Source organism: Cydia fagiglandana, chromosome 5 (genome assembly GCF_963556715.1).
Source record: "Cydia fagiglandana chromosome 5, ilCydFagi1.1, whole genome shotgun sequence".
NCBI lineage: Eukaryota > Metazoa > Arthropoda > Insecta > Lepidoptera > Tortricidae > Cydia > Cydia fagiglandana.
In genome coordinates this window covers 20,977,370-21,049,458 of record NC_085936.1, presented here as the reverse complement: position 1 = coordinate 21,049,458, position 72,089 = coordinate 20,977,370, and the positions used below count along the sequence as shown (strand labels likewise).

The 72,089-nt window shown below is 36.9% G+C and overlaps 2 protein-coding genes across 2 annotated transcripts; one reads left to right on the top strand and one right to left on the bottom strand.

Moving 5' to 3' along the window:
• Positions 1 to 13,632: 13,632 nt before the first annotated feature.
• Positions 13,633 to 27,261, bottom strand: LOC134664699 (pickpocket protein 28-like). The gene is made up of 14 exons (XM_063521444.1): positions 27,257 to 27,261; positions 26,361 to 26,528; positions 25,650 to 25,779; positions 24,789 to 24,913; positions 24,334 to 24,472; positions 23,999 to 24,150; positions 23,496 to 23,658; positions 23,048 to 23,140; positions 17,246 to 17,385; positions 16,739 to 16,869; positions 15,573 to 15,632; positions 15,071 to 15,308; positions 14,530 to 14,697; positions 13,633 to 13,948 (listed from the first exon to the last, which is right to left on the bottom strand). Exons 1-14 carry the CDS (start codon positions 27,259 to 27,261, stop codon positions 13,876 to 13,878), a joined length of 1,785 nt encoding a protein of 594 aa, XP_063377514.1. The 3' UTR covers positions 13,633 to 13,875.
• A 3,878-nt stretch (positions 27,262 to 31,139) lies between these two features.
• On the top strand, positions 31,140 to 49,130 carry LOC134664857 (pickpocket protein 28-like). Its single transcript, XM_063521588.1, has 14 exons — positions 31,140 to 31,194; positions 32,217 to 32,399; positions 33,049 to 33,178; positions 34,166 to 34,290; positions 35,468 to 35,585; positions 43,534 to 43,685; positions 44,015 to 44,138; positions 44,557 to 44,649; positions 45,159 to 45,298; positions 45,688 to 45,818; positions 45,896 to 45,955; positions 47,917 to 48,079; positions 48,349 to 48,516; positions 48,861 to 49,130. The coding sequence occupies exons 1-14, from the start codon at positions 31,190 to 31,192 to the stop codon at positions 48,931 to 48,933; spliced, it is 1,665 nt and encodes a 554-aa protein (XP_063377658.1). The 5' UTR covers positions 31,140 to 31,189; the 3' UTR covers positions 48,934 to 49,130.
• Positions 49,131 to 72,089: the final 22,959 nt, after the last annotated feature.

Genomic DNA, 72,089 nt, shown 5'->3' with positions numbered 1-72,089 from the left:
GTCACCCGACGAAATTTTACTGTAACCGTTCAAAACCAAAAAAAAATGATCATAAGATCCGCTCTTCAACATCCAATTTTCAAGTTTCATTCATGCTCAAATTACACCTTTGGATGATGGCGTGACCAATCCCATCATGACCAATTTGCCAGACCTCGTGTCAAACGTTTGACGAATGTTCTATTATTACCGCACGGCGCCAAAACCCTGGTTAGCTAATGACCTTACCTGGTCAGAAATGGTTCCTTCCTGGGTGGGCAATTTGGGTTATTAATGGTTTCAAACAGCACACTTTTTAGCGGTAGTTTAGCTAATTTTTGTTTGAGAAAAAGCCGCCAGCTGATAATGATACAGTATTGTGCTCATAAAAGATCAGTTTAAAATGAATAGCTTAAGTTCGCGAAATAAAATAACTGGTCCTAGCTGGATGCAAATAGCCCAAGATTGAGGAAACCGGACATCTTTGTAGGTAGCCGGTCTTAGAAATTTAAAGTGTTAATAAAGTATAAATAAAGTATATATAAGAATTAGTAAAGTAAAGTCTTAATAAAGTATATTATATAAGAATTAGTAGACATATTAGTTACTTGCAAGAAATAAAAAAGCTGTATTACATATAAATTTTATTATTTATATTTGCGAAGATAAGTTGACCTAACCTAAGCTACTTATACAAATAGTTTCAATAAAGATTAGTAATTTCAATATATGTAGTTAATTCATTTACTATAATTTAGCTATATAATGGTAAATGAATAACTTACACCCAATTGTGTGTAATTTAATAATTTATTTGGTCACTTTAGTCATTATAAATTAAAATACTGACGAAAACTCGTTGAAAAGTTTGTTTTTTCCACTTCAAATATCAAATTAAGATCCTTTGTCTCAAACTCGTCACAGCGATAAATCAGCGTTTCTCCGCCATGATTAAATGCGAGGCGCGTCACTTTTTACTATCCCGAATAAATATTCGGCAAAACATGTCGGAAGCATCCCGAAATTCCGCCGACAGTGCCGCCTCGAGTAATGTCAGGTTTGGCCGTCACTCGCCGTCAACTTTCGCCGTCAAAGTGTTCGCGGGTGGGTGTCGGCAAAAAGCAGGATTCCGAGCGTTCTGGTAGCTTGACATTCGGCGCGATGCGACGCGGATGTCGGGAATGCAACCAGAGTATATTTATATGGAGTAGGCTGTTTTCAAACTAAGAATCGTAAATGCGTGTACCATGCGAAAAAACAAAAGAAGATCCACAGCTAAGTCGTCTAGAATCTGGACTATACAAGTGTACAAATTGTTGCACATCGATTTGAATGTAAAACTTTTAAATATTTTCACATAAATTACTGTCTTTAGTCCTTATATTGTGAATCGTCGAATCAACGATGGATTCTTCGGCAGGAGATTTTTTGATGGTCTGCCGAATTTATAAGGTTGTTTTGGTCTTTAGGAATAAATAGGTATGGCATTGTTTCAGCGGCGTGCTCTGAGGAATTGGCAATTTGATTCGCAATCTAAATTCCTGAGTCCATAGGTTTGAATAATTTACGATGACGTCCATAGATTTAAAAAGTAGGCTTAGGTTAGGTCAGTCATTTAAAAGATTCATCATGACTTTCCAGAAAATAGTCTGCTAAACAATACTTTTTAAAGCTTGGGTTTATTTAGGCAGTCTAAAAATTCTTCCCCTCGTTATATTTAAACAAAGAAAAATGTACAAACGGTTACAATTTCCAGTCATAACATATTTCGATAGCGCGATTCACAGTTGACACTGAAATAAGCGCCATCTACGGGATGATCGGCACACTAGAATATTTTTCCTTCTATCCCATAATATGTCCCTAAGTGTCCCAAGACCAACTACGCTTCGCAGTTATTCAAAGATGTCAGTTCGAGAGGCGTGCGTCGGAGCACAAAGGGCGACAAAGCTCTCCAACTTAATTAGATTTATTGTGCGGTCTGAGGCGAAAAATTGAGGAAGTGCTTCAATTGATTGCTGAGGATATTGACTACATTAATTTTGGTAATGATAATCTTGGTGAACAAGTGCCAAAGGCATCGGTTAATTAATTCAATTCAATTCAATTTCTTTAATGTCAAAAATAACACATGTCAAACAAAATCACAATAGAATTACAAACAAAAGATACAACTAATCGGAAGACGATAATGAGCATAAATTCGTAAATTTGGTATTTAAATAGTTAGTTATTTAGGTATTATATGTTAATAATGATGTAAAATTGACAATAATGTAAATGTTTTTATTTAGATGATTCTGTTTTTTTTTAAATATCTTTATTTAAATTTTATTCTAGGAAGTTTCTAGACTAGTAGTTTTTATACAACGTATTGACGTTGTACCGTCAAAGTATAAAACTTTGCCTTTTAACATAACTTTGCCCAACGCGTCATAGTTTAGTAAAAGCGAAATAACTTAAAAGTAGTTAAGTAGTTGCTAGGCCTTCATGAATAAAGAATATTTATATTGACTTGACTTATCCTATGTGATAGCTTTTCTACCTGATATTTTTCTACATAAAAATAAGTGTCATCGCTACCTTAACACGTTCACTGCGTTAGGTTGTCGAAAGACCCCATGAATAGTATGGTAATTAACCATAGTTACGCTAATTGCCGCAGCGAAAGTGTAAAAAAATATTCTACTTTTCTCAATTCTAAGTTATTCAATCTACATATTTACCCATAAAACTTCTTCTCATTTGTTCTGAATTTAAATACATAAACCCTAGGTTGATAGAGCTACAAATCCTGCCGTGGGTGGTCTAGTGTAATTAGTTTGCAGTGCTGCCACTTGCGTATGCAAATGCGGAGACGCCGCGAATACTAATCTCGTTGTCTGCGTGCGATCTTATATCAAGGTGATATAATCAGTTCAATCCATCTAGCCAGGAGACAACAAATTTACATGTAGACATCACCTAAGATAATTGTCGAATTGTATATTTTGTCATGGATCCTCTACACGATAGGCCAACGCCGGCCACTCCAAGGGACGCAGTCATGCGGTAGAATGAGATAGCAATATCACTTGCTCCCTCTAACGCATAAATGCGTCCCTTGGAGTGGCCGGTGTTGGCCCATCGTATAGAGGAGCCATCAGATTTAGATAAAATTTGGTGGATGCATATAGAGCCTAATATTCTGTATATTATAAACACAATTGCTAACTAAACTTTTCGGCACATTTTATACATACGTAATTAAATGAAAAGCTATATGCTCGACGCTAAAAACAAAGCCTTTTTTTAGAAAAACACTCTGGGTACGGACTACGGCCAAAGGTAAATTTAACTAGTGAATCAAGTATCTATTACCGTAGAACTAATTTTATTTTTGTTTCTCTCTTTACCTACACAGCATTACAGTATTGTTACCAAGGTACTGTCACACTACAAAACTAATGAAAAATAGATACAGTTGCCTATATATCGATCATAACTCCCCAACGATCAAATCCCGCTCACCGATAAATTACAATATCCATCTTCAACTGATCTAATTCAATGAAAGCTCCACACACATGTTGCGTGTGTACTCGCCCTAACCTCTCAACGGGTCGTCCATCATCGTCACAGATGATTGATAACACTTTTTCACCCGCCACCGCATTGTCGCTATTCAACTTCGCCTTAACAAAGTGCTCCCCAACCATTTAAACTCCAACCTTGTCTTCTTTAATTTTAAGCTCATTTTTATTTGCGTCTACTCGCGATTTCGCTCGAAACGCTTGTCAGTGAAATTTATACTTTATTAAGTCAGTGTTACGGTAGGTTTTAGATTAAAGTTGTCATTATTAAGGAGTCGTTTGCCGTGCACTTTGCAAACAATGAAAGACATGACTTCGTAAAGTTTTTGCGACGTCGTGATGGATGGGTCGGGTGTTAATTCTGTATTGAGCATTTTTAGATGGGCATTCGAATATCATAATTGTAATATTTTTGAAACGGATTTAACGATTTGAGATAAATTAAGCTAATAAATGTTTATTTGCTTGTAAGTACCTAGCTTTTGAAAATAAAACTAATCTGTCCGAAGGTTTATTGATACTAACCCTACTCGTATCTCAGTTACTGTGCAAACTTCTATTGCAGAACGAAGACCGAGTTTAGAGCAATTATTTCATGTAACCGATGATGCCAAAAATGCGGGAATGCGCGGGACGAGGTGAGCGAAGTCCCGTGCCGTGATTGGTCCGTTCAAAGACACGGACGTCACACAAAGACCCTTTCGACTCGAACATGGAGTAAAATTACCGTATGCGTGGCAGAGGAGGTAGCGCGACTATGCTCAGTCTGGAGGATGTTTTGTCTGTGACCCATCCGGACGGAGTAAGTATTGTTTAAATATAATAAATTAACTAAAGTAAGTACCCCTCCTCAAAGTCGGCGAAGATGTTAAAATAAATCACTATCTTGACCGTTGACGTCTGACTGAGCGACGAGGTTTTTCTTCGGCATTTGTTTGCTAATATGGGCAGTGCGCCGGACGCGAGTAGAATACGCTGTATGCGGGAGAGATGCGATTCGACATTGTTTTTGATAGTACGATATATTGCTGATCAGCACGGCAGTCCATCCCGCTCACGCGGATGTAGGTATTGGTAGGATCGAGAGGGAATCCAGATCGAGTTCATGCAATCGCTAGCGTGTGTCAAATGTCAACTCATGGTAGACTTACCGAAAATTAATTCAAATTTAATAATTTCTTACGTCGCAATTTTTGTCACGCGCGACTTTCAGTTGATTTGGCATGCACCAACCAGCGTGAGCGATCTTCCAGCGGCGGTAGCACTGTCGCATTTTTATCGCTTGTCACAATGCATGTCCCGTTCTAAGTGCGAAAGTTGAAGTGAAGTGACAGGCGATAAAAATGGAACCATGCTGCGCCTGCAGGGCCCAGTTTTATAAAGTTACAAGTTACAGGTTACAAGAGTACAGGCTACAGGCACCTGTAATGCACTGTGAACGGCTACAGGTGTTTTATAAATACACATAAATAATTACAGTTGTAAAGAACCACGGTCAATCTCGATTACATGTGAAATCTACAGGTGTGAAGGACATCACTATTTTAAAAAAAACGTGTGTCATAGATACTCGGTTCTCTACTAAATTATGTGTTTTTGTTTGCTGTAAAATATTAATTACTGGAAAAATGGCCAGAAATGAAGGAAAAATCGAGTGGTTGAGAGCGGCGTTCCATGCCAAGGATATACTTTTTGGGCCGTTTTCAGATTCAGATTAAGTTAGATTTAATGAAATATTTACGTAATAAGTAAATAACATGTAAATAAGTACTCTTTCACTTTCTTACATTAAAATGTATCGTTTCGGTAGCGACTCAAAGATAAACACGGTGTGTATCGAAAATTATGAATAGTACACTTTACCATAATGTGAATGCACTATACTTAAATAAAGAGACGAATGCTAATAAATCAACGACAAATATCGGCAATAATCCCTTTCCATTTCCTAGTAGATAAAATAAAACGAATCGTCAATAAAATCAATATCAAACATATTGTCACTTTATTTCCTATTTATTATATATAGTTGGTCAAGCAGATCTTGTCAGTAGAAAAAGGCGGCAAATTTGAAAAATGTAGGCGCGAAGGGATATCGTCTCATAGAAAATTTGAATTTCGCGCCTTTTTCTACTGACAAGATTTGCTTGACCATCTATATTTCAGATACATTAACAAAAACGAATAAGGTCAGTGCATGGAAAAGTATGCATGCCCTGGCACAATCGTTGGCGTTGGTGCTTAACAATAAAGAGTAAAGTTTAAAATCTCTCAGAAAACGAGTCAACAAGTAACTGCTGTTGTGCTGTTACAGGACTCAAGACGTATGTAAGTTTTTGTTACAAGTGTACCAATCTACACTTGTAATTTACAATATTTTTATAAAACGCTTGTTCGATTATGAGTTTAAAACTATAAAACTCCCGTATTTTCGTCTATGGTTGAGCTACAGGCACTTGTATACCTGTAACCTGTAAAATTGTAACACAGTACTTTTATAAAACGCAAATTGTAAAAAACGGAGCAAGTGTTGCCAGTAAACGCCTGTAAACTTGTAACTTGTAACTTTATAAAAGTGGGCCCAGGTTGTATTAAAATTTTAACAAGTTTATAAATTTAAATCGGTCGCCCGCCATAAGAGTGCCCTGACTTTAATTAACTAATATGAGAATACCCAGTCCAATATGTTATGCATGACGTTAATCGGGCAACGAATTTCGGTAAGTAAACCAATAAAAAAATATTTTACGACCCATTTTGACTTTTTGTCACCAACAAAAACGCTTTCAACCCACTTGAAATCTAAAACAAGCAATTATATTTCCCCAGTTAGTGTCAAAGCGAGCATAAGCGACATATGTCGGTGGCGATAAAACGAAACTTGTGTCTAAATTTGAGATAAAGTCAAGTGGGACTGTGAGAACTTTATGTCTTATCAGGCGCGGTAATTGGTGTTCGGTGCCTTTAATTTAGGCTAAGCGGGTTTTAAGTAGCTTAAGTGTGATATTTTTTGCTGAAAGGATTTATGTGTGTTATCTAAAAACACCAAAGTATCGACAGTTTATAACTTCGTAAGTTTTGTGAAAATACCGCCTGAGAGAAAATAAGAACTGTTTGTAGCGCTTCAAAAGATACATCATTAAATTTACTAAGTAGGTAGTTGTTGACAATGACAAAAAGTGCCACAGGATATCATGTCATAAACATTAAAACTTTGCAACCTCTGAAATCATGATAAAGTACTGACTTTTGATTTATGTATTTTAATTAATAGAACACAATTATATTAACAGCTTTTTTTACTTAGTTTTTAAGTTAACAAATGTTACTGTAAACTGATGAAGTGGAAAATTATTTTAAGTTGATAATATACTACCAATATGTCAGTTCACATTTTCTCGTTAAAGAAATATTATTGAAGTATGTAGGTACCTATATTTTACTTTGGTAGGTACGTAATATGTAATGTAAACAAGTTACTTTGGATATAAATTAATTAAATTTTCTTAAAAAAATAACTACAGAACAGTGTGAAAAACGTTCTGCATTCTCATACTGGCACGGAAGCTGATCAAATCGACGTTAAATTAAATTTCAATTGCATACGTAGCGGGTCGCTAAAATGCAGACTCATATCTACCAAGCTTAGAATAAATTTAAAAGTGGAAAAATTACTGTCTTGGGTGAGACTTGAACTCACGGCCTCTGGGTCGATACTTCAGCACTTTGCCATCTGAGCCACCAATACCTCATCCATAGCCAGCAAATCTTTCCACCATATCATATCTACCAAACACCGTATCACCCTACTGGCATAAACTTTGGATCCCAAACGGATGTCATTGGATTAGTAACTCGACTGTCGAGTAATTAAGTCCTCGCATTAAATAAAACGACCTGCATTAACTGAATTTACGACCTGAACGGAATCTTAACACAATCTCTTAAGATCTTAAGTTCTGGTGAATAAGACTCAAAATGCATTGTACATTTTTGGCTATAACTTGAACGTTCCCTTGATTGCGTGAACGAATAAAGATGTAGTCAAACGTAATCCATAGGATTGTTTCTAATCTAATGATTTTGTCACTGTTAAAAGTTACAGACATTAAATATTCAAAAGGTGTTCTTAGTCAGGCTAATTTGTTTTTTATTGGGAAATTTTTAATTATTATTCTAAGCATCTAGGAGTTGAACTTGCTATCGGTACGAAAAATTACATTCACAATTATTACAATTTTGCTGTAGTCACATCACATAGCTGGTGCTTAAATATTTTATAAACTCAGATTTACTGGAGGAGACAAAACAAACCACCCGATAGTGAAGAAGAACAATTTAATAGTCGGGCTAGTTAAGGTTACACTTTTACACTTAATCACTACTTAACCACTTATCGGTAGTAAATTAAACTCAAATAATTTATATATATTTAACCAGGTTCTATGAGTACTTATCGTTGGTGATACCTGGTCGACTTCGCTATTCGAAAGGTGAGTAGTCCAAAATCGCCGTTTAGGAAAAATAGTGAAAGGCTTAGCTGCTCTGTAGCGACAGTCGACGGCTCTCTCGACCAGATGGCCGGAGGTTCCAATAGCTCCGGTTCTGACGGGGCCAGCTGCACCGGTCGACTGGTACAGGATCTGGCCTACCAAAGGCCGCGCCCCTAGTAGACTATAACCGCGAAAATCGAAGTTCGCAAATTGCGGGCATCTTTCTCTGTCACTCTAAATACGTCTTCATTGGAGTAAAAGAAATCCACGCAATTTGCGAATTTCGGTTTTCGCGGTAGGCCCTCAGCCCCGCGAACATACCGGTGCAAGAAATTCAGCGGGAGTCACTTTTTCAAATACATAAACTCAAGTTGTGTGTGTGTGACCTCAATTCTGATAACTATAACAGTTCCGTTTTCCGAAAACTCTTCAACCATAATTCAAGAGCCATAATTTAAGTTGGCAGAAAATAACCACAATTATCCACAAATCAAAAGGGAATCGGCGGCGTACCATTAAGCTATTACGGTACCTACTGATCATAGTGCATCATAAAAATCCACTTGAAGGACGTAATGGGACGGACGGACGGACGGACACGCCCGCGGCGAGGACGGTAATTAGGGTGGTGGTACACTAGACGGCGCCAACTTGTGTTTAAGTGTCTATAAGCAATGATTCATTAATTGTATAGGATGTGCAAAGTTTATGAAAAAAACGTACCTTCGAGAATACTGCCGAAAAATGCGTCTAAAACTACCAATGGAGGTTTGCTAATAAGCCCTGGATTGGTCTACTGATATAATAAAGTGCAACAACTTTATTGGTCCTATTAAATTTAACTTAAATTTGGGATGAAAAAACATGACACTATTTTTCGCAACTAAAACGAAACAAGGATAATTTACCCTATCGGAAATTGCCTTTTGAATATTTATTTTTAGTTTCAGATAGACTACTAAGATCATGCTTCATTTGTATAACTAACATTTTTGGATTTACAATAATGTTTTTATTAATTATTTAAAATTATTATTATAATTTTTATTATTTTTGGGGGACTATTTGTGTTAGTTTTAATTTAGTTTTTATTTAATTGTAAGTTATTTTATAAGGTTAGATTTAGGTACTATCAGCCAAAGCCAGAGTCGACCAGTTTCAAAACAGTGTCGCTTGCAAACGTTGATTTTGGAGTTGACCCGCCCCTAATTTGTTGACCAATGAGAAACAAAGATCCTTTTTTTGTTAAGTAACTGTCATTGTTCACAATCAGAAAAAAGGCCAGTCGTCAAAAGATTTAATTTTAGAACCGAAACTGCGAGGTTAGGAATTTGAGTTGGGTCATTAGAATGCATTCAATTTTAAGTGAGTGTAGCCAGATGTTTCTTGGTGGTTTACTTATAGTATAAAAAAGCTGCTCCTTTCGATTTCCTATCCATTGTAAATTGTACCGTATTGTTAGGCACGTTACGTTTATATTAAAAATTTAGAGTTACTGGTCAAATATCTTGGACTGCATTTGAAAACGATGTAGCATGCTCAACCGTCGCTGCACCCAATGCACAACAAATGTTTTATTGACTTGTCGGCTATTTAGCTTTGAGAATGTAAAACAATATCAGTTAAAATTTACGTTCGAGTAGTAATTGAATGCGGTCGAAAAATATCTACGCGGACAAACTGGTTAAATATAAATGAACGGGATCCTATCTCATCGCATAATAATTGATTGTCATAATGTAATGCTACGCATAAATCTCTTTTCGCATATTTTTTCTCCAGCTGAAACAGGAAGTATTTTCCAAAATATTTTGCATAGGTTGTATAGAATAGGGTAGGTTAGGTTAGGTTTGTGTTATATTTTTTCAGAAATGTTAATATTTCCAGCACAATAACAATTATGCGAAATGAGTTTTATGCGTAACATTACATTAGGACAATCAATTATTATGCTACCCAATATGGACCCTAAATGAACTCGACTTTATAGTTAAATCAGTAAGAGCGTTCAACTATTGTCGCCTAAACTGATGCTCGATTGTATTGGAATATGGTCGGTAATATTAAAAGTAGTTTACAAGTGTCCTTTTGCGCATCTTTGGAGTGGCGTTATAAGTTATACTTATTTCCTAGTCTACAAAGCTATCAACACCATACGGGGACTAACATATTTTGAGCTTCCTGTTCCAACAGTTGGTACTAGTCGAGGGCTCCAAAATATTAGAGACGTTCACTATAGCGTGGGGGTTTTTCGTTGGACAGTCAAGCATCGAATAACTGCGTTTACCTGCTGGGGTCCTAAAGGACATGACCAGACGATGCATTTCAAACAGATGACCGATACCCATACACATTTTTTTTACAAAAAACTTCAAGAGAAATTCTAGTGGTCCGCCCCCAAATTTCATTGGTGGACGAAAGCTGAAGAGCCTCGGGCAGATGTTCCCGCTTCAAACAAAATGCGCCTTTAAGGTGGTCGACTCTGGCTTTGGCCGATAGTACATGTGTTAAAATGTTTTTTTTTTTGTGTAACTATTTAATTGACATCAATCTAATTTTACAATATTTCTATTACTTCTTGCAATTTCTATTATCTGTTTCTTGAAATTATATTTTTAAAATTATTACTAATTGTCTATGACCTCTTATATTTTATTACTTTCACACGTTGCAAGTTTCTGTATTACTATATTTTAAGTGGTTCAAAACAAGTGTTCTCAACCACTTAAGTAATTGAGATCCTGTAATTTATGTTATGGCGTTATGGCCGAGTACTTTCTATATATTAAAAAAAAGTATTAATAAATCTTTAATAACAAATGTTCATGTGAAAATCCTAAATGACGTGATCATATCAAAAATAATTCACCACGAATCACCTCGTCGGTACTAATTGAATCATAGTCTCGTGGAGTGTTTACACAAAGTCGAGTGCTCGTTCCAGCCGCTCGCCCGTCACGGTAGCGCGAGTGTTGTTTTGACAGCTTGTGTCAACAATGGTCAGAGTAAATTGTACACGGCTGTGATGTGAGAGCGCAGGGATGTTCTGTGTCTTCATATCTTGTTAAAATATTCAGTACAACTCAATATTGTTTTGACAAAATAAATACACATTCATTATAAGTACGAAGATTTTTCAACATAATCATTAAAAAATTGGGTGCTTAGATTGGTTATGACTCACAATTATTGTTTTAACACGATTGTTCTGAAACTTTAAAATTACGGTGATATTTAAGATAAAACTTCTATTTTACAAAAAAGTGTTTTTACTTCTTATAAGTCAGACAACATAGATTGATCAATGAGGTACTTAGATCTAAATCATTTGCTAGTAGTATTTGTAACGTTAAGTGAAGCATATATTGTATTGTCCCAATTTTACCTATGACTGTTGAGCGACTTTGAGTTATTTTTTTGACTTCAAAAATATGTAATTGACAAAATTAAAATCGGGATATTATTAGTAAGTACTAAAAACTAAATTATAAAATAAATAATAGGCTAGACATAGGCACCTCACTATTACATTAAATACTTGACAATAAGTGTATTTCAAATGATCGATGGGCTATACCTACCTGCAGTTAGTTAATCGTGTTTACACAGTTAACACTTAAATTTGACGTCTTAAAACCCGCGGGTGGCCAGCTACTGTTTGCTTTTTAACTGATTTGAACGCTCCTTAATAAACTGGCCAGGGCAATATGCACTTTATGTCGCAGGAATAAAGATAAATTTGGAGTGTGTTGAATTAAAATTTGGTAGCCAAAGTGAAGTGTTTTCTTACTGAACGTGTGGGGTGATGTTTGATGAAATAATATCTTGTTTAAACAATACTTTGTCGAAAAATAATAGAGCTGATGCTTTTGGTGCACTCGGTATTAAAAGTGTTTGTTTTGCCTATCGGAGTTCTTCGCTTTTTATTTGAGGGTTCCTCACTTCATAAATTGAGTTTACTTTAGACCTTAAGTCCCGTTCCAAATTATTCTGAAAAAACACTGCGAATTGAATTCATTTCCATTTAAATTTTTCTTTCTCCTTCCTATGTTCTTCTGTTTTATACAATTTTGTCTTCTGTGTTTGTGCTTACGCATAAACTTCTATTCTAATCGAGTAGGCAATAAAAATTAATATTTCACACTTCATATTAAGGTATGTTTATAATATTTGCACAGACCACCGGCATAGTTCACGGAAATGGATAACTGCCCCATTGTTCATATTACGTGAGGCAAATAAACACGTTGCTCATTCACGTTCATCTAATCGGATACGAATGCAAGCTTGAGAATGTATAGGTACCTACTGTTTAAATAAATAATAACGGCCTGATTCAAACAATACTTATAAGAAGTCACAGCGCTACGATACCGATCAGTCAGACACGCGTATTCGGGAAACGAGATAATCACAAGATCTAGAAACGATATAGAGATCAACTAGATTTACATTAGATATCGACTAGATGTGACTTGGATATCTAAGTCATAACTTGTCGAAATCGTTCAAAAGGGCCTCCAGAATCGCGGAAACGCAAATTTGACATATCTAGCTTACAAATATCTTTAAATTATCCATATCGTAACTTGTTGAGGTCTAGTAGAGATCTAATTCATTTTAAGAATCGAGCCGAGACTGTTTGACACTGACAAATCAGTATCGTATCGCTGTGATATCTTATAAGCATTGTATGACTCGGACCGATAGTAACTAAGGTAAATGTAGGATATCAAGGTGCTTCTGTGATAAAGACTTCTTAAAGTTTGTTACAAAAAACCCAAAAAATTATACTAATAATATTATTTAGGCTTCTGAAACCTTTGGCTAGAAAAAGAACAAAAGGGTTTAAAGGCAGAATCTTTATTATAAAGTTTAACGGCCAACATAAGTTACCTATTTATAATTTTAAACTTATTGATTTCCCAATAAAAATATGGGATAGTTTAAGTACAAGTAGTAACCTACCACAGGACGTTCGACGCCTCGCTTACCCCGCAAAATTATCTCCACTTAATTCGCCGCCGCAATCGATGCTATCAGATAAGGCAGCTGATTGAATAATAAACTTCTAACGAGACACGACGCGATCTAAACATGGCGGCGGCGGCCATCTTGTCCGCTTTGATGCGCCGGCGCAATAAATCTCGCGCGGTCGTCAGTCCGACGACGTTGACGACGTATAATTTCAGAGTTCCCTGGAAGCTAGGTGTGGCGGTTCTTGTTTTTAGATCAAAAGGGAGGAATTGTTGTACAAAGTCAAGGCTAACGAGTTACCTATCGTATTTTGTGCTTTATCATCATCATGTTCATCATGTATATTTGAACTGGGCTCTTCTCGATAGAGAAATGTACTATATGTGTATTGTTGTCCTAGTGACTTCTCTTTGATTGAATGATACGACAATACGTTTATTTTTTTGGCCGATGTAAGCTTTTAACTTGCCTCTCTGCCTCCTTACTTCCACTTTTCCTTCTATAGGGGATTTTGCATAATGAACATGTTGTAGATGGTGTTCCAACATATTTCTCTTGAGTGCTTCAGAAGTTTATTAAACTCAATCCAATAATTTTTATTTCAAAATGTTACTTATGTAATATTTGTCGCATACACGTAACTATATCTAACTAAAATAAAACATTCTAAATAATTATTTACTTACTAAAAACACGTCAACAACACATATATACCTACTAAAATACTACATATTAGTAAAATCAGGTAAAATAATATAAGTCTCCTAAAGCAATAATTATTAAAGTCATTCTTAACATAGATTTACAAGAATTTTACAAAAAAGATACATACATACTTAATAATGCAAAATAAACTATTTTCTATACATGCTTTCCTTTAACTTCTTCTTTTCAATTTTGATGTCCTTTTTCAGGGTACACCATAATCTGGAATAAAAAAATGTAATGCTTTAAAAAACACAAATTCTGACCAACATTTAATTCATTCTGAAAATTATTATAAGTAATATTGATATAATTTCAGATCTTGATATTTTCATCAGGAGATTACAGCAAGCGATGACAATAATTCTTATTTCGGCGACTGACCTCAGAATTGTGCCACAACTTAGATACTATGAAGTAAGGAATACTTCTTACCGTTTATTACAGATTATTTAATTTTGTTGAAATTTTGGAACGAGGAGCTAATATTAACTTCCAAATCTATCGCTTTAAAGATAATACCGTTAGGCAATCATTATGAAGTTAAAGACGAAGGCCTCAACAAGACTAGAGAAGAATTTAAATAAAAGGCCCAAAAACTACCCACCCAGACTTAATAGTATGAGATAATAATATGGCATTGATGGAAATTTAATTTACCTACCTTACAGTACAGAAGTAGAAGATCTCAACAAGGCTAAGGAACGAGAACCCAGTAACAGTCCAGCAACTATTAGCCGTTAATAATCATACTGTGATATCTTCAATCCTTGAGGATTTTGAATTGCTTGTCAAAAACTCACCTGAGAGTACAGAAGTAGAAGATCTCAACAAGGCTAAGGAAGGAGAATCCGAGGAACAGTCCAAGTAACCCACCGCAGTTGGCCAGGAAGTCTGTCAATCCGAACAGTTCTGAGCGCCGCATTGATACGAATCGGGGTTCTTTGAAGTAAATTTCCAAGCGTGAGTAACTGAAATATAATATACATAGAAATGAAATAAAAAAGCAATCAATACAAGTGAAGTTCAGAATGAATCTAAGGTGGATTACGTGAGAAACATAGTTTATTTTGCTCAGGGAAAGAGAAACCGTATGAGGAATGTGCTTCTAGGTAAGTATTTTAGTTAGTGGATATAGTTTTTGAAATTCTGTTGAGCAAGATATATTCACATATAAGAGAATCAGTTAGTGTGTCATTTATAATACAATAGAAATACTTTAATTGCACACCTCAATACAGAAAACAATAAATATAATATACTCGTAGAAAATTTTAAGAGCATTGTAGATGTATCAGTACCTAATAAAATTAACTTTGTACAACAAAACTAAATAATACTTACTTGTAGTTGTCTGATATAGTGTAATCATATTTTTTGTTCATAGCTTTTATATGTTTCTTGATATCAAAGTTTGTTTTAAGTATTTCTGCATCGTAATGTACACTGTCGCATGACGGCAAACAGTTACATTTGCTTTGCTTTAGTTTATTTGATGCTAACTCATCTGAAATAATAATGAACTTTATAAGAAGGAGAAGAAGGGAAGAAGAAGAAGAAATAATAAGAAATCTTCTTCCTCCTTCCTCGCGTTATCCCGGCATTTTGCCACGGCTCACATAGGAGCCTGGGGTCCGCTTGACAACTAATCCCATGATTTGACGTAGGCACTAGTTTTTACGAAAGCGACTGCCATCTGACCTTCCAACCCAGAGGGGAAACTAGGCCTTATTGGGATTAGTCCGGTTTCCTCACGATGTTTTCCTTCACCGAAAAGCGACTAGTAAATATCAAATGATAAAGAAATAATAAGATATGTAGTCACATAATGGTTGATAGAACTTGCCTTGTGCCTTTTCAACGCACCGTCTTTGCTGCGCTGTGCATATTTCTGAACTGTTGTGATCTGTAATAATATATTTAAATAAGTAGTACTTAAAAAAATAGACTACAGTAGATTTCTAGTTCTGCAATCCAATATTATTTGTATTATTTGTATGTCTTTCCATATCTCGGGACCATGGGGTCCCGGACCTTTGGGAGGCATGCGTGGGGCCGAAGCCAACCGCACAGAGGCCCTTTAAGACAAGTTTGATGTTATGTAATACACCAGCTAGAACCCATCCACGGGTACAAATAGATACCCGTAAATCGGTCCCAGCTGGCATAGGAGCTATTGTAAATACAGTGGAGAAGAGTGCCGGTTATGGTGTTGAAGTTTGGCTGGTCAAAAGATTGGGCTATTGCAGAGAGGTCCGGACACCTGCCATAACAATGCTTCTACACGTTATCGAGGCAGGCGGTGACTTGCCACTAACTAGGTGGGCCCCTGAAACTGTCGTCGTAAAGACGACCAGGAGCAACACTGGTGTAGGCGGCTCAGGGGTGTCGAGAGGTGTGCGCCGCTTTCTACCCAGTGGCTGTTACCAGCCACTGTGCCAACTCGCGTCTTATGCATCTTTCACTTCCACCCCTGGAGCATATAGCTCTAGCGACTCCTCTCTGGACGGCCAATGAAGGCAAGCCAGAGCTGAGAGTCCTGCGGGTCTCCTTGGGGTCCACTCCGACCGACGAAGACACGCCGGAGACGGAGACCCTGACCGACTCTCGGGAGCACTCGGGTCCGTGGGGTCGTTACTCCCCAACAGCTCGCCACAAGCTGCCCTGCGGGCTTATTTCTATTATTATTTTGATATTATTTATAATATCAAAATCTGTCAGGACGGAGATTAAAACGTATTAGATATACGAGTAGGCGAGTACCGTAAGAATCTACACCTTGACGGCAGTTACGTCCTGAGTTATATTGAGAAATCATTTATAGTAATATTTTAGCCCATGCTATATTTGTAATTAAGTACCGCTAGAGTGAGTGCTATCAAACTTACAATTTTTAAATCCACAACGGGAAAATAATCAAAATGAGACGCAGACGGTATTTTTCCGTAATACTTATACAACTTTATACAATATGACTTTAAAAGTAAATAGAGATTTCAAAAGAGTACTCACGCGGCATGTGATACCACACACAACCGCACCGCTTGTAGGTATATAGCGACAGACATTCCAGTCGGCAGTTGTCCGGTGTGTACGTCCCGAAGTATTGAAGCTTACGATCCTTGGGGAAGTAGCACTGCCGCCTGTAATCAAATAATTATTGATAAAGGAGCAAAGTTCTTGATTACCCTTATTTAGACCCGAGGAATAGAAAAATCCAAGAGCGTAGTGATAGTTCTAAAAGTGAAATCTTGAGCGTTGCACGTTGCCAGAGTTTTAAGGCATGAGAGGTGAGTTTTTGAGTTAAATAGAAATAATATTCACTAACCCAACTTTCCAATAAAAAATCGCACTGTTCATCCATATTCCTTTTATATTATACATATAGGTACGTATATAATTATAAGACGACCTCGATCAGTCTGACAAGACAGAGAAGAAGAATTTATACGATATAATTCACTTCTGTAACCGCAACAATTTTTTTTATATATTATTTCCAATATTAATTAAACTCACTGTTCATATTTGTAGTTCATCAAGCTTTCCGACGTATTGAGGATACTGAACTTGAGAGCCAAAGAGGTGACCTGATCGGGGATGGCTGCGTAGTAATATAGCGAGGCCTGGGGCATATCAGCTGGGTGCTGGAGATATATCTGAAATGAGACAATGGTGATTTTAAGCAGAGTACATCCCCATTTACAATAAGTAGTAAAACGGAACAAATATAATAAATGAGGGGTTCGCGGGAAAAAACAAGTGACAATGCAAGTGATAAAGGTAACATCTATGATATTTTAATACTAGATTTGCCATACACTAACATATCAAGCGAAAAAAATGATGCCAACCAATGCTGCCAACGTCACGGCAGCATCAGTTACAATTTGTTTACAACTTCATACGCAAATGCGTAAAAGAGACGGCACAATTAAAATAATACCTAAGTAAAAAAGAGACGGCTAGTGTTTGTCACTTGCGCGTGAATTTGGTAAATCAGTGATACCACCATAAGACGACGGCAAATAGTGGAGATGGCGCGAACCGTAAAACTTATTAAAGGGGCCCACTGATTACCAGTCCGCCGGACGATATCAGCCTGTCAGTTGACCGCAAAAGGCCACACACTAACAGTTTTCTGTCAGTTTTCGGCCTGACGACTTACACGAACTGATCGTGTGTGGCCGCCTGACGATTCCAGTCAGCGCCGACAGATATCCGCCGGACAGTCCGTGGCCTCGAGTCCAGTCAAACACACATCATGAGGTAGCCGGCCGGCGATCGACACACGTTACAGCATTAGTAAATTCTATTTTATTCCTAATACTTAAGAGTTCATAGTCCCTAATAAGCAAAATAAGCATACGACTTTTTGTCTTCGAACATCACGGATCCAATACTTTATTCTTTGAGGCTGATATTTGCTTGTAATTTCATACACAATTTACGGCCAGTAGACCTTATTAATCTTAAATACGGTAGGGCTTCTGTCAAATTGAAATAAATTTATTCCGAATGTGCAAACTACGTCACCAGATGTCAGTATAAAATTTATACTATTTTAAGGCCTGAATACAACAATGCGAAGGTTGCATGTATCTAGTTTGTCAAGACTTTTCTTTATTTATCATGTTGTTACCTCGCAACTGTTGTTTACTGTCAGTCAAAAATAAATGTCGTAAAGAGAATTAATACATAAACCTTATTTTTTCTCTATTAATTTTAAATGTGACATATTGTATTTGCGTGGCTTATATATTCGAAAATACAGACATGATTATTGATTGCTGGAAGTGTAACCGAGAAAAGAAGGAGCAAGCATTCAAAGATTCAAATAGGGAAATTAGCCTCCCAATATTACCTAAAACACTGGTTAAAATTTTAATAGTTCTCAAGATAACGCCGGGAGGTATACCATCGTTGGCGTTCACGGCAGCTAGCAATGAAAAGACTAGCTATGAAAAATACCTTTATAAGAAAATCGAAAACATAATATCACAATTCTGATTTTTTTCATGACTGACATTCTGCAAAAATTGTGCGATTTGATTCTATAAAGTACGCTATAAAGACACGTGGTAGGAACACTAGCGCAAGTATGGAGATACCTCACCTAACCTAACCGAAGTACCTGCTTAGACAAGAGATAAGATCTATGCCTGAAATTCTTCAGCTACAAGTTGGATCCGAATTATGACAACATTAATTCATTCCGTTTTAAGTTAAAATAATATCTGGAGCAAACTGTGTTCGGCGTTACAGAGCGTGACGTGGCGATATTACCTACCTGCAATTCTCCTACTATGTGACTATTATTACAAAAAAAGGATATGGAGTTAGAAGCTGCAAGCGGTGGATTCAACCTACTTTTACTTACACCGGCTCTTATTTAGGTGCTATCTTTGTATACCAAATTGAAAGAAATGAAAATACTTTACTGTTATGTTTTTGTTTTATTCATTCTACTCTTTAAAACCTTTTCTACATAATATTAGGTCCACTTGGGCGGTTTACGAGTGATTTTTTTGTTTGATACCTTGTAATAGATTTTTATAATTTACAAGAAATCAAACAAAAAAATTACGTACATTACCAGATATAGTAATCCACTTCGTCACCTTTTTCTGGTAGTATTTCGTTTCTGTAACGGTCTGGCGCCCCCTTACGCAGAGTTTCGCGTAATATTCCCTATTGATAACCTTCGTCCTTCTCAGATTAAAAGTCAGTTAGGTAATAAAAGCTTGTAAAATAGTTTCTGGTTGGGCCAGTAATTGACTGGTAAAGAATAACTTAAAACATTAAGTCCACCTTTTGTACCTTTAACTTGTTTTGTGCAATAAAGTATAAAATAATGAAATAAATAAATATTTAAAGTACATCCTATTTTACTAGTAGAAATAATAAATAGGACCAAACAATGGAACTGTTACAATTATAGAGTAAGTAACTACTTTATGCAATCTGTTTAATTACGGAGGCAAACATAAGAAAAACATCAAAATCAAATTTCATGTAATTAATAAAATAACTAAAAAAGTTTCATAATTTCAATTATAGAGGACCTTTGGTTCCAAAGGACCAGAACCAGAGCTTTGGTTGCAACTATTGAGGTTTTCCATTTATCCAAGTAACCAATTAACCAGGTTTCACTGTAGTAGTAAAATATAGGTTCACATTTTTTGCCTTATTACAAAGGAATAAGCTCCAAAAGTGTAAACATTATCTTTGACGTCGACAGTCCATTTTGAGGAAAAAATTAAACTAGTTGAAAAACACGAAACTGAAGGCCAGGGGGGGGACACTCGGAACATAGTTAACGTCAGTAAAGATGGCGGATGATGGCGTCAATTTAGAAAGAAAGAAAAATTGCGTAAAGCAGACTTCCGATTATGCAAACTACGTCATTAGATGTGTCACTATAAAATTGATAAAATTTTAAGGCATGAATACAACATTGAGAAGGTTACATACCTAGTTTGTCAAGACCTTTCTTTATTTATAATGTTGGTTACTTAGCAACTGTTGTTTACTTGTCAGACCAAAATAAATGTCGTAAACAAATTATATAAGATAATTATTCTCTATTAATTTTAAAGTGTAACCGAGTAAAAATGGAGCAAGCATTAAATACGAAAATAGGGAAATTAGCCTCCCAATATTACAACACCTGGAGGTTTAAAAATTTTAATAGTGCTCAAGAAAATGCCGGGAGGTTTAGATATTCTCGAACGAAAAATGAAAAATTCCATCGTTAGCGCTCACTGCAAATAGCGATGAAAAGGACCTGTGTATAAGTTCGAAACTATAATAGTGCAATTTTAATTTTGGTCACGACAAACATGTTCTATGACATTCTGCAAAAAATCGTGCGTCTTGATTCCGCTAAAGACACGTCGTGGGAGGAACTGGAGCGCATATTATGGAGGTACCTGCTTAGACAATGGATATAGAGTCAGAAGCTGCAAGCAAATCAATAGGTACTATCTGTATATACCAAATTGAAGGCAATAAAATACTTTACTATTACTTACTATTATGTTTCTGTTATATTCATTCCACTCTTTAAAACCTTTTCTACATAATATTAGGTCTACTTGGGCGGTTTACAAGTACATTTTTTGTTTGACTTCTTGTAAACAATTATAGTTATTTGTTACAAGAAACCAATCAAAAAATGGACTTTTAAACCGACCAAGTAGACCTAATATTATGTGGGACGAAAGTACACGTATGGATGCATATGTAGTTGTACACGCACACACACATACTTAGTTTCCGGGGAGAATCAGAGATGGCGCTTTCAAATGAGTTTCCATAAAATGCTTCAAGAGGGCTCTCTTTACCTATTATACTTACTTTACTCTTTGCTGAAGGCCCTCGACTGACAACAGATGACGGCCAACAGGCCACCGGCCGGCTATCTGATAATGTGTGTGTAAATTGGCCTGCAGGCCACGGACTGTCCGGCAGATATCTGTCGACGCTGACCGGAATCGACGAGCCGTAGTCCGAATAGCCGTCAGTCCAAAATCTGAAATAGAACTGTTAATGTGTGGCCTGCTGCGGTTAACTGACAGGCTAACATCGTCCGGCGAACTGTCAATTTGTAGGGATCTGTCAAAATTATATCAGACTATTGCCGGCAGGCGGCCGTACGGTGGGAAAATGACGACTCGTCTGTAGTCGCAGAGGTGGCAGCAGACCATGGCCGGCCGGCAATAATCGCTTATGTTTGTGGACGTTATTGGTCTAGGACGGCAGGTCGCCCGATAAGGCCAGAGACTGCGGGCGGACTGGTAATCAGTGGGCCCCTTAAGAAAAAAAATATCAAAGAATAAGATGTTTGACAGAAGGGGCAAATTATTTTAGTGCAGTTCTATGTAGTAATGTACTCGCTACCGAAGTAAAAAGTTTTCACATTTAGTTATGTAAATAAAAGATATTATATTATACTTATCATTGTTACTTTTGTAACAAAAAAAATTTGGCTGGTTCAGTACGCAGATTATGTATGTATGGTGATTAAAATTTCACCCCGTATTTTTATATTTTATATGTACTGGATTCTACCTATTTCGTAAATAATTAAGTAAATATAAAACATTAAATTAGCTTACAAATAATAATACAAACTATCTCTAAACTAAATAAACTTAAAATAAAAAGCCTATAAATAAAAAACGTCCCCCAAGTCACTGCCGATGGGCAGTGTGCCCAGAAGGCTGGCCGCATTGCCACGTTGTATGGCAATACTTATGCGTAAATACTATATATTAATAACATTCACCTTCCCTTTGATCAAGTGATATATACTGGTATTAGCACAGTTCATACGCAAATGTAAATAAAGCGGTAAAAATATATAACTATGTAAATAAACTATATTCCTTTCCACGAAACCGAGTTAAAAAAAGCAAATTCAATAACAACAAAACCTTTTATTAAAGTTGAAATTTATTTCTCTTATTTGTACGACAAGCACCAAACAATGAACGCAACTTACCATGACGCCTCTGCTATGATAATCTATGTACGCAGTTGGTGCGTCCTTGGCATTCTCGCTGATAAGAACATAAACTTATCTCTTTCTGTCAGCCGGCGAAAATGGCGGCCAGCTTTATTTCTTTCAAGATTAAACCGAAGAAAAACGGATTATTTCAGCTTTTACTTACGAATGATATGTGACGCCGTCAATTTCAACATAACGCAGGTCGGCATTTTGTTGCTTAATACACGTTATTTGTGGAAAAGTATTAACCGGTGTACACTTCGCGCTTGCGTCAGGCAGACTGAGACAAACTCGTACACATGACACGAGGTGAGTGCTTCAATTTTGGAACGTGTATAACACATCTAATATTAAAATATCATAGGGTAACATTGGATTCAGACTACACTAGCATTACTGCTGCAGTAAGATAAGATAAGATAAGATAAGATAAGATAAATGTTTATTTGCAAGAATGTAGGTACATATTTACAAGATGTCAGGGTGAATGAAGGGTAATGCGGCGCGATATTACTGCCGACTGCATTTCTGCTGCAAATGCCTACGATCCGAGCAGCAATATCGATTTTGACATTTGCGACAGAATGCAGATGTCAATAATGTCACGCTGCAGTACTGCTGCATTAAAGCTATCAACTTCATTACTGCAGGAAATGTCAAATTAAGTAGGTATATTGATAAAATGAGGATTTTGACGTTTCTTGTAGCAATGCAGTGTTGTAATTAAAGCTTCAATAAACATTAAATTTTGACTTAAAAATCCTAACCATCATCACATATCGTATGTTATGTTTGAAGTCAATACTCACTTTCCAGCCATTAGATAGGCTGTTGCAAGATTCGTCGACATCTGTTGCGTTTTCAACAAGTACAATTTCGAGATCCGGTCGCGCACCATTTTCCTGGAAAATTACACCAAACCATTGTAGAAAATATCAGTTAACCGTTATGACATTCTTAGTTGCTTTTCTCTTTGAATAAAACGAGGAGAGTTAATTTTTTTTTAAGAAGGCATAATTTTTTCTTGCCTATTTTCACTTAATTGGCAGTAAGTGCCCCAACTTAAGTCGTCATACTAGCTGTATAGAGTTAAGTAGCGTATATTTATAATAATGTTATAGCACCGAATGTACCTACTTAGCAACTATTTGTTGGTCTTGTCTCTATAATAATAAACTTTCTGCCCATACAGAAATGCAGATATGCAGAAATATCAAACGTTAGAAAACATTTTCATATTTTAAATTTTTGTCTAACCTGGCCACGCCGTGGATATTCTTCTGAATCATCTTCTACTTTTGCTTTTCTTCCTTTTGTCTTCTTCTTTTTTCTTTTCGAAGTTGGACTCGAATATCCAGAAATAATATTCCATTTATTTGCTGGGGTTGAAGCATTTAAATAGATGTATTCGTTTTGAATGCTAAAAACAACCAACACCATAAAGGATATATGACTCATGTTAGAACAGCCCTGGTTCGGGCTGAGACGTCCGACATTCGTTGTCAAAGTGCATCACGTGATAATAGATTAACCATTAAAGAAAACGAAGTCTCGAACGCCTCAGCCGGCCCCAGACCGTGAAAAATAAAGGAACCAACATTAACATGAAGATTAAAAAAATATGTTTAAAGATTATTTTAGCTTTGCTTTTAAATCAAGATACTATGGGTCCCACAAATTGTAAGGCGTCACGGCCCAGAGCAGTGGGACACTACTCGTAAATAAATAAAATAATGTAATTATCACATATGTTTTTATACCTTTTGGTTTTGAAAATTTCGTCATACGATAAAGAGTTAAAGTTAAAGCACACGCCTTCGCTGGTGAGAACTTCTTTGAAGTACTGCCCACATGGCACCGCCTGACCTCTCCATGTACAGGAAAGCATCACTTCTTCAACATCTGGTGCCATCTGAAAACACAATATTTATGGGGTATTCGGGTAATATTGTCTTCGGTTACCGCGCTTGTTTGATTGCCTACATTATCATTGTTTTTTAGTAATTGATAAAAAAGTAAGCGTAGGTATTATGAGCTAAACAAGCGGTAAAATTTTTCAAAAATTCTGCTCGCTAGGAAAAAAGAACTTACTTACTTGTACTATATTATTTACAAGAGATTCATTCGATTTATTTCGAGGCGTCAAGTATCTGTAAAAGTTTTCACACACCAGGAAAGCATCTTCGAGCAATATTCTTTCCTCCTCCTCGTTAACCACTGATGAAAATAACGCCCTGAAAAAAAACAACAGTATAACTTATTCCAATAAACAAAAAAAATACTTAAATAAATTTTTATCATGTAGACTTTAAATTAAAGGAAAATTTTGAAAATTTACCGCTTTGGGTAAAAACGTATGTACTTGCGACCTGTTGGAACACCGGTCCAATTGTTTTAACCCTGAACTACCGACTAATAGTCTGCATCCAAATTTCCCCGAACAGCCTAGCTCGAAGCGATGAATTTTTCAGTTTTTCCTTTATTACAAAAAATACTATAACTCTTTCTCTAGAAAATGCCTCAAATGGAGATAAAATGCTTCAAACTTACTCTCTATCGATGTTGTTGTTGTTGTTTTTGCGCCTTTTTCCATACTTTACAAATTTTTCTGTGTATCTATAAGCCGACGTTTTGCATTTCCACTGCGGGCATATTGTAATGGATGGAAATGGTACCTGTAACAGGAAGGTGATCTTGCATTAATAGTTTTAGAAATAATAGTGGTTTATGACAATCAAGAAAACTCAAATTTTATAAAGGTACCCTTCCGATTCAGACTACACCAGTATTACTTCTCCAGTAATGCGACGCCACATTCCTGCCATTGCTGCTAACTGAATTGATGTAGTAAATGTCATAAATCCGGAATATCCCGTCGATTTTCACCTTTGCGGCAGTAACGCAATCGGCAGTAATGTCACGCTGTACGCTTAAGCATTACGGCAACTACAAAATAAACAAAACAAAGCATAGGTATATAAACATTACACATGCAGTTTGAGCGTAGTGATGCATTTGCACCACGCATAAACTTTCACAAGTTTCTGTGGCGCATCTTAGTTTTAAGTTGTTTGTATTATGTTTTTGTGATGTGTAAATAAATTAAAAAAAAAAAAAAAAAAAAACTGCAGAAAGCGACAAATATAAAAATAATTTTCTCGCGCAATAATGTCGCGCTGCAATACTGCTGCAGTAATGATAGTGTAATCTGAGTGTCGAGCAGAGTTTATATAGGTACCTATTGCCTGCTCCGCGCTATATTTTCTTAACCTTTACGATTTTTTTAATCCGGCTACCACGTGACAGGCATATCCTAGTACGGGGCCACAGGATATTGATATTTGTTAATATTGTTTTTTCTTTCAAATAAATATTAATCTTATTCTCTTATTCCTATATAAAATGACTTACTTCTCCGACAGGAATCATCATCTCATTGAACGACACGATGACAGGACTGTACCACCATTTATGCCAAACTCGCTCGATCAGAATGAAGCACATGACCACACTGGCCACGAACGTCAAGACCCAAAACACTCTGAAACCAAATCGTTGATAAGCTAAATGCCAAGTTTATAGTATCACCTTTTCATAACTGTTATCTATGCAAATAAATTCTTTAGATTGAGGACCAAGTCGTAAAAACAATAATTATTTCTACTTTTTGAACTTAACGGAAAATTATGGCCACATTTTTCCGTTTAGGTCTTCTTCCTCGCGTTATCTTAGCTTTTTGCCACGGCTCATGGGAGCCGGTGTCCGCTTGGCAATTAATCCCAAGAATTGGCGTAGGCACTATTTGTTACGAAAACGATTGCCATCTGACTTTCCAACCCATGGGGTAAACTAGGCCTTATTGGGATTAATCGTACATAATATATACGAAATGTCTTTTGATATTTGCCAGTCGCTTTTTCGGTGAAGGAAAGACAGCTTGAGGAAACCGGATTAATCCCAATAAGGCCTAGTTTACCCCATGGGTTAAGTTCCGAAAAACTCATTGGTATGAGCCGGAGTTTGAACCCGCGACCTCCGGATTGACAGCTGCACGCTGTTACAGGGCCATCAGCGCGCTGCGTAGAACTATGGCGATGGTAGAAAGAATGTACCAAAACCTACTTCTCGACAACCGTAAGTCCGACTTCGGTGGTATACCGTAGGCCGTGGAGGGTGGTGTTCTTCGCAAAGTCTAGGACCAGTTCTATGAGGAGGAGCTTCTGCCGCTTCTTCCTTTGCTTCCTGATGCACACCTTCCCGAACTCCCCGGACACACCCTCTTCTTCCTCTCTGAAATAATCATAATTACCAACAGCTTATTAATTAATTTACTAGTTCTAATTTTACCTTCATTAATAGGTTAAACCTTAACAAACCATACACCTAAACCTTTCTCAAGAATCACTATAATTGATAGGTGAAAACCGCATGAAAATCCGATTAGTAATTTTTGAGTTTATCGCGATGTCTATTTCAAAATCCAAATCGGCGCGGCGGTGGACTTTATTTTATGAGGTGTAGATATTATTAGCAGACAAAGTGAAGTATGAAAAAAAATGGTCGTCTCCGGTGTCCTTGCGAATGCTGTAGTTGTTACCGTACGACTATTGCTGTCGTGATTAGAAAGTTTTTTCATTCATTATATCAAGAACTAGCGACCCGCCGCCGTGGTTTCGTATGGGTTACACAAAACCTTAACAAATTTTACACCTAAACCATTCTCAAGAATGACTCTATTGATAAGTAAAAACCGCATGAAAATCCATTCCGTAGTTTTCGAGTTTATTGCGAACATACATACACACAGACAGGTGCGGCGGGGGACTTTGTTTTATAAGGTGTTGTAAGTGATGATATTGATAGTGACATCGCCCGCGTCGACGTTGTAGCAGTAGGTACCGTTTGCATCATTAATACCGCTGCAGTCGCAATCTGCATGTAACCTTTAATAAAAGACACTGGGTTGAACAAACAATTATAAAAGTACAAAATAAAAAAATATAAAAGCTATCACTTACTCCATCTCTGGACACAACTGCTCACCCTTCCCGTATATTTGCAACTGAATTTCCGTAATTGCGCTTATATGTAATTGGGTCAAAAGCCACTTTTAATTAGCTTGGACAGTGATGTTTACGCTGAGTTAATTGGAAGCCCTGGGGGGCTGTATGTCATGCAAATAATATGCATTAGCTCGCACCTGTACGGTAAAGATCACTGGTACGAGGCGCCGCACCCCGGCTTAAAGTGTGATGAAAATAAATAAAATTATTCATTAAAAAAACATTGGTTTTTGTGTAAGCGGATCTACTTAGTTTAATACCTTTACATAGTAGAGATATCACACGCCATCACTACATCTTATAAAATAAAGTCCCCCGCAACGTATGTCCGTTTGTGTGTAGGTATTTATATTCGCGATAAACTCGAAAACTATCTACTGAACGGATTTTAATGAGGTTTTCACCTATCAATAGAGTGATTCTTAAGGAAGGTTTAAGTGTTTAGATTTTTAAGGTTTTGTGTAACCCGTGTGAAGCCCGGGTCGCTAGTTTACCAATATTCTGTCTATTTTAGATTTATCTATAAGGATTAAATGTTATGCACCAGCAACGCTGCAGTACTGGTACTGCTGGCAGTCGCAATCCGATGGTAATCGCGGAGGCGTGTCCAAGTTGCGGATTTACAAAAATTTAGAAATTTTGTCGGGTAATTTCACAGGAAACTTTCTAGTTGGAAATGGACAATGGCATTGCCCATACACAAATATAAGAAACTTGCGATATTTATCCAAGTTGGATTCTCGCAAAATTGGTAATTTTACGACTGCTTATAAATGGACGGAATCAAAAACCGACCAGAGTAACATTCATTAAAAGCATTTAAAAACGTTAAGTCTCTACTTTAATGCAATTTTTTTTCATCACGCTAATTACCACAAATTTAATCATGTAGGGTAGGTTATTATTAATCACTACTAATGGTATAGCTTATATATGTTTGTATGTGGTTCTATACAGTGACGTTCATCCAATTGTGTAATGGTTACCCGAGAGATTAAAATAAACGCCTCAAAAATTGCACAGGGTAGGTACTCTCATAAGTATGTGTATAACAATTGTTAAGTATTTGAATTGTTATTTTAAACGTCAAACTTCTTTGAAATTGTGACGTATAAATACTTAACACTTGCTATCAAAATCGTTGCAGACTTATCTTGGTGTAGCTCTATATATATATACTTACATACTTAATGTAAGTTTATGATAAACAAACATATTTATATATTTGAATAAAATATTATATTTTAATTTTTAACAAGCAGAAACGTCTGCGAACGATGCTATTAAGCTTAGAATAAATTTAAAAGTGGAAAAATTACTGTCTTGGGTGAGACTTGAACTCACGGCCTCTGGATCGATACTCCAGCGCTCTGCCATCTGAGCCACCAAGACCTCATCCCTAGCCAGCAAATCTTTCCACCATATTATAGGTCAAGGGGACCCTTAGCGACATCTACCGTAAGAGTGTTATACTTCTTAAACGGCTACCGGAGTTCCAAGTCATATTGGAAATTCACCAGTTACGATGTGCTACCCATACTAATTTTAATTTTTAACAAGCAGAAACGTCTGCGAACGATGCTATCACCCAAGACAGTAATTTTTCCACTTTTAAATTTATTCTAAAATATTATATTGTTATATTATGATATATTTAAGAGTTTAGGCTCTTATCGGTGGAGCGGTTCCCATGTGTGTTGGTCCTTTGCCTTCTCCTTGGTCTCCCCATCTTCTGATGCAGATGCCATAATTATAATCCCATTACTTATACCTATCACTTATCACTAATCTACACTTATCATTAAATCGAAGTCATGAGTCAAACCAAAGCAGGACGTTCGGTAGCGACGCGAGCCACAAAGCACGCGTTATCTCGATTGCCCGTCACTCAATCTTCCATCAACATTCTACAACTATATCTTTACACTTAGCTAATATACAATTATTGAAAAATGACGCTTAAGTTGCAGAATTAAGGGTGTCAAGAGTGTTTATGAAAAGAAGATGCGGTGATTGGATCGATTGTCTGAAGACAATCGTGCGTTTGATTGACAGATAAAAGAATTCGATGCGTCGGCTTTGTGAGTAGATTGATTATTGCTAGCGGGTAATTGGTTAGACGCTGGTGGCTTTGTTGTGGCGACCACTGGAGTTACGGCGATATAAGTATCTTCCACACTGTTAAGAGGGGACATGTAGATAGAATATTAGAAGGAAATAAAAAATATGGCGCGCCGCGTGAAGTTTGCGACGGAAGGTATGGCTTTATCTTTTATGTCAACTACTGTGAAAATATAGTTCTGTTTCAAATTTCGCTTGTCAGATCCCCTGGCTAAATATATCACTAGCTATTTTATACTAAAATTACTTATACTACTATAATGGTAATGATATACCTACAATTTAAAATGAATGAAAATGAGACATTTTTGTGATTTCTTTTTCTATCTAGCCAACTTTAACCTTTTAAAACTAAAATTACGACCGCCTAAAATTTTGTATTGTAAAATTTTGCGTTAAGTAGCTTCTTTTTCTTCCTCGCCCAGCAGTTTTGCCACGGCTCATGAGAGCCTGGGGTCCGGTTGACAACTAATTTTAATAATTGGCGTCAGCTTAAACCATAAAATTAATTTATTGTTAGTATGATTCAAGAAAGTTTTAATTCGACAGCATACAACCAGTAAAAAGGTAAAGAAAACTTTTCCGTACAACTAAACGTCTTTCTTCAGTTCAGGCAAAAACCTCGAAACTCAAACTCGAACTAAGTTAATTTAAAAACCCTTTTATGCCTATCTTACCCGACAATCGGTGCCATTCCTAACGATTTCAATTTCATCTCGATACGACCTATCTGATCCAGAATTGCTATGTTGATAGCAACACCGCTTGAATATGAAGCAACCTTAACGGCTTACTGCGACAAAGTTTTATTTTGCGACGGCAACCCTATCAAATACGACCATGTCATTACTTTCGTTTAGTCGATGATCTCTGTTATTCTATTTTGAATTCAATTCTCAAGTATGTATAGTTCAAGTTTCAATGCGCGGAAGAAGGCAGTAAGGACGTGTTTAAAGCGTAGGGTCGTCAAACAGATAGTGGTAGCACAATCCGCTATTATCGATAAAGATAAGAGGTAGGTGAGTATTAGGTCGAATAAGGCTCTATTAAGTTGTTCCGCTGGCGCGATAAAACAGAATGGTATCTTGGCTACTCGTAATGATCTGAAGCGTTTGTGAATGCGTCTATAAAACTGCATTGAATTACAAACAGAATAGACAGAAAAGAAACTAGAGATACTAAAGGAAAAGTAATCAAGGCATTGTTTCTTGACAAAATTTCCTTAGCAATATGGTTCACGTTCGCCGGCGTATTACTGCCGACATTCAATTTAAAGAATTTGACAAGAACCCGTATTGTGCCATACACCGACATCATGAAAGTTCCGTCATGTGGCTGCTCCTGTATCTATCAATTCTCTTATATCTTACATTAATAAAATGATTGACATTTGCCGCCGCAGTACTGCCGCGATTATGACGTTGATAACGGAATTAACGTCACCTACTCATTTTATCATGAAAATGAAAATCTATAAATATAAGAAAAAGTATAGTTTGTTTAATAAAATTAAAGTTTATTTCAAATACAACCTCTTTTATTCAACATTTTCGCCTACATATTATGTAAATTGTCGTGTTAGAAAAGGAAATCTTGGTATCCCTTACTCCCAGGGCTCTCATTTACTTAGTCTAATATTAATGGTTCTATTTGCCTATCCTCTAATTAGAAGTGGCTTTTGACCCAATTACGCCAATTAATTATATTACACCGCATAAGGAAATTCAGTTGCGAATACTCGCTGAGTGTGAACAGCCGTGTGCGGAAATGGAGTAAGGCACTTTTTTTCTGGTCTTAAAATTAGAATAGAATAGAATACGAGTAGAATCCTTTACGGCAAACCTTGCTAATCGTTACTAATTACCTATGGTTTTTAGGGTTCCGTACCCAAAGGGTGAAACGGGACCCTGTTACTAAGACTTCGCTGTCCGTCCGTCCGTCCGTCCGTCTGTCTGTCACCAGGCTGTATCTCAAGAACCGTGATAGTTAGACAGTTTAAATTTTCACAAATGATGTATTTCTGTTGCCGCTATAACAACAAATACTAAAAACAGAATAAAATAAAGATTTAAGTGGGGCTCCCATACAGCAAACGTGATTTTTGACCAAAGTTAAGCAACGTCGGGCGTGGTCAGTACTTAATTGGATGTGTGACCGTTTTATTTTTGCATTTTTTTCCGTTTTTTTTTTGTTTTATGGTACGGAGCCCTTCGTGCGCGAGTCCGACTCGCACTTGCCCGGTTTTTTTTTCTTATTTTAAGAATTTTAATGTAGCCAGAGTTTCGTTAATAAAGAGTGAGAGTCAGGATGGCGGGTGGACCTCAACAAGACCTCAACAAATGGAGCAGCGGTATACATCAGTGCTAGCAATGTGCCAAATGTGCGCTAAAATTGGAGCAAGGTGCTTTTTAAACTCGAGAGATATTTAACAAATAAATGACGCCCACCATCCTGACGTTGGCGGATACACTTCCAGTTCTAGCCAATGCCTGCTTACTCAAGGGTGAAAGTACTGCCTAAGGTTAGTGCTCGCAATGTGTGTTTCCACATTCCTAATCTGTGGGCTCCTTAAGAGTACAACACCGCGAGAATCGTCAGTGTTGTAGATGATTTTAAATAGTATTATTTTTACATTTTAGTTATTTGCGTACTATGTAAACTGCCACTCTACTTACTTCTCTGGCCCAGCGACCCAAAGTGTGTCTTGGCCTCCAACACGACTGCTCACCACCGATGCCTATCACTTGTATTTAGAATGTGACATCAATTTATGTTTATAAAATACCCATTTTAGAAAAGAGGAAGAAGAAGGTGTGCCAGGAGAGTTTGGTAAGGTGTGCCACATCAAAAAGCAGCGGAGTGAGCGGAGGAAGAGGCAGAAGCTCCTCATCATAGAACTATTCTTCGACTTCGCAAAGAACACCACGCTGCACGGTCTTCGGTACATCAATGAAGTTGGGCTCACCGTTATTGAGAAGTAAGTTTCTTAATAACACGACGGTGGCAAATAAGCTGTCATCGTAACCTGCAGGCGCTTGCAACTCTAATATTAGAGTTGTTTTATCATAAATGGTAGATGTTCAGGTGTTTTTACGTGTCCGCCGCCAGATCAGCTCAATGATACCAAAATATTGCATTGTCACCAAACCTACATATCATACCTTAGTAAGAATGTAAATGCATAATATTAAGACTCAATTTGGCAACAATTGGTGGCAGCGAATGGTCATGGGTTCGAGTCCCGGTAAAGACATATTATTTATGGGATTAATTTATATGATGAGCAGAGATTTTTTCTCGAGACGCGGGTGTTTTCTATGTAGTTAGGTAGGACGTATTTTGATGCAATTTATACCTATCGTCGTCCCACTTACAACAAAAGCCTTCTTGAGTCTACTCTAGGGCTTTTTTTGATATTGGAGACAAACGAGCAGACGGACTTAATCAATTTGTGTCATAGGTATATTATTATTATTATTTATCTATTATTATTGCGAGCCTATTGTGTCCCACTGCTGGGCAAAGGCCTCCCCCCTCTTCTTCCATTCCTCCCAATTTTGAGCTGCATCTGGCCAGTCTCTCAAAAATAGGTATAATAGATATTTAATTAACGAACTGGTTTTCAGAGTGTTTTGGGCCCTAACGTTCGTGGCCAGTGTCGTTCTCTGCTTCATCTTGATCGAACGAGTCTGGCACAAGTGGTGGTACAGCCCTGTCATCGTCTCGTTTAACGAGAAGATGGTTCCTGTTGGAGAGGTACATTTTTTTAGTCTTATTCTTCCTTGCGTTATCCCGGCATGCCATAACTCATGGTAGCCTGGGGTCCGCTTTACAACTAGTCCCAAGAATTGACGTTGCTAGGCACTAGTTTTTACGAAAGCGACTGCCATCTGACCTTCCAACCCGGAGGGGAAACTAGGCCTTGTTGGGATTAGTCCGGTTTCCTCACGATGTTTTCCTTCATCGAAAAGCAAGTGGTAAACATGAAATGATATTCCATACATAAGTTCCGAAAAACTCATTGATACGAGCCGGGGCTGGAACCCATAACCTCCGGATTGAAAGTCGCACGCTCATACCGCTAGGCCATCAGCACTGCAGAGGTTTTTTTTAGTGATTGCCCTAAGATATGTTCTAATTTTCTACCCTATAGGTAAGCCCACAGGTAGTATTCTGATTTCCAGAAATCGGTGGCAACAAAATACAGCCAACATACAGTACACGATGTAGTTTTATGCTAGCGAGCTGCTGTTGGTTATCATTATAACCATAAGACATGTTTTGAAATATTTCTGTTCCTGTAAAGTATTCGTTTTTAATTCTGGGAGGTACAGTCGCCATCAGATAATTATATCGTAGCGGCTTAGGCGCTCACAAATATCTGAACACGCCTCTATTGTCAGAGCGTTAGAGTGCGTGTTCAGATATTGTGAACACCTTGGCCGCTCCGATATATCTGATGGCGACTGTAACTAAAGGTGCAATTACACCGCAGTTAACTTTTGTGGACCATCACTGTGCAACAAGGTAACATTAGGTAACTACAAACCTAGTTCCAGTTGCAAAGTATTGCTCACAGTTGCTGCACAAAAGTTAACACCATTTTTGGTGGCCCTGTAAGTGAAAGTGCACTGTTATCTACTGCTCTATGGGAAGGTGATTTTGAATAAATTCGCCGACCAGAATGTCTTTTTTCCGTCCAATATCTATATTTTTTGCGTCCTAACCATTTTTTTCTTTCAGGTACCTTTTCCATCAATAACCATATGCCCGCAATGGAAATGTAAAACGTCAGCTTATAACTATACGGACAAAAGGATAAAATATCGTAAAGGCAGGCCTAAAAATATCAGCGAAATCGATAACGAGTAAGTTCGATTCACTTATTACGCGATTCGCGTTTTACACTTAAAATAAAATTGATATCTGATGAAGAAGAGTCGATTAATGTTGTTAGCATATGAGTACTCTTTCGGTAGCCAACTGTACTTCGTAGATTAGACTTGACCCTTAATCAAACGGAACACTTTTTATGAGATTTTTGAAAACTAAGATTGGTTTTTAGGTAATTTGGGTGCGTAGATTACGAAAAAATGTATAAAAAGAATTTTAGTGGGGGGGAAAGGGGGGTTTTGCGGTGGGAACTAATTTCCCGTTATCCGTTACGGAATAGCAAAATTTGAATGAAGTGGGAAATAGTTTCCCATTGTCCGATACGGTTACGAACTTTTTACTAGTTAGTAGCTCCCCCCGGCTTTGCTTGGAATTCAAGTATGATCCTTTAACGTTATTTTCAAAAATCAAAGAAATAAATAAAAGATAAAAGAAAACAAAAACAGGCACAGATTTTTTTGTGTAACAGGCAAACGGGCATATATTTTTATTTCTGGAAACCAATTAAAATTTAGGTGGAGAACAAACACTGGGAAATAATTTCCCACTTTATAAAACCTACCAATTTTTTTGTAAATTGTACGTTCAGGAACAAACAATGGGAAATAATTACCCACTTACTAAAACCTAAAAATCTTGACTAAATCATATCGTTATCTCAGTCCTTTTCAAGCAAAACACAGGGAAAATAAGTCTAGTTTATGATAGTATTCAGTGTATGCACTTACAAGATTTTTTTTCGCACTTAGCCTCAAAACACTAAAAAAATTGTCGTTATTGCATAAAAAATCACAACAACTGACATTGACTTTGACGTATGGTCAGAAATGGCGGCCATTAGAAAAGTGTTGCCATTTTTCAAATATAAAATATTACTATGATTTTAAATCGGTATGGTTGGTATCGCTGAGTGCTGCCTTAAAAAAGATAAAAAATATTTCGTAAATTAGAATGAAGTGGGAAATAATTTCCCGATATTTGATTAAGGGTTAAATTTTGCATAAAAAAAAAAAATTTTTTCCAGCAGACTTAGGTAATTGTCTGTTTAGTAGGTACCTACAAAAATAATTTTACTTAGGAGTTTACTTAGGAGAATGTTTGTTATCTAATGTGCTAATAAATTATTTAATTCTTGAATATTGTTTCTTATAGGACTTATAGCAACGAGAGGATTTTACTAGAGGATGCTTATCTGGTATGTGAAAAATTCCATTGGGATTTAACGGAACGAACCCGAACGAATAAAACCGTTGTGGATCATATAATAAGAGTAAGTGTAATCAATATTTTATACTCAAACCTAATTAGTTCGGATGTATAAATATTACTTCCACAGCCTAAAATGTACTTTAAAGTTAAAAGATCAGAATCCCTTTGAGCACAATTTATTATTATAAAACAAAAATACGTGTGTTAAAATGTTATAAGTAATGTTTTTGTTATGACTAACCACATTTTGGGGTGTGAATATATTGTGTAGGTCATAATGAAATACTTTTACTATGGGTACAACCTCGCAATCGTGATAAAAGATGTACTGTTCCATATAAAACATTGCCAATAATAGAAGTCGCTACGATTTTTTCTCAAGAATTCGGGATCGTCCCCATAGTAATAGTACATTACTACAGAGGCCGGGACGAAAGGGGTTGCCGGCCGAAGACATATAGACGGCCGAGCGAAGCGAGGCCGGATAGGTCTGAGCGCGGGCAACCCCATTTCCCGCCGAGGTATGTATAGTGCTTTTCTCAAACATGCAATGAAATAAATAAAATAAAAAATCCACGAAACCCAAGTTTTATTTATAGAAAAAACTAAAAGTAAACTACAGTCAAAATATAACCAACACGTACCTATATCATTATCACGCGTATGTTTTACACGAGTCGTGTATTTTTACTACCCGTATATTTTCATGTATCTTTGATTTTTTCGCCTTGTATCCGTCTGACTGTCGTTTTCGTCACATAAGTTTACATAGTCTTTCATATTGATATCATGTTTCACATACATCGTTGCTTTATGCATGGAGTAAATAAGTACAATTTCGACAGTGTTGACGAATTTGTAGTTACATTCATTTAAAATATGCCACAAAACTGTTTCTAATAAACTGTAAGCCATTTTTCTTAGTTTCTCAAATAATAAAATTGCCATAAGCAACCATATACATACTTCGTCTTCGACTTCGCGGCAGAGGCAGCAAGTTATTTAAAATCAATTCTGCTTACGCTGCCAATTCCAACACCTACGATTACAATTAATATTAATTTCATTATTTCGTCGGAACTCATATTAAAGTCAAAAAATCAACAACGCACCATAAATCCAATAAAACAGAATGAATATTTTTCAACTTTACCTCCATAACAATTTAAAAATATAACTACGCGTGTTTGAGTAGACCGTTTTACCGCTAACGTTTAGATGAAATGTTTTTATTTGTGTAGTTAAATTTATAATTTAAAATTATAAAATTATAGAATGTATTATTTATTAAGTTTATGTTGATTTTATACAAATAAAACTGCAAATTATAGCAAACATTGTTTTTTGTTTTTTTTTATAGGCGTAGTGGCAGAGTGTCATTACGAACCATAAAGCAAATACTGCCTCTAGTTTTTTTAATGGATGAATGCCACGATGCTGTGTCACTATATCTGTGAAATGAAAATTAAAAAAGAGGACTTTGCCGGCCTAGGCCTGCAAGATGTGTATGAAATTCCATTAACGACCTTTTGTCCTAGCCGCACCTGAAACGTCATACTTCGCAGCCTATTATAAGGAACATAACATCAATATTTCATTGCATGTTTGAGAAAAAGTTATTTAGTATGACCTACCGCCATATTCACCCTTCAGTGTAAGGTCTGACATACCAAAAATACCAATTATTAGACTAAAAAGAAGCGAGAGTTAGAAGGAGTAGACCTCGGCGGACTTTTTCTAATCAGATCAGTGAAAAAAGGCCAGGTCAAGAGCACCCGAAACCGGCGAGCGTGTATGAGTAATGTTATGAAAGCCAAGGAAGCGAAAGATGTATATCAGCTGTAGCATTTACCTTGGAATTACCTCCTTCCTTTTTCTGTTCCTTTATTCCAATTCCTGCATTTAGCTTTCCAAATCCGATCATTCTGATTTGCTTATTATGGCTCTGATCAAAATACTCCTTGTACTATATCTGAAATTCACAGACGTGCTTACTTCGGGCTATTATTTTTATAACTTTCCATATGCCCTAAGCCACCTCAATACATACCTTTAGGTTTTTCCAATTATTTTATGTAATTTGAGGTGAATTTTATTAATATTATCGCTGTGTTTTCCGGGATCCTTTCATTGTTTACATTTTGTAAGATGATTGACATAACCCGTCAATCACCCTTCAACTGTTCGGATCTCACCACTAAAAAGACTAGTATGTATACTTTCGGCAAAGGTTATTCAAAATTTTGGTAAAATCATAACTGGTACTCGACTATTTTTAAATTTGAAATCTTGTAAATCTGATTCTTTAGATGTTCCAAAGAATCAGGTATAAAAGCGGTACAACCGTCATTCTGATTTTAGTTTATCGCCAGCTCTCATCTGAGCATTTTCTAAATTAAGGGTCCGTGCGGGGCCAAGTGAGGCCCCGCACCTTCAAGAAACCCTCCTCTTCCTGGCGTAACTTACTATATAAATACTTTACTTTCACTATAAATTATAAACGCAAATCTACTATACAAGCCTCTGATTTGGTGACCCTCGCTGAACGCCTGTGCGCACCCACCTTCACGTCGCGCGCCCGTTCGTGCCCTCCTCGTGGCTGCTCGCCTGTGCGCGCCCTTCTTGATTCCGCGCGCCTGTGCGCGCCCTCCTTGACGCCGCGCGCCTGTTCGCGCCCTCCTCGACGCCGCGCGCCTGTGCGCGCCCTCCTTGACGCCGCGCGCCTGATCGCGCCCTCCTTGACGCCGCGCGCCTGTGCGTGGGAACGCGTTTCCCAGGCGCTGCACCCCGGAGCACCGTGCTACCACGCTACTACAACTTCCCGGTGTTGTTGGACAATTTAAGTTCCCAGCCGTGCCATATTGACCCACCACTTATACCTGGAAAAATAAACGTTACCTACCCCTGAGTCTTTACTTTTCATTTCTTCACCCTTCATCCTTCCAGCTGCTCAGTTGCGTGCTCTACCAATTCATTGGCAGAGCACGTAACGTGACAGTTTTGGCGCCCAATAGATATTTTCCAGGCCTTAACTTTTCTCAAAATTCCAAATTAAAAACAACATCCGTGTTTTAAAATTTTAAACCCTCTGGCCTTATTTTAGAACTCTATATTATTATTTTTTACTGTCTGTTAGTCAATATGGCACTTACCTTAACATCTAATCTAAATAACTTAGGCGAGACTCTCTTTTTAACACTTTTATTTATTTATAACTTGTATTTTTTATAGTTCTTTACTTTGTTACTAATGATATTTTTCATTCTTCAGCCTTCTACTCGGCTCCTTCTTCTCCCCTTTCCCTTCTCCAAGCTCGTTCATCCTCCATTAATCTTCATTTTCCATATATTCCATTACGTGTGTGTGTGCTCATCCTGTAAATATTTCTCCATTTCTTTGGGTGGCTTATCTGCCAGGTGCCCCTTTTCTTTCTTTCTTTTTATTTTCTTCATCCAGAGCGGTAGGCCAACTCTGACAAAAAAATAAGCCTTATGGTCAAATACTTCACTAATTCTACTGTGGTAGGTCTACCCCTACCACAAACTTAAGTAGGCTCTCTAAACCTACTCTCTAATCGGCTCTAAACCGACTAGGGTACTTGTACATATTAACAGAGCGGTTGGCCAACTCTCTAAACAAGCCTTAGGTCATTTCATCTCATCACCCCTTTTCCAGTGGAGCGGCTGACTACTCCCTTCTATAAAAAAGCCTAGGTCATAGCGAGGACTTCTTAGGAGTGTGCGTCATAGTATGTGAACCACATCCCCTTCCTTTGACAGAGATTTTTGAATGTGTGATTATGATAGGTGATGTATGAGTGCACAGAAGTTCCTCGGTCTTTTCATCTTCTTCTTCCATTCTATCACTCATTCTCTCACCTCACTTCTCATACTCACTACGAGCTTGCTTTTCCTTCCCTCTCGACACTTCTCCTGACTAACTGACTTACTTTACTTACATACTTTACCTACTTTCCCCCAACCTCTAATTTACTCTCTCTCTAAACAAAAAAAAAACTTTGCCTCATTAAGACTACGTCAAAGTTTTTTTTTTCCGAGGTTTTTGGGGTAATGTAGCATTTACCTTGGAATTACCTCCTTCCTTTTTCTGTTCCTTTATTCCAATTCCTGCATTTAGCTTTCCAAGTCCGATCATTCTGATTTGCTTATTATGGCTCTGATCAAAATACTCCTTGTACTATATCTGAAATTCACAGACGTGCTTACTTCGGGCTATTATTTTTATAACTTTCCATATGCCCTAAGCCACCTCAATACATACCTTTAGGTTTTTCCAATTATTTTATGTAATTTGAGGTGAATTTTATTAATATTATCGCTGTGTTTTCCGGGATCCTTTCATTGTTTACATTTTGTAAGATGATTGACGTAACCCGTCAATCACCCTTCAACTGTTCGGATCTCACCACTAAAAAGACTAGTATGTATAGAGTCTGTGCGGAAAGAGAAGAGTCGTGGGATTTGAGGGCGCGCCAGTGCTATTTTATGGTTTTTGCTATGCTGACAACACTGGTCACGTGATTATAGTACGACACTAAAGGTCATGATACTTGAATCCCTTTTGTTCCGGTTTTTTACCACGGCTTACTAAACGGAGCCTGGTGGTGGTGTCGGCTCGTCAACTCAATCCTCTGATTTAGCGCAGGCACTAGTTTTCTTTTTAAAACACACTTGTTTTTATATCTCAGATACTAAAAAGTCACTGCGATTGACAAAACTGCTAAAACTATTTAAGAATCTGCCCAATACAACTGTAATTTTAGTACCAAACAAGATACGAGTCTCATTTATGTACTGCCTAATCTGTGCAGTCCAACAGTTATTAAAACCGGGTAGATCGGGTAGAAATTGGGCAATAGAACTGTAATTTTATCTGGGATATATTTCACCCATTGTAAACTTGACTTGTAATGTATGTGTACATTATTAATAATAAATATGAATATGAATAAAAATAGTGCCTAAGTAGGTAGGCCTTATTGGGATATGTCCGGTTCTCTCATCTCACGATATTTTACTTCGCCGAAAAGTCACTGCTAAATATGAAATATAATTTCGTAACTAACAGAACCTACAAATAAAGAAATATTTTATTAGAAAAAGTTTTATTCAGAACCTAGTAAACGAACTTACAAATAAAGAAATATTTTATTAGAAAACGTTTTATTCTTTGTAATCGAAGTCTGAATTAAAATATTCAATGTCACTTATGTTTAAGCTAGCTTCAAAACAACCAGGGACACTCATAGAACTATCTTCATCTGAACTGGATGTGCTTGAACCCGGCACGTAGATTACGAATTCTTGCATATCACCTACTTAGCGGTCTTTTATTCGAGATACCGTAGGTACTTTTACACAATCCTGGAAAAGAAATTACATACAAATATGCATAAAATGGCAAGTATCAAGACTATTTGTCAGTTATTTTAAAGATCATGAATGACCTGCATATTTATGAAAATTAATATATTTTGAATGAATATGCTTACCGATTATGTACCGGAGACAAGTTACTTAGGGGGCTTATTAAGTAGGTAATTATTTAATATTAAATCCAACATCAATACCCGCGAATAGCGAAAACACGTTCCGCGACTTTTTGTAAGTCGATAGTCGGCTTTTAGCCGTTTTCTTCCCGCTGACAAAACCGAACAATGTTAAATATAATTTTCCTTGTGGTTTTATGTACGGTTTTATCGTGTTTTGAAAATATTTTATACATAAAACTTGCGGTTTTTGTTAATAAAAATATACATTGACAGAAGTTTGTTTACTTTTTACAAGACAGGTGTCAAAGGTTTGATTGCCATATAAAATTTAAAATGTTAGTTCCCGTTTCTGCCACGACTCTTCTCTTTCCGCACAGACTCTACTTTCGGCAAAGGTTATTCAAAATTTTGGTAAAATCATAACTGGTACTCGACTATTTTTAAATTTGAAATCTTGTAAATCTGATTCTTTAGATGTTCCAAAGAATCAGGTATAAAAGCGGTACAACCGTCATTCTGATTTTAGTTTATCGCCAGCTCTCATCTGAGCATTTTCTAAATTAAGGGTCCGTGCGGGGCCAAGTGAGGCCCCGCACCTTCAAGAAACCCTCCTCTTCCTGGCGTAACTTACTATATAAATACTTTACTTTCACTATAAATTATAAACGCAAATCTACTATACAAGCCTCTGATTTGGTGACCCTCGCTGAACGCCTGTGCGCACCCACCTTCACGTCGCGCGCCCGTTCGTGCCCTCCTCGTGGCTGCTCGCCTGTGCGCGCCCTTCTTGATTCCGCGCGCCTGTGCGCGCCCTCCTTGACGCCGCGCGCCTGTTCGCGCCCTCCTCGACGCCGCGCGCCTGTGCGCGCCCTCCTTGACGCCGCGCGCCTGATCGCGCCCTCCTTGACGCCGCGCGCCTGTGCGTGGGAACGCGTTTCCCAGGCGCTGCACCCCGGAGCACCGTGCTACCACGCTACTACAACTTCCCGGTGTTGTTGGACAATTTAAGTTCCCAGTCGTGCCATATTGACCCACCACTTATACCTGGAAAAATAAACGTTACCTACCCCTGAGTCTTTACTTTTCATTTCTTCACCCTTCATCCTTCCAGCTGCTCAGTTGCGTGCTCTACCAATTCATTGGCAGAGCACGTAACGTGACAGTTTTTAATGTAGCATTTACCTTGGAATTACCTCCTTCCTTTTTCTGTTCCTTTATTCCAATTCCTGCATTTAGCTTTCCAAGTCCGATCATTCTGATTTGCTTATTATGGCTCTGATCAAAATACTCCTTGTACTATATCTGAAATTCACAGACGTGCTTACTTCGGGCTATTATTTTTATAACTTTCCATATGCCCTAAGCCACCTCAATACATACCTTTAGGTTTTTCCAATTATTTTATGTAATTTGAGGTGAATTTTATTAATATTATCGCTGTGTTTTCCGGGATCCTTTCATTGTTTACATTTTGTAAGATGATTGACGTAACCCGTCAATCACCCTTCAACTGTTCGGATCTCACCACTAAAAAGACTAGTATGTATACTTTCGGCAAAGGTTATTCAAAATTTTGGTAAAATCATAACTGGTACTCGACTATTTTTAAATTTGAAATCTTGTAAATCTGATTCTTTAGATGTTCCAAAGAATCAGGTATAAAAGTGGAACAACCGTCATTCTGTTCAGTTCTTCGTCAGCTCTCATCCGAGCATTTTCGAAATTAAGGGTCCGTGCGGGGCCAAGTGAGGCCCCGCACCTTCAAGAAACCCTCCTCTTCCTGGCGTAACTTACTATATAAATACTTTCACTATAAATTACAAACGCAAATCTACTACAAGCCTCTGATTTGGTGACCCTCGCTGAACGCCTGTGCGCACCCACCTTCACGCCGCGCGCCTGTGCGCGCCCTCCTTCACGCCGCGCGCCCGTTCGCGCCCTCTTCGACGCCGCGCGCCTGTGCGTGCCTGTGCGCGCCCTCCTCGACGCCGCGCGCCTGTGCGCGCCCTCCTTGACGCCGCGCGCCTGTTCGCGCCCTCTTCGACGCCGCGCGCCTGTGCGCGCCCTCCTTGACGCCGCGCGCCTGTGCGCGCCCTCCTTGACGCCGCGCGCCTGATCGCGCCCTCCTTGACGCCGCGCGCCTGTGCGTGGGAACGCGTTTCCCAGGCGCCGCACCCCGGGGCACCGTGCTACCTACCACGCTACTACAATTTCCCGGTGTTGTTGGACAATTTAAGTTCCCAGCCGTGCCATATTGACCCACCACTTATACCTGGAAAATAAACGTTACCTACCCCTGAGTCTTTACTTTTCATTTCTTCACCCTTCATCCTTCCAGCTGCTCAGTTGCGTGCTCTACCAATTCATTGGCAGAGCACGTAACGCGACACAGCATCGTAGCAAGTGGAAATCCGTGCTACCCCTCCGGGAAACAGGCGTGATTAAATGTATGTATGTATGTATTAGACTAAAAGAACTTACAATAAAATATTTCTAGATGGCACCTAAGATAAATGAAGCAATGGCTTCATGTAGATGGAGAGGTTCTTACAAACCTTGTAAACGATACTTCACAGAAGTACTGACTCGTGAAGGAGTTTGTTTCAACTTCAACGCACTGTCATATAACGACATCTTCAAAACCAAACGGTATGTATCTTGAAAATACTAAAGAAAAAAAAGAACGAAAGAAAGAAGAAGATAAAAGAAGAAGAAAGATAGATAAATGTAAATATCGAACTTAAAATTTCACAATAGGTATAAGTAACTAACTCAAAACCAGATTTGTAATTTATGTTAATGTTGAATGAATATAAAACAATTATGTATATTAATCTCAAAAAAAAATTCTCATCAATAGTCCAATACGGGAAAGGTGTATTGAAATTCAAAACACGAAATACGGGCATATATTTGGTTTTTTGCGTATTTTCATTTTCTCGTATAAAAGCATTATTTGAACCTATGGTTGTTTCCAGTATTCAACACGATTACAAATACCTGAATTCTACAACTCCTGTAAATAAATGGGATATCATTTCTGGATATACGACGAGTGAAAATGTAACAGAAAAGAAGAATGAATATCCACGTCGAGGAAGGGTTAGAAAAATGGGTTTATTATCTATATAGGTTTCAGAATTAGACACTTCGACTTCAACTTTGACATTGGCCTTAGGCATTACTTTGATCTTTGCCCTTGACTGCAACTTTGAATTTTACTTATTATTTACTTTCACTTGGCTTTGAATTCAACATTGACATTGCAGTTCTGTACAATGTTTTTTTTTTTTTTTTTTATTATGAATGGGCTTACTCATGGCCACAGACTAGCCGAGGCGTAGAGGCGTAGAGGCGAGGCGTAGTAGAGGCGTAGGCGTAGAGGCGAGTTGTGTGAAAAATGTAACAGAGACGCCGAAGGAATATTTACATTGAGAGCAAATCACTTTTCCTTCTGCGAAAAACACACACACAAACAAACAACATACTAAATGAATATAAGTAATATACAATTTTCCAGGAAAATGGTGCAAACCCCGATCTAGAAATTGTACTCCTTGAAGACAGCGCAGATATCGATGACTCTTGCAACAGCCTCTCGAATGGCTGGAAAGTGAGTATAGGTTTACCATTTACTGGAAAAGTTGTTAAGAAGTCATTATGATCAGCGGCATGGGTCGTTCTCTAAGAATATGTCTGTTGCGTCTAATTGCTACGATTCTTTTCATACATATTTATGGTTCGCGGCAATTACACCGAAGACATAGTTTTTAAGAATGACCCAGCTACAGGGATGAAAGCTTGGCTGCGTGATGTTTATTTATGTCAAACCATCAAAATTCAAAATTCGTATGGGAGATAGATCCTTTGTTGTCTAATTTTTTTGAATTTGTCGCTTTTTCCTACGGATAATGCTGGCTTACAGGAGTATAGTTCAAATCCCAAAAGCCAGCTACCAACTCGCAAATCCTCAAACAACCTCTTTACCAACCTCCTGATTTTACAATATACAGTTTTAAAAGTGTAATTGAAAATATCTTTACTCAGCTAATTGTCAGTGACAATTGAAAAACCTTTTAAATAATTAAATTAAATTATTTTGATGTCTTGTTACTGTTACAGATTTATCTCCAGCATCCGGCAGACCTGCCCCAATCTTCCCTATATTATTACGCAGCTATCGCTAAACAAGTCACCTCTTTGGCTCTTAAGTTCAGCATCCTCAATACATCCGAAAGCTTGATCAATTACAAACCTGAACAGTAAGTGTTGAAATTCATTTTATAAGAAGGAATTTATTAACACGACTAACCAAAAATTTTAAAAAGAGGAAAACTTTATGGCCACCTCCTGAGATTGCGAAAACTCGGATTACACGCATTTAGGACCAAATGAAGGAGTTGAAACGATTTCTGGCAAACTAGGAATTAATTCCTAAAAACGCTTTTTATTGATCTAATTTGAATAGCCTAACCAAGACTTCTTGGTTTTTTAAAATATAGCAGACGCATATGGTACAAAATTTAAGAAAAAATGATCTAGTTGAATTTCTTGCAAAAAAGCTATTTAAGATTTATTTCACTAACCAACCATAACTCCTTACATTAAGTATTGTGCATAATTTATTGACCCTGTTTTTTCCGGTCCTCAGGCGTCAGTGTTACTTTCCCAAGGATCGGGACCTGAAGTACTTTGCGATGTACACACCGGACAACTGCCAACTGGAGTGCCTGTCGTTGTACACATACGAGAAGTGCAAGTGTGTGTGGTTTCACATGCCACGTAAGTGGTCTCTTTTGATTTTAAGGTCAATAAAATAGTAGGCATCAACTAATTTTATGTTTTTGTTTATATTGCAGATGACAACGGTTCTGAAATATGCACAGCCTCGCAGCAAAAGTGCGTAGAAACTGCACAAGGTAGGTTCAGGCCCACCTAAGGATAGGTTGGTAATACTTTATCATTATCAAGACCTTACATTAGGGTGGTTCAAAAAACTTTTTTTTTTATTTTCCGACGGGGCACCCCCTTATTTTGCTATACTTATTATGCTGATAAAATACAACAAGTTTCGTAATTTTATCTCAACTACAAGGAGATGCTCAACCACTTTGAAAATTTTGTATGTTGTATGAAAACCAAAAAAAAAAAGTATTTATTATTCAGAATTTTATTTAAGTATCTGTTTTCACATTATTTGCACATGTGATTTATAAGTTTTTATGTAGAAAAACATTTTTATTTCTGTTATTTATAATTTTTCAAATGTAAGGTTTTTAGAATCTCATCTAAATATAAACACATAAAAAATATCTCACATAAAAAATAGAAATAAAAATGGTTTTTCACCAAATAACTTTTAAATCACACTTTCAAATAATGTGAAAAATAAAAAAAATTATAACTTGATTTTTTTGGATTTCATACAACTTTGAAAAATTTCAAAGTGTTTGAGCACCCTCTTGTAGTTGAGATAAGATTACAAAATTTGGCATATTTAGTCAACAGAACAAGTGTAACAAAATGAGAGGGTGCTTCTTCTAGCTAGAGTTCGATTTTTTCCCATACAAACGTGAACCACCCTACCTTACATATATGGTAGCCTGTAGCCTCCGTAGCCTATTCCGCTATCCTCTAAAGCTGAACATAAATTGTTGGATTAAATGTTTTATACGCAAAATATAAAAGTCAGGCACAACATTTCTTGAATGTGGAATAATCAAATTTACCTATGTCTTACTGAAGTAACCGTAACGTTGTGAAACCACCAGGTCTTTTTACTCTACTCCAATTATCGAAGCAATTTGTGACTATAAAGTTACCTAATGTTAAAAGTAAATATGTTAGTTATGTACAGTCGCACACAGGCGAAAAATCAATAAAAGTCGGACAAAACCAAAAAACTTCTAAGTAGCCCCAACAGGCAAAAACCAATCTTAGCGGGTAGTCCAATAAACAGTGCACGCTACTTGCATAATCATTTTCATGTTAGAGTCATCTACGCGACACGTTCTCATTCCAAAGTTCGACTTGTTCAAAGGCGAATATTTTAGTGCTCTGCGAAGTGTTACTTATGTGCTTACTTATTTATCGTTTGCTTTCAGAAAGTTGTGATTTAATGATGGATACCCTTCCAGGAGGTAATAACCTAATTACTAATAGTTACTTTTGATAGCTATGCTTGCTTGTTTATTATAAAAAAAAATAAGTGTAATGTCTTGTATTTTTTGCACATTGTTCAACTTCACCAAGGAGAAAAGTACAACTTCCTGATAGATCCGGTTTTGATATTATCAATTTTAGAAACTACAGAACTTGGGTTTTAACATACAACCATTATTTTATGCGACCTTACGCGACATTTTAACAAAATTTTCATTTTAATCGATGACTAGTTTAATCAAAAATGTGACTAAGCGACATTTTTTTTTAGGCAAATGGCTATGGAAGATACTTTCAAGAGACTTTTAGTGTCTTCCGATCCTTATATAACAGGACTAAGAAACTTGGGTGGTAAAAAGTCGCTTCCCAAGAAGCTTCGCTTTTAGAAGAAGATATTATGATCAAAATTTAATAAAATGTCATAATATAATTGTAATTTTGTTTTTATTAGTTGGCAAACCTGCATTAATACGATTTCTATAATAATCCTGAATGTTTAGGTTTTGTCCGACTTTTATTGATTTTTCGCATGTGTGAGTCGCCATCAGATATATCGGAGCGGCCAAGGCGCTCACAAATATCTGAACACGCTTCTATTGTCAAGGCGTTAGAGTGCGTGTTCAGATATTGTGAACACCTTGGCCGTTCCGATATATCTGATGGCGACTGTACTGTATGGAGGTACCTCCATGTTTACTTATTTACAGTTTTATTGCAGATGAGTTAGCATCGAACAACCTGAAGTATGGGAAATGTAATTGTTTGCCGTCCTGTGACAGTGTTCACTATGATGCTGAAATTCTTAAAACAGAATTCGATTTACAAAAGTATAATAATTCCATTAAAATGATCCACAACCAAACTTTACAAGATAACCGCAGGTGAGTATAATTAACTCATCACTTCTTCATTTATATTTATTTATTTTTAAACGGGTTGTATTTGTTATGGCCGAACCCTACCGTGGACATCAAAATAATTTGTCTAAAGAAGCAAATAGGAGAAGTACATAACAGGTGGTTTTGATTTTCCATGTTTGTTGATCTCTCTGTGAATATTTTATTAGTTTTGAGAAAATATGATACCCGCTGTATTACATGTTTATAACAATTTACGTAAGTTCTATGTTAAATATCACATTACATTACAGATATTCCCGTTTGGAAATCTACTTCAAAGAGCCCCGATTCGTGTCGATGCGGCGTTCGGAGCTATTCGGACTGACGGACTTCCTGGCCAACTGCGGAGGGCTGCTGGGCCTGTTCCTCGGGTTCTCCTTCCTCAGCCTCGTTGAGATCTTCTACTTCTGTACTCTAAGGTCAATAATAATTAACATCAGTATCATTATCCTTACTAACTGTGAGCTTGGTCGCTTGCTGTGTTTCTTCTGCCTCAGTATTGTTAGATTATCATACGGGTTTTAGGGCGTGTTCCTCAGGCTTTTCTTCAGTCTTGTTGATATCATATATTTCTGTTCTCTAAGGTAAATAATAATTTTCTTATTTTTTATCAATATTATAATCAACATCAATTTTGACTAGTTATTAAGTCTCTAAGTCCTTGGATTGTTCTTTCTCAGCGCCGTTGTAGAAATATAACTACTTAGGTGAATAGGTAAGTAATCATTTCCATCAATATACCTATCTGTTTTTTGTATTTCAGATTGTGGTGTACCCTGAAAAAAGACATGAAAAAGGAAAAGAAAATACTAAAGGAAAGCTTATATAAGAAATAGTTTTTTCGGCATAGATATTCTTGATTTTTTTTGGAAAATAAACAACTAGTTCAAGCAATTTTATATACAATATTAATATACTATGTAACACATAATTGTAAGATTCACAATGGCGTCAGCGTAGATCAACTTGTGTGCACATACATTAAACTTATTGTATGTTTCTTTTGAAACTGTTTTTCATTGTAAAACACTTTCTTCTCACGCATTTAGTTTATAAATCTATTGAAATGTTTCGTGTTATTATTATTATTATAAGTACATTCTACTGTTGTACCTAAAATCTTTTTTTTGTAGCAATTAAGTCCACAAAAAAATCTGTACAGTGTACACTTCTTTACTTTACCTTTAAGACTTCAAACACATAAAAAGACAACGATAAGACAATGTTTTAGGAAAAAAAATATTCAATAAATCGATGTCTCTTTAATTTACTAATCTCACTATAAGTATCACTATTGATTGTCAAGCGAAACTTATTACAGTAAAGTTACAAGAATAAATAAGAGTTAGACAAGTAAACATCACGCTCCATCCATCGTCTGTCAGAAAAAGATAGGTTAATATCCTCTTTCTACACGTCCATTTCAGTATGGATTGCGTGGCTGTCAATATCTCCACTGGTATATCTTTAAGCTGTCAAAAGTGTATCATTTGAGTGCAACCGGTTACGCTCGGCCGCCGATCATCTGATACTTTGGTACCGACAGCAAAAAGTAACTTAAAATGTTATAGCCACGTGTATTCTGTAATCTGTTTCATATGCGGGTGTTTTGACATATTTGTTACTTTTGACAGTTCCTTTAAGTTGACATTAGTGTAGGTAAGAAAACAATAGAAGGGGAAGCAACTATTTATTAATTTCCCCCTTTGTGTCCCATTTAGCAGTTTTTTTATTGTTATTAGAAAAACAGTTGAAGTTACAACAACAAGTTTGTTGGAAAATTTATTCGTCATTAAATTATCCACAGTACCTACGAGTTACCTTTGACGTATTTTGCTAGGAATTGTAGTTTTCAACTGTTTCTTACGTCCCGTGACCCATACTGCCGGTACGGCGTCGTACGGCAGAAAAACATTCGAAAGCTGTTGTTTTATTTTTAATTTTCTTGTCTAGAGTCTGTTCGGAAAGAGAATTATATTGGTCCCCATACATTCCACTAGTCTTCTTTCTCTGCACATTGTTTGATCAGACTAAATTCAAAATGGTTTTGCTATCGCTACAGGCACGGCTACCGAACAGCACTTAACGGATCGCGTCGCGCTATCGTAATCAACGTTAAAAACGGTCTCCTTTTATCTCTTTATCGCCTCATGTCCCGCCTTTTTAATTTTATCGCTTCGAGCGAGCGATATAATCGATTACGTGTAGTCTGCGGTGTTAGGTTCATTTGTTTGATTACGTTGTTTCTTTCGTAAAAATATTATGTTAAAGGTTCAAGAATTATGTCTCATGACCATCATAATTTAATTTTGGTCGATTTTGTTTGGGTACATCATACTAAAATGTTAATACGGAACAGTTTTTGGAGTTGCCAACCCTAAAACATTTCTGGTATTTATTTAAAGAATCCGAGACCTATGATTGTTCGTTGATTTAGCATAACTGTTTATTTCTATTTTTCAACACCAAACTCCTTATCTTAAGCATTGTATACCGTATCAATTTCGTCATGGGTAATGTGACGTTTCCATCAGAGATGTAAGTACGAGGATGCGTAGTTAAGAACCAATTGAATCTCACTATACGGCTACCACCAGTGTTGACATTGACAGATACGCTCGCGTCTACGTAAATTACTTTCTAATCTTTCGATACATCTCACTTGCACTAATATGCGAGTACGAGCGAGATGCATAGGAAGTAAGTTACTTAGACGCGAGCATATCTGTCAATGTCAAAACTAGCATATCTGTCAATGTCAAAACTGGTGGTAGTGGCTCATATTCTATTAGTTCTTGACAGTCATATTTATCGCGTATCCTCACATATCTGGTGTAATAAACGCAGTCTGAAAATGGCGTCGTCATTTCTTTTTCTTAATATTAGGTAAGGTAACAATATGGAGGAGTGACACCACAGACCAAAGTGATATCCCTGTCTGCCGTATCCGGTGATTGTACGGGAAGTTAATGTAGCACCTGCCACTGGGAACTAGACGCAAACCTTTTTAGGGTTCCGTAAAACAATACGGCTAAAAACACCTATTGAACGCCTTATTTAGTTGTTAAATATAAGTCACAGAAACAAACAAAATATGGATTTGCAGATTTCCTATTGAACCACTTCAGTTTAAATCTGTTTTTTTTGTTCGAAATAGGTAACATATAATTAAGTTAATAATATCTTTTACATAAAAAAAAACGAAACCGCATTTTAATCAAAGCCATGATATATTATATTTGAATAATAAATAATGAAAATTGAATAACTCATTTTGATTGTATAAATATTCTATACAAATTGAACAATTTTTATTCCTCTTGAGTATAGGTACTTTAATTCCAATCTTAACATAAGAAATAACATCAGATTACGAACAATGAGAACAGACTAGGTAGGTACGGTCAGCCAAGAAAGTGGTCTACCACTTTTCGAGAGTCAAAAAGTGGTAGACCACGTCATTTGGTCGAATGTAGGTATTAAAAATTTACCTAAATTCATTCCTTTTAAGTGTACTTCAGTGTAAATTGCATCCAGCAATAGAACCCTTTTTGAGCAGAGATTCCAGCTTGACCGCCTCTGTCACTTGCAGACGCCGCGAGCCTGATCTATGCACCATCTCGTACACATTTTATCTTGCAAAGTGCTCAGATAGACACGAAAAGAACTTCAAGAAAATTCATACCTCATCTACCTAACAAACGCTCTATGTTCCAAACGCAACAAGCGAATTTAAACCTTATCCTGTAGTTTATGTGGTTGATTTTTGACCGGGTTAGGTTTTGGATAAAGGTGGAGATAGACTAGTGTCTTGTTGAACAGAGTTGAAAATAAATGTATGGAGCTACATTAATCTGAGGCGACGTGCATTCTTGGTGGGGTGAGATGGCGTGAAAATATTGCAAGTTATTTGTTCGTTCGTCTTTGTGACTTTTAAACCTTTAAGCGGCTGTTTTGAGGTAAGTAATGAAGTTCTGGTGATGGAGTAAAGGTTGTTGTTGACATGATGGAAGGTAATAAGACTGATAAGTATGTGATATGCACATGAAAGTTACGATAGAGTTGACGCATAGACAGCTGCAAGTTTTACAAGTCCTTTATAATTGTTTGTTCTTTTCTGTCATTTGGATTTATGTTGGATTAATAAGGGTTAAAATAAGGATGTGTCTTGGAAATAATTCAACAAAGGTTTGAGGAATAAGCGAAGCTTTACTCACATATTGGGTTTTAACGAATATTTCCATTATATACTAAAATTCACTAATAGGGGAGCGCTTAGAAACATCTACCGTTAAAGAAATACATTTTGAAGAAGGAATTTAAGGTGACATTCAGATGTCAACTGCAGCTGCATTACTGTCGTTGCAACGTCGTTGTTACCGCCGCTGCATCTGTCAATTTTCTTGATAAAATGAGTGACGTTCACCACCGCATTCTTGTTACGATTATGACGTTAATTCCCTCGCTTTATAAATATTGTTTGTGTATTTCTACTAAAGACAAAATTAACCTAAAAACCTTCATAATCTTCCTAGAATCCATTCATCATCCACTTTTGACACGGGTCATGTTAACCTCTGGAGTCTGGGTCACTCGTCAATTAATCCCAACATTTGGCGTAAGTAAAGAAGAAACGCTTATCACGAAGAATTTCGTACATTCGCTCGTCTGTTCCTATCTCTATCACACGCGTGTCATATTGCTGTGCCACTCATGATGTCGGCTGCCAATGTATATCTGCAGGGCGAGCCAATGCACTAAATTCCTCGTGCTAAACCTCTCTTCTACTTTACTAGTTATAACGATGTTGTTTTTAGAGTTGTCGCAAGACAATACGTTACGTTAAATTTATGTACTTATGTACCCTAAAACGATAGCAATCGCATATCTCTACTACTTTACTAGTTACACCGAATAAATTAGTACTAGGTACAGAAGACTCACTCTCTAATAAAACGCGTCTGTTACGATCAGCACAGATATGGCCGCTAGGTAGCGACAGCGCCACGCCCGGCTTACGGCTTTCCCTGTAGCAATCGACGAAATCGCGTGGTGAACCACGCCTGCTAGTTATAACGATGTTGTTTTTAGGGTTCCGTACCCAAAGGGTAACCCGTTTTACCCTATTACTAAGACTCTGCTGTCCGTCCGTCCGTCTGTCACCAGGCTGTATCTCACGAACGGTGATAGCTAGACAGTTGAAATTTTCACCGATGATGTATTTCTGTTGCCGCTATAACAACAAATACTAAAAACAGAATAAAATAAAGATTGAAGTGGGGCTCCCATACTACAAACGTGATTTTTGACGGAAGTTAAGCAACGTCGGGCCGGGTCAGTACTTGGATGGGTGACCGTTTTTTTTTGTCTTTTTTTGCATTATGGTACGGAACCCTTCGTGCACGAGTCCGACTCGCACTTGCCCGGTTTTCAGATAGAATTGTCGCAAGATAATTCGTTACGTTAAATTTATGTGTTTATGTACCCTAAAACGATAGCAATCGTATATAGAGCAGCGCTCGTTGAGATAACTCAGCTCACTAACGTTTTCTGAGCTGTTTTCCCATTTCTTACAGAGCCCAGCATAGTCGCTCGCTCGAATTTACCAGTGATAATGGTAACATTCCATTTCTCACCGCAGCTGCACTACCGGTACTGAACGCGTCGCTGTCATTGTCAATTTCCATAGTAAAATGAACAGTAAAGAACGACTCAAGTTAGACCGGGCAGTGTCCGGGCCGGAGCTTCCGGAGCTTACTTTTCTATGACATGACAGGCGATCACGTGATGCTTTCCATAGAAAACGCTGCGCCGGAAGCTCCGGCCCGGACACGGCCCGGTCTAGCGTGAGTCATCCTTAATGCAGCTGTCGTTGGAAATGGACTGTCACCTTTATCTGATAATGAAACCTCGAAAACTATATTTTAATACAAAAATCGAAAGGGTAATATTTAGTACATTGTTAAGCAACCGATAAAAGTTGAAGTCAATGCGGGGAAGCTCTGCTTTGAAAATGTATTGCTTCTAAGACCGTCATCATAGGGCAATAACTCTCGGATTTGTGTACTTCGCTCAGACACAGTCAAAAAGGAAGAACTTGGGTCCTTGTCCTCTACCGACCTCCTTTAATTGAAGTATGTGAACAAATACTACTCAAGGGTTAGAAGCGACGAAAGAGCTTGACGCAGACGGTCTTACCTGACAGACGGTTTACCCATTATACTAGTTTTAAAGACCGTTCGACTTCTCTCGCTGGTGCGGTTGTAATAACATCCCTGGCTTTACCGCCGAATTTATTAGACAATTATTAAGGTGGCGCGCATTAAGCGAGCATTACCGTGTTTTTCTTGGGATGTTTTCCTCTCTAACTCAGCCGGATGCCAACACGTGCGAACTATTAGCTTCCCAACCGAGGATTAGAAAATAATTCACCTCTCTGAATGTTATTATGGAGGCGCCGGATTTATTTTATTGAGCCCGAGATATATGCGAGTCTTTCCTTGCTCTAGGGATGTTTATAGAACCGTTTCGAGGATTTTACGACCGCCATGGACTGTTTCGCGTAAATCTTCTTTATGTACCATTCGGTGTAATTATTGCTTTATTCGCTTGAGCAACGCTGGTTGTTATTGAATGTGCGTATAAAATATTATTGATCGGTCAATAAATGTTGGTTTATGGAGGTTTTTTTTGTAACGATGTGTCGTAACTCGTGGGTTATATTTGGGGCGACTTTAGGTTGTCCATGTTTTTAGTTTAGACACGGATTCAGGGATCGTATCAAGTTTAAGTAAGTTTATAAAGAAATTCCCATGTTTGTCAGCAGAAGGATGTTGTTGATGTAATATAGTCTGTAAAACTAATATTAGCTTAACAGCCCTGCATACAAATATGCCAAGCTAATAGCTTTGCTTAATACTGAACGTCGCCATAAGTTTTATCGTAGCTGAATTGTCAAACGTCAAGTTTTGACAACAAGACCAATCACACAAAGCGCCATCTACTTTAGCTGTCAGTTTTGAAGTCTTAGACTAAGTCCTTCAATTAATGTTTGATTTAAATTTGGTAAAGTTTTTCAAATTTGAATGCTAATCCTACTAGCTAAGTCAACTTCACATGAACTGGATCTAAATACTTATAGATTTTTTCAATGTTGGAAAAGCCTTAAATATAACCTTGACACGACCCGTAAACACCACTTTAAATAATCCCAAACCTGCAACATTTCATTATCATCTTCAAATTGTATTTACCCAAATTCATATCCACATTATGCACTTAATTTCCACCTAAAAACTGTTACACCATTAACATACCCCTTTCCGCGAGTAACCGAGTCGAGTTTAGCAACCCTAATCCGGTTTAAAGCAGATACAAGCAGTTTGGACGGGAAACGCGTGGATTAAACGAATACGCCAATAACATTTACATAGAAACGAGCCCGCACACAGCCGCATTTTTACTTCAAATGTTTTGGCTAGGGTTGACAAAATGGAGTTGGATATATATATACTAGTCAGGTAAACTCAGCAACGGAATAGATGATAACCTATCTACTCGTATAAATAAGTTTACCCAACGAAATATAATACCTACTATAGAAGTAGAAGTCTAAATTGAGCTCAAATATAAACCCACATGTACTGCGCCAAACAATGTCAAATATTGTAAAGCCGTAAAGTTTGTCATAATAGTACATTTCGATGCTAGTGCGGAAGGTATGTCATTACTTCACGAGTACCGAGATATCTTGCCACGAGCCGCAGGCGAGTGGCAAGACTCGGGACGAGTGAAGAATGACATTTCCGCACGTGTATCGAACGACGTTTTTTAATACAGTTGCGAAAAAATAAGAAAAACATTGTTAATCGTACACTAAACAAAAGTGGTAACAGTGACAGCTCGGTTAGACATCGTCTTTAAGTATATTATATCTATGGGCGTTTGGCAGCTATTCCGTTCCATTCAGTCAACTTATTAAGAACGGAATTTTCAATATTGAATATTAAAAAATAAACGTGTTATAATGATGAAGAGGTAAGTAATTAAATATGAAATATGTAATATTTTTCGTATTCTTACATTAACGGTAGGTTTTTATGCTGATTACGACATTTAAAGGAAACTAATATTAACACTCATCAATAAGTAGTCGTGAATTGGAACAAGTATAAATTTAAAAAAATTGGAAAAGTAAAAAGCACTAGTTCGAGATAACCAACTTTCCGCACGCTAAACAGCTACGTAAAGTAGCACTTTTTGAGCAACTGTATTAAAAAGATTTTTTTTCAGCCAATCACAACTTTTACTGGCCAATCCCAACTGTATTTAATCGCGGGAAATTGTGTATTGGGTAATATCGAAAGCTGCGGGCGGGGAACAATCTTAGGAGAGGGCGTAACTGTCAGTCATACATGTCAGAAAAGTGTCAGTCATATGGACATGATTTTGAAGTCATAAATGTAAATATGAAAATCGCTAGAGACCTCATACTATTGTAACTGTGACAAAGTACAAAATCGGTAGGAAATTAAATTATTTGATTGCACTAAGAGCTTCGTCTATATGCTTGGTAAAGCAGAAAAGCACATCCCTAATTTTTACTAACCCCGTTCTCTGTAGTATATTTTTGGGCAAACGTACGAGGTACTTTACTGTAGGTTGCGCGTAGTTTGGATTTAACCAGTTGCCAGATCTGCCTTTACGACGTTTCTAAAGAATCCTTAGAATAATAACGTCGTCAGTATGTATGAGTCTCTTGAAGAGATACAGCATTTTGCTTTGGATGAGTGTGCTAGTGGAAAATGCTTTGAAAAGTCTGTATACAATTAAGAGGGAAATACAAGCGGTTAATGATAAGAATGTTGTTGGTTCTTTGTTGTTTCTTTGGTGATTTATTTTTCATAATACTTACATGCAGTAGATTATGTAGATTGCTTTAACCAAAATATAGGTATATATTTTTAATATTATGGTAAGATACAGTTAGGTACTTTCCATTATTCGCTCAAAATGTATTTAATACTCGCTAAACATAAAAAAATACATGAAAAAAAAATTGATTCACACTTAGCGTTAATAACTACAAAACATAATCGTTTATCTCAGTTAAAACTAAACCGATTATAACAAGCAGTTAAAATGAATCATCGTTCAGAACTAAGCACAGCTAAACCATTACTCAACCTGGCTAAGCCGGTTAATGTGAAGTAATCCCGATTGCTGTAAAACTAAGTAGGTAGGTAGGTAGGCTTTGAAAATGTAATTATGCATATTTTATAGCTTTCATTAGATTAATAAGCATCTGAAAATATTTCAAAAAAAATACAACATAAAGGTATTATACTTATAGTATATTTACGCACGCATAATAATGTATGGCTCGTAGCAATTAGTTTTTCGAAACTTACAAAATTATCATTAGATATTTACAACTAAGTATACCTAGCAATTGTGGTGAAGAAAAACATCGTGAGAAACCTGCATATACATATCTGCATTTAAATTTAAAGGTGTAGGTGAATTGTGTCGCATTGAGACAGAGCGTGGGGACTATAGCCTCAGCCCCCTCGACCATGCGAGGAGACTTGTGCCCAGCATTGGGATGTATAAATATAGGCTGAATTATTTAAGTACATCTTATTTAAATTTATTTAAAAATGTAATGATGTTCTAGCAAAAAGGTATGTATAGGTATCTAAACAAAGGAAATATAATTAATTCAAGTTATAATTGATTACAATTTCATTAGACATCCAACCATTCCCAATACCTTCAAATAAAAGCAGTTAAGGGGCAGTCCCTTTAATATAGTCCAGGATCCCGCCATAAATTGCCGGCATATTGTCACCTATTACGGCGGTAAATCTCGCTGGACTCTATCGGGTAATTAAAGGGTAGTTCGGGCTAACGTATTACCCTTAATGACGATTTAGGTATTGGGACGAGGTAATTTGTCATTTTGGTTGAAATCTTTGTGTCAATTTCAGAATAATCTGCTTAATCAGTTTCAATCTCATGTTACCCTTATGTTAACGCTTCTACAGCTATTATTATGCCTCGTTGGATTTTACCTCCTAAGACCTAGAGTCGTTTATGCAGTTTTAAATTTTGAACATTCTTTTATTCCATTGTATAGTTCAAAATTCTGTTTTAATTTGTTCTTTTAAAAGGAACTCAGGACTTAGGAGGTTATACAACAAATATGGTTGAAAATTGGTTTGCACATATTGAAGACAATTTGTACACGAATATTATAAGTTAAAATTAGAGCATGTAAAAACATTGTTGATCTAAATATTGTACAGGTTGGACAGAGCCTTTTTTCATTAAACAATATCACTTTAATATATGTCTGTATACACACATTTAAGATAAACTCCACAATTTAGCAACATCCAGCCAAAACTAGCAACATAACGATAAATAACCGTTAAATCTGCGACAAAGTTAAACAAGGTTGCGACAAATGTACTAAACCGACAAGTTTATCCCGCGGTCCCGAACAATGGCAACCGCACGGACCGCACATAAACAACGCAGTACAAGATAGTTCACTCACGATAAAAAACGCAGGAAGTTCTATTACCTACCTCATAAAGCGATGATACGAGAAAAAAGTCTTAAATTTACCAATGAAATTTGAACCTTACTGTTGAATATTGTTGTAGTTAAATATGATTGTATTTACGTGAGCCTCAGGAGAGTATAGGGTATACTCGCGGTTACGCAACGTTAGCGCAAAATGCTATAGGTATTATATTCTCGTTTGGAGCGCTGTCACCTGACTCTCTTCGGCTTTAGCTCACATTAAATTTTACTCGTAAACGACAAATATGTTTGCGGTGCTTTTAATGGATAAATTGGGTCTTATGGTCATACGTCAAAATATACAAAGGACATGTCAGGCCAACTGAACACAAATTACTTAAGGGTCGGTTGCACCAAACTATTCGTATCGTTAAAGAGTTCGCTAAATTTTTATGTATGGAAAGTTTCATAGTAAAACGCTGGGACGCGCCGGCTGATGTTGATCAATCTGTCAAATGCGGTTGGTGCAACTGGCCCTTGGACGTTTAATTTTCATTTGCTGATAAGTCAGATATACAATCAAAATTATACATCATAACTGACATAATTATACCTATAAATATTGAGAAAAGAATATACTTAGAACATTGGACATAAAAATGATAAAATAAATAAAAGAGTTTTATACATCACACTGATTTCTCTGTTCTCATCTGTACCCGGTTACCACGGGTCACCGCAAGGCAGATTACACTGCCAAAGCGAGATGCAAGAAGCGATTAACGAGTGCCAGAACGAGACAGAAGACCAGTGTTAATTGAATTAAACGGCGAGCAACGACAGGTTAATAGCTAGCGTAATCGGGGGACTTGTCTTGTTGGGATCGCTTTAGTTGCGCCAAGTTTAATAATGTTTTGTTAAAAGAAGTTTTGGGGAAATGTTTGCGACCCCTGTGAAATTTAAATATAAGATTATGGGTCAGGACTTTACAAATTGAACATTATAAACTCGCTTGTCCTTGTATACAGGATGGCCCAAAAATACGTAGACAAAGATGTTTTAATGCTGCTTCTATTGACTGGTAAACAGACCAGTGTGTAAAAATGATCATAAACTTTCAAAACTAAAAGAGGACATTTTGAAGATTATTCGTTTTATCCCTATTTTGGCATCTAGGTACATTAAAAATTGAATTTCATCTAAAATTACTAATATTTCCATCGTTTTGATAGCACTCAAAAAACATGGTTCCAAAACGACAAGAAACTTGTAAAAAACTAGCGGCCAACAAAGCTCGAAGGGCGAACATTGATGGACACCCCGATATGAATTAATCACGAGCCGTCAACGAAGTGAAGTGTCATCGAGTCGCCGTGTTCACACTGCGATACCGAAGAAATAAAGTGTATTCCGTCGAGTGACAAGCAAAACTGAGTACTATCAAAAAATTAAAGTAACAATGCACTTTATTACACTTGTAACACGGCTTATTGTCCAATAATTTCAATGGTGTTAGTTAGTGACTTTTGCTTGTCACCCGACAATTCATCCTTACGTGTCTTATCATGTAAACAATCAAACGACAAATGCATAGAAAATCTAGACACTGACTAAACGGATCCGTTCGTTACTGCGAATGATGCAAATCTGATTGGAAATTATATTTTTTAGAGGTTATTTGGTTGATTTCGATACTTTGAGAGTTTCTTTAAGTATGACAACATTTTAAGTGATGATTATTGAGTAATTCTAGGGAAAAGTGTGATAATAAGTGTTTGTTTACATGATAGGACGAGTAAGGATGAGGTTACACTTTAGATTAACTATAGAATGTACATCGATGTCAACTAACAAAATAAAGTAATGTACCTATTATAAATGTTAGGCTTAAATATTTGATAGGAAATGTTATCCCTTTTATGAAAATCACTCTAATTTATAATTCAGTTCAGTCGCCCAATGAGGACATAGAAAGAAGGGGAGCTGGGGTAATTACGGGCGTCATACATAATGTATGCGATGACTACAATTTTAAGCCAATAAATAACCCGGCGACGCCGGAGGAAATATGGTAACGCGGTTATTATTCCAGACAAGGCATTGTATAGAGTGGGTAAGGCTCAGTTGGGCCAATTTTACCCGATTTATGTGCTTAGGCTAACTTAACCCTAAAGTAAGAATGTTTTCCATTTTAGTTTCTTTACACTTCTTGGACCTTTCTTAAAAACTGGCCGGAAGAAGCACAAAATCGGTAGTTATAGAAAACTAGCAGAGAGGCCTTTTCCCAGCAATAAAATCTCAAATAGACGACAAATAGATAAGTAGATATAATTCTTCCATTTTTTTCTGAACACGCATTGGGTCTAATCGGTAGAGTTTGGTCCCCTATCAATTGGCCTTCGTTGGATCCATACAGAATGCGACACTCTTTATATATTTAGGTAAAAGTTTATACCCTAATACTTCATACCTCAGACGTGCCACATACACACACAAACGTGTCGTGTACCGTAATGATATTAGTATAAAAATGTGTCCTATAATTCCTATACATTTTTCGTATCATCCATTAACTTCCCGACATAGAAAGTACTACTTAATTATTCTGAATACAAGTAACAAACAATTTTCCAAAAAAATGAAATCATAACACAAACGTGTATTTTTTTAACTTTCTAAAACCTTTATCGCTTTACCAACTCCTTAAAAATCCCCGTCTTAAATTACCAGCCCCGCGGCTTGTTTGCGGCATAATGGATTCATTCCGTATTCATTTACATCCGTACGGGGCCGAATTACCCCGTCAAATATAATCAGCGCGTTAAGAGTCCTCCTAATTACGTTACTGGGCGCGGATCACACGATAGGTTGGAGATATGCCACTGTTAAACTTTGTGTAGTACGGGGCAATAGTACCCCGGCAAATATAATCAGCGCGTTAAGAGTCCTCCTAATTACGTTACTGGGCGCGGATCACACGATAGGTTGGAGATATGCCACTGTTAAACTATGTGGAGTACGGGGCAAAAGTACCCCGTCAAATATAATCAGCGCGTTAAGAGTCCTCCTAATAACGTTACTGGGCGCGGATCACACGATAGATTGGAGATATGCTACTGTTAAACTCTGTGGAGTACGGGGCAATAGTACCCCGTCAAATATAATCAGCGCGTTAAGAGTCCTCCTAATAATGTTACTGGGCACAGATCACACGATAGGTTGGAGATATGCCACTGTTAAACTATGTGGAGTACGGGGCAAAAGTACCCCGTCAAATATAATCAGCGCGGAGTACTCCTATAATAGTATCTATGGGCCACTAGATGCCTCAAATAAAGTTTTATATTTCTTTGCTGTTCATAATCACGTTCGGGTAAATAAATAAAATGGCGCACGGTAGTGGACCCACAAAGCTGCGTCCTGCTGCGGTTCGAATCCCGATAATAAGTGAATGATAATGTTGATAGTGCCTATGTCAAATCATGGGATTAGTTGTCAAGCGGACCCCAGGCTCCTCTGTGAGCCGTGGCAAAATGCTGGGATAACGCGAGGAAGAAGGATTTCTTCCTGATTCGCATCCATCAACGGTATACCCACAGTTTTATATAATCTGTGACCGGGGTGTGAATGAGACGGATGTACCCCGTCGGCAAATAAGTGACGTGATTCAATTTGAATTTGCGCAGATTTTGTTGTCAATTCTTATTAGGGCAGCTTACAGACTCGTTGGCTTCGGGGGGTATCTACCCGTACTAGAGTGTTTTAATGAATTTTGATGTTTTGGAGTACACAGGTAGCTTTCTGAGGGCCTACCGCGAATTCGACGTGTTGGCTCCCTGTCAAACTTACGTACGAATTTACAAGTGCCACAGAGAGGCAACTCGTCAAACGTGGTTCGTGGTAGGCACTCTGGCTTCGAGAAAGCTATTTAAACATAGTTATATTAGTTATGTAGCAATGTGCAGATCCAAAAACATACATGATTATAATCAAAGAAAGATTTAGTATCACATAAACCGCACAGATTATCGACCAAGTTTCTACCTTAAAGGAACAGTACTTAAGAGTCAAGTTTTCTTAATTCTAACTGCACTGTGCTAAATCCTTAAACTAAAAGTATCCAAGTTTTCAACTTTAACTTGACGGTGTTAAAGTCGATAATTCTTTGGTTATCAGTTCAGCCGTGTATCAATCTTGGTCGGTGATCCATCACTAAGTCCTGTAGCTACTATTTTCATTGCTTGCCTAGCGAGCAAGCGGTTGGCTCAATATGAACCGGTATACAATACAATACATAAACATAAAACATAAAACATATTTATTCATCTTTACAAATTCAGGTTAGTTATACACAAAACTTTTGTTAAAGCACTGTACTGGTATACAATTTGAAAGAATAAGGAGTGCCTTTCCTGTAGTTGGCCTGATTCCTACACTAGGCGATGCCTGTCCTGTAGGAAACCAGCTCACATCCGAGTTACAGATACGTAGGCGCGAATTGGTACAGAAAGCAATGTATTTTACTTACTAAGCTAAATCTATATATTAAACTAGTCCAAGGTAGAGAAACAGAGATACAGAGGTTATTATTTAACTTTAGGGAAATAAAATTATAGAATACAATACAATACTCTTTATTGCACACGTCACATACACGTAGTTTACTAAATTAATTCGAATATATGAAGGAGCAAGAGTTTTTTCACCAGGGACAAAACGAAAAATATAAAAAAATCAAAGAAGTGTTCGCTCACACAAAATATGTATTTTTTATCCATTACAAAACACTGGTATTCCAGACATTTTGGAGGCGTGCGTGAAACCGAATCAAACACGTAGAGCCCATTTTGACATTTTAATGGGATTTGGATGGGAATTGGACTTAAAAGGACATGGGTTAAATTTTCATGGGACTCACGCAGAGGCAGATGGTCCTAACTGCCCTGGCGATCATTTTATCCCAACTTACCCTAAGGTTGTTGACCTTATTTAAATTGACTTGACACAAACACTAGGTAAGTGTATGGAATAGTGTCCCAGGTGTCATTTATTCTTGCGGCGAAACATCCTGTATTTTTAAGGGGTGATGTGATTTGATTTTAATAGATTTTATACAATATTTATATGTACATGTTCTTATTGACTTTTCTTTTGATTACTATTAGGACTTCTTGTATTTTTATTGACAAAAATTACGAATATTTAACGAATTTTATTATTACCTACTACTGCCTGGTTTTGAAACAATGTGAAGGTTACATTTGGTTGCAGACTGCAGCACCGTTACAGTTGCAGTATTGCTGTTGCAGCGTTACTGCTGCAGGTAAAATCCGAATATCACCTTTAAGTACATTGCTGCAATCGTCATCCAAATGATTCGAATGAAACTTATTATGAATAATTTACAAAATAAACATTTCATAAACAAACTAAGATCACGATCCAAATCCAATTACATCACTTGAAAGACATCGTATTCACAAAATGGCGGATGCTCATATAAATGATCGCTGCCCATAATATTTCAATTTTATGAACCGGCCGAGTCAGCGCGGCAGATGTGCTTCTGTATTGCAGTTGAAATTGTAATTTATAACTTAATTATTGTTTCATTATTATAAATCAATAAAAGAAGGAATGATGAACACCTATTACCACTAGAGTCTGTTCAGAAAAGTCTTGGAATGTTTTGGGCACCATACAATCTGCACAAACTCTATAGGTAAACGTTTCTACTCTGGGGTGAAAAATAGAATAACTATGTAGTAAGTTTCTAGGCATAGAATTCAATAAGCTTTAATGCTGCCCTATGTTATATTTTCATAATTGCGTAGATTCAGAGAAAAATGCGTAATTATAAGGGATGAAACATATTTTCTACTATTTACTAGGACATGAAAACATGACATTTAATAACATACAAACAAAAATGTATCGAGGAAACTATCAGACAATAATATATTACGTAATACTATTCATAAGTGCTTGTTGCTAGTCCCACATGAATAAAGTACCTAGGTATATAATTATGACGTCCCACGGGTAAATGTAGAATAGAATAGAATAGAATAGAATAGTTTTTTATTCGTAAACACACAGACAACAGACATACATAGAAAAAACATAGTGAAAAATAAAGTGTCACGAAATGGTCCCATCTCAGCATGTTGCTGGCGACTTCCAGCGCTGATCTTCCGATTAGACCATCAAGTGAGAAATAATCACGGAAGGTAACAGACAAAAAAAATTAGTAAAGAAACATAAAATAAACCGAAAAATAGATTACACACATTTTACACAGCTAATACAAAAAGAGATGAATTAAGTACACGGATTGTAGGTACCTTATGGCGGTTGGCGCTTACACTGAGAGAAAAATCATCACCAGGAATTAAAAAACAGTTCTGTACTGGGAGAAAAAATTAAGTTTTAGTAATAATTATGGACGTCTCACTATTTCTGTAAAGTTTATTTATTTCTACAAACAGCTCAGTAATCCCAAATATAATTTCAACAAACAGATAATAGAAATTGCAAGAACTAATAGAAATTGCAAAAGTCAATTTGTTCCTATTAGTTAACTCTCCTTGTCCCCGGATTAAGTTTATTTTTGTAATTCTAAGTGTGTTTTTGTTGTACTTTTCTCTCAGTGTACGACGTAAGCGCCAACCGCCATAAGGTACCTTCTTCCGTGGAACGTCACATATTTGAATTGAATTAGAATTGACACAGCGGCGGTAACGACGACGCCACAACGCAACGGTAACGCGGCTGCAGTTGACATCCGAATGTCCGAAGGTTTACCTCCACTGCTTTGGCGTGGACGAAGCTTCCCTAACTGTCAATTTCTTCTTTAAATGAGTGTCTAATAACACTTGTACCAGTCTGTGCTGTCAAAATAATTGCAGAGTTATATTGAACTAACTCTATACCTATGTCCAAGAGCCGTTAAGATTTACTCCATTGTCGACAGAAGTGACTTTTTCTGAAATGTATTTGACCTATTCAAATAAGCGTGACAGATGTGGTAGTATTATTGCAGTTAAATGGTACTCTAAATATGGGATGATTATTAACTCTCTAAAAGGCAACTAAGTGTATTTTTTTATCACGCCCATAAAGGGTGCTGTTCCAGAACAGGGCAGTAATAGCCAAATTTACTCCCAAGGGAGCCTTTTTTATTTATTTATAGGTTTGTAAACTAAATGTGTATTACATTTATTATAACAAAAATTGTGTTAAAAAAATATTGTAAAAGAAATTCAATACGATTTGAAAAATATTTAGAGTTCGGTTAAAATTTTGATAGGTTAATAGTTTTGGAAATAATCCCTCGAAGAAAAAGTAAGGTAGGTGAGGCATATAAGGACCGGTGGATAGCAAGACGCAGCATAATAAACAGTTATACCAGTATTATTCGTTCAACACTGATTTTATTGAGATTAGATTCACCGATATAGTTTCCGGACAGCCATGGCTCATAATTTTAAATTTTCGTAGTTCCGATGACACTGCTGAATGCAAGACAAATTATCCATAAAACAAACGATTTATCAAAAGAAAATCTTTTCAAAGCTTTTTGTTGGTTATAAGGTGTTTCCGGCACGTGTGCTGCAAAAATATTTTTTATTAAGATATATAGACTCGGCCGATATGTTTTGTGTTATATTCCCTTAAATTGCACTTTTGCAAGTTATAAGCGGTAGCGTTTATGTGACTACTTAATTTATTTTATACTTATTTATCACATTTGATTGTATGGTTCAGTTCAGCAGCAGCTGCTGTAACAAAGTTGCGTACCAACGCTCAGAAGTAATGTTGCAACAATAATTAATTATGCTGCAGTTTTCACCTCAATGTCGCCGTAAATGTTTGATATGATATAAGGTAACTCTTCAGCTATACAAAATGGTCACTCGCCTCTATTTGCATAACATTTTGTAGAAATTGTGTTTAACTCTTACCTACTCATCGTTTTTAAAATGCATCTTATTTTTTTACGTAGTATACCTACAATTAATAATTGAAATATGCAGGTAGCTCGTTTTAATATAAATATTGCCCTGAAATGATTTCATTTATCTATGATATAGCAGCCCAACAAGTAGATAAATCGCCTGATGGTAAGTAATTACCGTCGCCCATGGACCCCTGCAACACCAGAGGGGTTACATGTTACATGTGCGTTGCTAGCCTTTAAGATGTAAGTACGCTCTTTTCTTGATGCTCTTTTCTCAGTCAGAAAATACTGCGGAAGACAGTTCACTCTACAGTTAAGCTGTGCGAGGTCCTTTTCCTTCCATTCTGGAGAAACGTACAATTGAAAACTACCAACCATCTAAGTGGTTAGGATTGAAATGTAGCTTGCGGCAGTCTCATGCCGAAATCGAATGTAAGCTTTAACCCCTTAAATGCCCTTATCAAATTATTATAAAATTTGCTACTAAATTAAACCTTTCAACTGTTAAATTATACATAGTTGGAATTGTTTGAGGGGTTAAGTGAAAAAAAGTGACAAGGAGAAAAAGTGGTCAGAAAATCGCTCATCCCAAACACCACACCCAAAGACAGGGGGCGTAAAAATATCACAGGGAGGTCGTTAGAACGGGCACTTTGTCATCCGGGGCGGCTTTATGGCCAGCGCGGCCATTTGTCTATCGCTGCGGCCATGCAAAATAATAAATACGGATGTCGAAGCGTATGTGCGATATATCGCTCTAATCTAGCTTTTTATGGCTCCAGTGATTAAAGTTTGATAATTGATGTGACAATTTTGAATCGAGAAGGATTTTTATAGGTCCCATCAATGGACATATCGATAGTAAAAATTATCAATCAAACACGTTACGTTTATAAAAATGCAAGTCTCGCAACGCAATTATTCTACTGCAAAAGTTTTGAGATAGTGTGAAACAAAATCTGTTTTTTTTTGGTCAGTGCCAGGGGGTGTTAAAACCGTATCAATATCTGTTCTTTAATTTTTAATACCGTACATTGACTTTTTAATACGAAATGAATTTGTAATATGAATACGAGCGATTCGGCCCCCAACTGTGATAAGCTATGTTTTCTGATACTAAATACAGTTTGTGTACCAAACGGTAAATATTTCTACATTGTTGAGGACGCCATGTAACGCAGATCCTTAATTAAAAAAATGGATTAATTAAAAATACGCAATAACACAACCAATCACATTTATCCTCGCTAACCCCATTCTTCATTCCACATAAAATTAGCACGCCTCGAAAATCCCGTTAATAACAAACAAATCAATTCGGAAATAAAAACGGACGAAGCACGAATTAAAGTGGACATGTGCAAACGCACATTTATCTCCGCGATTTATTAGAAGCGGGAGTTATAAATAATGATAATAGCTGATATAACGAAAATAACTGCTGTACATTGTGCGAAGCCGATTATGTTTCAAAATTTTTATTAATTCTACCACCGTAAAATTAACCGTATAAGCACCGATAATGTGTGAGCTGCATGCACTTATTGGTGCTCAAGAAAAGCAACCAGTAATCGTCTTTTCAGCATACCCCGGTGTTTTGGGTACAGGAATGAATTCGTGTATTTAGAAACTGTTAATTGTAAAATATTATGTAGTCACCAAACTATGAATAAGTAGAAGGTTCCAAATAGTTATTCAAATAGCTGTAGGTTTTACAGTTTTTATCAATTTTTTGGCAAGTTTAAACTATTCCCGCACCCAAAACCCCGGGGTATTCTCATCAGGTATATCGTTTGCAATTATTAGTGCGCGTAGGATTCCTGATGACACGACAACATAAGATCAAAACCATATCACATTTTTAAAACAGAATCGGCCATTGTGCTAGTGATTTGTGTCTCGCGACGTTTTAACAACTCGCCAGATTTATTAGGTTTCGGGTGGCAAGTGGGGTGAGATGTCAACTGTTTTACGATACACTGAATACTTTGTGAATCTTCACACTTTACTTGAATCTTGACAGTTGAGATGACGCCAAAATTGTTTGCCTTGAAATATCGCACCTTTGTTTGTAAAGATTTTTTTGACGAGAAATGTTACTGGATTCCCATATGTGATAACGGGAGACCAAGAATTGAAAGAAGCGTCGATAACAATTTTGGCAGAGAAGCTAAACAACATTAAAATGTACTTATGCAGGTATATAACAAAAAAGTGGGGCGAAGCGTAGCTTCTAAAATCTAAGCCGAATATAGTAAAATAATATTTAAAAATCTCAGCAAACCTACAGAAATAGCCCAATCCATTCAAACAAAAATAAAATATTACACTACAAGCAACCGTTCTAAATTACCCATTTATCCAACGTCACCCCACCCGTAACAAAATATCAAAGGCTGGGGTGACTTGATTGATGCGGCGGACATAATTGCCCGGCCCCCACATGTTAATGAATCGTGCGTAATGAAAAATGATTGTCCTACGTGTCCGGGGACTGATGGGCGCATGGTCACACTACTTCGTGTTACAAATGGCGTATTGTCCGCGGGATGGCGGATGTCGAAGTGTCTGGTTTAAGTGCGATGTGATTAATGATTGGTGTTTTGTTAGGGTGACAATGTAGTAAATGATGCAAGTATGGTATCTATTAAGCTTACAAGCAAATGGTCTGGTTTCGAATATGAACTGACTTAGCAAGACAAATGTGTGTAAGATAAACATATCGTATACTAAGCACTACTAACAAGTAGGCAAGTACTAATAAATTAAAGATATCAATTATATGTATAATATGAAATATACTTTAACACATTGGAACGTGTTATAATATGTTGCGTTAAGGAAAAAATAATTAGGACGTAAGACATGAATGACTTAATCATCTCAGAACTGAGTTTAATCCAGTATAAGAAAGCACAAGCAACCCAAAATCAAAAGTACCGCGACAAATCCGCTTTTATGTTCACTTTAGTATTGGTGTATGAAAGCCAATTCGAACGTAGGTACATTGGATATCAATGTGATATATAAATGATGTCTTTTATTTATCATCCGCACGAGCATTTCGCTTTTACTTGCCCTTACATGGCGCGAGATAGACGCACTGGCGATTGACAACATAAAGACATACTTTAGATATTATTTTAATGTCGAAACATAAGTTTGAATTGGCCTCCAGATTAATTTCCAAAAATGTAATAAAATTGATAGACATGCATGTCTTTAGCAATTTACTTCACTGGCACGTCGTTTCCGAGCTACAGGCAGAGACGGGGACAAATCGCCTAAGGGCTGATTCGTGGGGTGAAGGATCTAATGCAGGGGATGGATGCTCGCGTGATTTTTCACCATCTACCCCAATATGTTACCTATGAGAGTAGTTTGCACTCTCTATTACTTATCACTTCGTTGCGTTTTCTACATAGGTCAAACACTTTAGGAAAAACTGGGGTGTTTCCTGAGACGAAGGAAGGAGCTTTTAAGAAGTAGGAAGTTTGAACATGCCTATAAAGATCCTGCAAGTAGCCTTTAAACCGCATTTATTATATAATGTCCAAAATGACATAACATAACCTTAACTCATTCTAAACAAGTTTTTAATCCACATAGACAACAACGCTGTTTTCATGCCAAATGCTACTTCAAACATGGAGTTTTAATGGCATATCCCTTTATGATTATGCATGCATTATTACTGTTTTTAGGGTTCCGTACCCAAAGGGTAAAACGGGACCCTATTACTAAGACTTCGCTGTCCGTCCGTCCGTCCGTCTCTCACCAGGCTGTATCTCACGAACCGTGATAGCTAGACAGTTGAAATTTTCACAGATGATGTATTTCTGTTGCCGCTATAACAACAAATACTAAAAACAGAATAAAATAAAGATTTAAATGGGGCTCCCATACAACAAACGTGATTTTTTAGGGTTCCGTACCCAAAGGGTAAAACGGGACCCTATTACTAAGACTTCGCTGTCCGTCCGTCCGTCCGTCTGTCACCAGGCTTTATCTCACGAACCGTGATAGCTAGACAGTTGAAATTTTCACAGATGATGTATTTCTGTTGCCGCTATAACAACAAATACTAAAAACAGAATAAAATAAAGATTTAAATCTCCTCCCATACAACAAACGTGATTTTTGACCAAAGTTAAGCAACGTCGGGAGTGGTCAGTACTTGGATGGGTGACCGTTTTTTTTTTTGCTTTTTTTTTGTTTTTTTTTTTTGCATTATGGTACGGAACCCTTCGTGCGCGAGTCCGACTCGCACTTGCCCGGTTTTTTACCAAAGTTAAGCAACGTTGGGAGTGGTCAGTACTTGGATGGGTGACCGTTTTTTTTTTGCTTTTTTTTGTTTTTTTTTTTTGCATTATGGTACGGAACCCTTCGTGCGCGAGTCCGACTCGCACTTGCCCGGTTTTGTTTTTGCTAATTCGGACAACGCAATCTAAATACTAGTACATATGTTACAAACGTTCAGTTCATGGCACCATTGCATGAGTGTGTCTTCAAATGTCTTGTTTAAAGTTTGTATCAAACTACAAAAATGTCCACTAAGTTTACAAATAAAACGAAACGTCTCATGAAACATTTGAAACAAAGTAGCCTGAATTTATAAGACCTTTCTGAGACATAGTTATTATTCAGGCCACTTACTTTTTACTGACATCTTCCCCATTTCAATATTCAACTTTGTCTCTCTAAATATTGAGTTTGTTTTTGTCTGGTTACATGTTTATTTTTCCAAGTCCGTATGTGCTTTTACGATGTTCATGGTCTCCTAGGACTGATTGTTGTTGTCTCAATGTGCTTCGAAGGGTTGATCGTAAAACTATAGGCTCTGCTCTGCTCGGAGGGGGAAATATTGCAAGTGAAGGATTTTTAAAGGGTTGAGTTTGAAACAGGTACATTTTTTGGGAAGGATGCGACGTTTCGTTTAACAATTTTCAAATTTTTTCATGTTTTTTTAGGTGTATGTAAAATTAATGAATCTTTATTTCTAATTGCATTACGTTTTGTTCACCTTTTTCTTTGATTTAAATTTTAATTACCGCTGGACATATTTCGATCCGCTACAAGGATCATCAACACAAGCATATAATATTATGAATTTAGGTATTATGTGATCTGGATGCGTATATCTTCAAACTTAAATTTTATTCAAGTCTAAAGAACATAAAAAAGACAACATTTGAAATAAAAATCGACCGAACTGCATCAGAAATAAATAAAAAATTGTTACATGCATTTGAAAACAACCCATTTAGATTTAGATTTAGATTTAGATATTTATTCTCATAATATTTAATTACATTATAAATTATGCTAGACTAATCTACACGAATTTATATTATGATCGTCATTCATATTTACATAATATTATTTAATACATACAAATTACAAAAAATATTTTTAATTTTCCATTCGATTAATCGACGCCAAAGCTCCGGAAACTCAATAATATTTCGAAAAGAGGGTTAATCCAATGAATAGCACAAATAA

Coding starts and splice junctions, on each gene's coding strand:
- LOC134664699 (XM_063521444.1), bottom strand. Junction 24,473..24,788: donor AACAACAACATCGATAGAGA/GTAAGTTTGAAG, acceptor GTTTTTTTTCAG/GGCGTTATTTTCATCAGTGG. Junction 15,309..15,572: donor GTGCGTTGAAAAGGCACAAG/GCAAGTTCTATC, acceptor AACGCGAGGAAG/GAGGAAGAAGATTTCTTATT.
- LOC134664857 (XM_063521588.1), top strand. Junction 35,586..43,533: donor TTGTGGATCATATAATAAGA/GTAAGTGTAATC, acceptor AAATATTTCTAG/ATGGCACCTAAGATAAATGA. Junction 44,650..45,158: donor GCCTCTCGAATGGCTGGAAA/GTGAGTATAGGT, acceptor TTACTGTTACAG/ATTTATCTCCAGCATCCGGC.